The sequence below is a fragment of the Oncorhynchus nerka genome, linkage group LG22 (genome assembly GCF_034236695.1).
Source record: "Oncorhynchus nerka isolate Pitt River linkage group LG22, Oner_Uvic_2.0, whole genome shotgun sequence".
In the NCBI taxonomy this organism is placed as follows: Eukaryota; Metazoa; Chordata; class Actinopteri; order Salmoniformes; family Salmonidae; genus Oncorhynchus; species Oncorhynchus nerka.
Window position 1 is genome coordinate 83746691 of NC_088417.1, and position 72089 is coordinate 83818779.

General features: G+C 41.7%; 1 protein-coding gene and 1 long non-coding RNA gene across 2 annotated transcripts; one reads left to right on the plus strand and one right to left on the minus strand.

Annotated features, from left to right (window-relative positions):
- Positions 1-21727: 21727 nt before the first annotated feature.
- On the plus strand, positions 21728-37191 carry LOC115104739 (uncharacterized). The gene is made up of 3 exons (XR_003859807.2): positions 21728-21859; positions 23231-23429; positions 36938-37191. It is a non-coding gene; the product is annotated as an uncharacterized LOC115104739 (long non-coding RNA).
- A 3200-nt stretch (positions 37192-40391) lies between these two features.
- On the minus strand, positions 40392-41654 carry LOC115104740 (relaxin-3 receptor 1-like). Its single transcript, XM_029626092.2, has one exon. The coding sequence runs from the start codon at positions 41652-41654 to the stop codon at positions 40392-40394; it is 1263 nt and encodes a 420-aa protein (XP_029481952.1).
- Positions 41655-72089: the final 30435 nt, after the last annotated feature.

Consider the following 72089-nt stretch of genomic DNA (forward strand, 5'->3'; position numbering starts at 1 on the left):
TGTGTTTTTTTGTTCAGTGTAGTTTGATTATTTATTGTTAAAGAAAAGTACCACTCAAATCTTTTGGTGTTTTATTTCTTTCGTACACTCTCACAATGTTTTGCCTGTCAGCAGTTAACTTTTCAAGATGCAAAGTGTCACTTCAGTATCATGATGGTGTGTTTTGTATCATATGATGGTGTGTTTTGCATCATCATGCTGGTGTGTTTTGCATCATTATGACGGTGTGTTTTGCATCATAAACTCAGCAAGTACTGTCAACTATGTTTATTTTCATCAAACGTAACATGTATATATTTGTACGAACATAACAAGAATCAACAACTGAGACACATAAACTGTACAAGTTACACAGACATGTGACTAACAGAAATGTAATAATGTGTCCCTGGACAAATGGGGGGGGGGGGGGGGGTCAAAATCAAAAGTAACAGTCAGTATCTGGTGTGGCCACCAGCTGCAATAAGTACTGCAGTGCATCTCCTCCTCATGGACTGCACCAGATTTGCCAGTTCTTGCTGTGAGATGTTACCCCACTCTTCCACCAAGGCACCTGCAAGTCCCAGGACATTTCTGGGGGGAATGGCCCTAGCCCTCACCCTCCGATCCAATAGGTCCCAGACGTGCTCAATGGGATTGAGATCCGGGCTCTTTGCTGCCCTTGGCAGAACACTGACATTCCTGTCTTGCAGGAAATCACGCACAGAACGAGCAGTATGACTGGTGGCATTGTCATGCTGGAGGGTCATGTCAGGATGAGCCTGCAGTAAGGGTACCACGTGAGGGAAGAGGATGTCTTCCCTGTAAGGCACAGTATTGAGATTTCCTGCCTCAGTCCAGCCTCTCTCAGCCATCCTGTACCTGTCCCGTGGGTGTGATGTTAGGATATACCGATCCTGTGCAGGTGTTGTTACATGTGGTCTGCCACTGCGAGGATGATCGGCTGTCCGTCCTGTCACCCTGTAGCCCTGTCTTAGGCATCACACAGTACAGATATTGCAATTTATTGCCCTGGCCACATCTGCAGTCCTCATGCCTCCTTGCAGCATGCCCAAGGCACGTTCACGCAGATGAGCAGGGACACTGGGCATCTTTCTTTTGGTGTTTTTCAGAGTCAGTAGAAAGGCCTCTTTAGTTTCCTAAGTTTTCATAACTGTGACCTTAGTTGCCTACCATCTGTAAGCTGTTAGTGCCACAGGTGCATGTTCATTACTTGTTTATGGGTCATTGAACAAGCATGGGAAACAGAGTCTAAGCCCTTTACAATGAAGATCTGTGAAGTTTATTCATAAAAATCCAAATATCTTTGAAAGACAGGGTCCTGAAAAGGGGACGTTTCTTGATGGTGTGTGATGTATGGAATGCCGTTTGGGTCTTTGCGTGTCAAAAAAGATACATGTCAAATAACACTATTTGACGTGTCAAATAAGCTTGTTGACCAATCAGGACCTGAATATGACTCCACATCTTATAATAATTTAATTTGTTCATACATGTTTTATGTAGTTATTACACATAGATTACACAATCACTCGCATTTCATATGTCACAACGATTCATCGATACGTATGCTATGACACTGGTAAAGTTGTCTCGCGCACCTACAGTGCTGGTCATAAAATGCTAGACAATGTTCTTCCTCAAAAACATAGCAAAACTACCATCTGTTTCAGTAACTATATAGCTTGGTGTCATCATCTAAAATATTCCTAATTTACAAACCGTTCTTATTTGATTAATGGGGGTCGGACCCATCTATGTGAAGCTAGCCACAATAAGGATTAGCCACAATAGTGACTTTGCGGTTTGTCTTCAAAAGTATGTTATTGACAGTGATGCAAATGAATACAAATATTAGAATTATGGCATAGTTGAATAGATAATGCTAAACGAGGTTGGAATGTTGTTTAAATAAAATCAACAAAAGACAATATGTTAATTTGACAATCTGTTGAAATCACACTGGATGTATTATACTTCAGAATTGCATTGGGGGAATACTTATTTCACTGTACAGCCTTACCTATGGATTGTGTACCAGTTACATGGGGTATCAGTCTACTCAGTGACACCCGTAGCTCTTATTGCGGGACTCTGAAACAACTGTGAATTGAGCCACATTTATTGTCAAGTGTATTGTACACTATTCCAGAGGAAAAACAATACTGCGTGGATGTTTTGGAGTCTGAACTCTGAGGAAGACGTTGGGAAAAATATATTGGGTATTGAATAGACTGATACCCCATTTCATTGATCCCCAATCCTTAGGTAAAGCTGTACAGTGCAATATTAATGTCAACACACACAATGGGCTGACTGGGGAGGTGATTTCACACAGTCACAGTCCCGCAATAAGAGCTGCAATGCTAATATTTGCGTAAATTCGTCACAGTTGTGTTCTGTGGGTGTCACTAAGTAGACTGATGCCCCATTTCATTGCTTCACATTCCAATCTTGTTTAACATTATCTAGTCTATATATGGCTTGATTCCACCAATTGTAACCTTCTGCATCCCTTTTAAAGAGGTGCTTTTATTTTGAAGGCAAACTGCAAATTCCACTATTGTCCATAACCCTTATTGTGGCTAGCTCTCACCACATACCTCAGTTCGGTCGAGCCTCACTAGCCAGATGAAGCTAGCTGGCTGCTTATAACGTTAGCTTTGGGCAACAGGGTTAAGTAGCTGGCAGGCTATTTATTTTCATGAACTGAAGTTCAATTTCAATAGGCAAACATTAAGTGGCTACCTAGCTAATACTTACACACAAGGATTCCTAAATCATTGCTAAGAATAATGAAAATGACTGCAGTTTCCACTGGTCATTGTTTTCAGACGGGCTGTATTGGTTCTAGCTAGGAACCAAGCTACAGCTAGCTAGCTACCCCAGAAGTTGTGGTCGAACAAATAATGCTTTATCACCCATGTGGTATTGAAAACACATAGTTCGTGGCTGGTGTTTGCTTGTTTGCAGACTTTTTTGTCCAGCTTTGACAGTGCTACTTATTAGTAGTGGTGGCGCTAGATTTGAACGTGCAAATTCAGAACACACAACATTCTATAATAGAACTGTGTTATTTGACGAGTCAAATTAAAGCTTATTTTTTTGACGCGCCCTTCATTTCACGTGTATCTTTTTTGACCTGCAAAGACCCAAACTGCGTTCCATAATTTTGCATCATCAGGATGGTGTGTTTTGCATCATCAGGATGGTGTGTTTTGCACCATCATGATGGTGTCACATCTGCTCCTGCCACAGCCCCTAGTGGACATCTGGTGTCTCCTTGACCTGCAGCCACTTCTCCAGTACACACTCTCTCTCTCCCTGTCCCTTTCTGTATGTTTGTGATTGTGTGGTTGGAGACAGGTGTGCTGGAGCCAGAGCTGATCCTCACCAGCTGCATCCCGTTCCATAATCAAGACCTCTACAAATGCTCAGTCCTGCCACTTCCACTCTGCCAGATTGTAATCTCTGCTAAGTCAGTTTATGATTCTAGCTATTTATGATTATTTTTCCCTACCCAACGCTGTTTATCCTCTCACTGCAGTTTTGCCACTCTGGCTCCTGTCTCCTGTTCCACATCTCACCACCCTGCTACCCTGTTCTGGATTCACCACACCACCACTCCATTGGATTCCTCTCTGGACCTGTTTACCCTGTTCCAACCCAGCTCACTCCAACCTCAGCCTCCACATCTAGTTTCCTACCACTCATCCGAGCTTCCCCGGATCTGCACTCCATATCTCCCTGTGTTACAATACATACCTTGGTTCATTCATCCCTGTTTTCTCATCCGAGTCTGCTCTTGGGTTCCCCTGTGTCGCTCCGCCTAACAGATGGGGTGTTTTGCATCATCACGATGGGGTGTTTTGTATCACCTGCCCATTCATCACTGAGTGCACATTCAATGTGATGTAAAGACCTTCCAATGTGCTCTAAGGTTTGAAGCGCCTATTTAGTAACACGCAGACAACACTCAGAGCTCGCACAGGCAGTCAGTCAGTGAACAAGCATGTGAGGAGGTATTTGAGTGTACTAGCGAGCGAGTAAGTGGACTCAGTTGATTTTTATATTTTACATTTTTATTTAACCTTCATTTCACTAGGTGTTATGAGAATTATGTTCTCGATGTTCATAAACCAATTCAATTATACTACTCAGTCTGCAAACCAGGATTTGTAACAGACGGAGGCCCAGTCTACAATAGTCAAATGTTTCTGAAGTCCACAATACAAAGACATTCATTTTATAGCGGCGCACATACTTCCACACAAACAGCAGATATCATACGCACATACATACACACGAACAGTAGGTATCCTACGCACATACTGTATCAGTACCCAGCCGACAAAGATTAGGGACCGTGAGAAGCACTCCCTGTCCTTTCCCAAATCTCTCAGTGGCCCCTAGCCAGGGTCGGCACCGAATCTTGCTCAGACAGTCTGTGTTTAAAACCTGTTAGGGATAGGGGGCAGCATGTTCACTTTGGATGAATTGCGTGCCCATAGTGAACTGCAGCCTACTCTGCCCTAGATGCTAATATATGCATAATATTATTACTATTGGATAAAAAACACAAGTTTCTAAAACTGTTTGAATTATGTCTGTGAGTATAACAGAATTCATAGGGCAGGCAAATTTCCAAACAGGAAGTGGAAATTCTGGGGCTGGTCGAATTTCAAGTCATCGCCTATTCACATCCAAACAAGATATGGATATGTTCGCACTTCCTACGCCTTCCACTAGATATCAACAGTCAGTAGAATGTGGAATGAAGCATCTAGTGTGATGTATGACCGGATGAGAGGGGAATGAGTCAGGGGTCTGTCAGAATGCCAGTTCCTGGTTGCGCACATTACTGTTGATATCGCCTGCCATTCCATGACTCTGTAGACAAAAATGAATGCTCCGGTTGGAACGTTATTGGATATATATGAAAATAACATCATGAAATTGATTCTCTACTTAGTTTGACCAGTTTATTCGACCTGGAATATAACTTTTTGAAGTTTTCGTCTGAGTTCGCCTGGACCAGCGCCAGCTTTTGGACATGTGAACTAACCGTGCTAGCAAAAGCAGCTAATTGGACACTAGTAATGGACATTATGGAACAAAACAACGATTTATTGTGGAACTAGGACTCCTTGCACTGCATTCTGATGAAAGATCATCAAAGGTAAGGGAATATTTATGATGTAATTTCATATTTCTGTTGACTCCAACATGGCGGAGAAATATTGTTACGTCTTAGCGCTGTTTTAGATTATTGCATGGTATGCTTTTTTCGTAACGTTTAAAAAAAAATTCTGACACAGCGGTTGCATTAAGAACCAGTGTATCTTTAATTATATGTAAAACATGTATCTTTCGTCAAAGTTTATGATGAGTATTTCTGTTGTCTGGCGTAGCTCTCTGTAATTACTCCGGATATTTTGGAGGCATTTCTGAACATGGCGTCAATGTAAACAGAGATTTGTGGATATAAATATGCATATTATCGAACAAAACATAAATGTATTGTGTAACATGATGTCATATGAGTCATCTGATGAAGATTATCAAAGGTTAGTGATTAATTTTATCTCTAATTCTGCTTTTGTGACTCTATCTTTGGCTGGGGGAAATGGCTGCGTGTTTTTTGGGATTTGGTGGTGATCTAACATAAATATATGTTGTGTTTTTGCTGTAAAACATTTTAAAATCGGACACGATGGGTAGATTAACAAGATGTTTATCTTTCATTTGCTGTATTGGACTTGTTAATGTGTGAAAGTGAAATATTTCTAAAAAATATATTTGAATTTCCCACGCTGCCTTTTCAGCGGAATGTTGGGGGGGGTTCCGTTAGCGGAACGTGTGTCCTAGACAGGATTATTAAGATACTGTAGAGACATATTTGTACAGATATATTGTTTTACTGACTAAAACTACACACATCATTATTAATTATGATTTTACTGACTAATCCATTTCATACAATTATATGGTTTCAGGGTGGAGTATTCTGTGTTGATGGAATTTGAAGTAGTGGTGGTCCACTTTGGCCAAGGACGTGAGGGTTTATGTTTCCTCCTGCTCGGTGTGTGCTCAGTGCAAGGCTCCTAGGCACCTGCCCCGAGGGAAATTACAACCCCTTCCCGTTCCACAGCAGCCTTGGTCACACCTGTCGGTGGACTTCTTGACCGATCTTCCTCCGTCACAGGGCAACACCACGATCCTGGTCGTTGTGGATCGGTTTTCCAAGTCCTGACATCTCCTCCCTTTGCCCGGTCTCCCTACGGCCCTCCAGACTGCGGAGGCCCTGTTTACACACGTCTTCTGGCACTACGGGGTGCCTGAGGACATAGTTTCTGATCGGGGTCCCCAGTTCATGTCCAAGGTTTGGAAGGCATTCATGGAGCATCTGGGGGTCTCGGTCAGCCTTACCCCAGGTTTTCACCCCGAGAGTAATGGGCAAGTGGAGAGAGTAAACCAGGATGTGGGTAGGTTTCTGCGGTCGTATTGCCAGGACCGGCCAGGGGAGTGGGCAACGTTCATTCCATGGGCAGAGATGGCCCAGAACTCACTCCACCGCTCCTCTAACTTATCGCCCTTCCAGTGTGTGTTGGGGTATCAGCCGGTTCTGGTACCATGACATCAGAGCCAGCCCGAAACTCCTGTGGTGGACGAATGGGTGAGGCTCTTGAAGGAGACCTGGGAGGCCGCCCACGGGTGCCTGAAATGGGCTGAAGGGCGGCAGAAGGCAAGCGCTGACCGTCACCACAGTGAGGCCCTGGTGTTCGCACCGGGGGACCGGGTCTGGCTCTTGACCCAAAACCTGCCCCTCTGCCTGCCCTGCCGGTAGCTGGGTCCGCGGTTTGTGGGGCCATTTAAAGTCCTGAGGAGAATAAACGAGGTGTGTTACAGGTTACAGCCCCCCCCATATTACTGTATTAACCCCTCATTTCATGTGTCTCTCAGGCCAGTGGTGGCTGGTTCGCTTCAAGAAGCTGAGGTGCGGGAGGTCCCTCAGCCCCCCCCTGGACATTGAGGGGGCCCCGGCGTATGCAGTTCGGTTCATACTGAACTCAAGGCGTCGGGTGGGGGGCCTTCAGTACGTCATGGATTGGGAGGGGTACGGAGAGATGCTGGGTGCCGGTGGAGGATGTCTTAGACCCATCTCTTCTGAGGGAGTTTCACCGCCTCCACCCGGATCGCCCTGCGCCTCGTCCTCCGGGTTGCCCTTGAGGCCAGCATCGACGTGCTGCAGGAGCCGTGCGTCGGGGGGTACTGTCACGACTTCCCTGTTCGGGTGGTATCGGCAGTTGGCGTCGCCGGCCTACTAGCTAATCAGCTATCCATGTTTCCTTTTCCATTTGTTTTGTCTTTGGTTCATTCACACCTGGTTTTTATTTGCTTTATTTTCTGTGTGTATATTTACCCCTGTTTCCCCGCTTAGGTTTGTGTGGGATTATTTTCTTGTTTCTCGTGGAGGCTTTCCTCAGTGTATTTCGCGTGTGTTTATTATAGTAATGTGCGTTGTGGTTTTGCGCCTTACTGAGTACTGTTAGTTCCCATTGTCTTGGGCGTTGTTTTGGGGTATTGTACTGTACCGTTTTTTTGGTCTTGCCCTTATTAAAATATACGCTACACTGACATCTCTGCTCTCCTGCGTTTGACTCCTTACCTACCTTCAGTGTGTAAACGCAACATTTGCATCATATGATGGTGTGTTTTGCATCATCATGATGGTGTGTTTTGTATTATGATTAAATATATATATATATATATTTAACCTTTATTTAACTATGCAAGTCAGTTAAAAACCTGTTGCGACGAGCCATCCCGTATCCGGGATCGTGAATACAGCCTCAAGCTCATTACCATAACGCAACGTTAACTATTCATGAAAATCGCAAATGAAATTAAATCAATATGCTAGCTCTCAAGCTTAGATTTTTGTTAACAACACTGTCATCTCATATTTTCAAAATATGCTTCTCAACCATAGCAAAACAAGCATTTGTGTAACAGTATTGATAGCTTGCGTAGCATTTAGCGTAGCATTTAGCGTTAGCATTCAGCAGGCAACATTTTCACAAAATCCAGAAAAGCATTCAAGTAAAATAATTTACCTTTGAAGAACTTCGGATGTTTTCAATGAGGAGACTCTCAGTTAGATAGCAAATGTTCAGTTTTTCCTGAAAGATTATTTGTTTAGGACAAATCGCTCCGTTTTCTGCGTCACGTTTAGCTACGAAAAAAACCTGTATCCAGGATTGTGTAAATCTATCCGCAAGCTCATTAGCATAACGCAACGTTAACTATTCATGAAAATCGCAAATGAAATGAAATAAATCTATTTGCTCTCAAGCTTAGCCTTTTGTTAACAACACTGTCATCTCAGATTTTCAAAAATATGCTTCTCAACCATAGCAAAACAAGCATTTGTGTAACAGTATTGATAGCCTAGCATAGGATTATGCCTAACATTCAGCATGCAACATTTTCACAAAAACCAGAAAACCATTCAAATAAAATAATTTACCTTTGAAGAACTTCAGATATTTTCAATGAGGAGACTCTCAGTTAGATAGCAAATGTTCAGTTTTTACAAAAATATTATTTGTGTTGACAAATCGCTCCGTTTTCTTCATCACGTTTGGGTAAGAAAAAAAAGAAAATTAAGTCATTAAAACGCGAACTTTTTTCCAAATTAACTCCACAATATCGACAGAAACATGGCAAACCGATGTTTAGAATCAATCCTCAAGGTGTTTTTCACATATCTATCGACGATAAATCCATCGTGGCAGTTGACTTTCTCTTCTGAAGAAATGGAACGGCGCATGGACCTAAAGATTACGCAATAATTTCGACACAGGACACCGGGCGGACACAATGCTGCAGACACCTTGGAGAAACGACACAAAGGGCAGGCTCATTCCTGACGCATTCACAGCCATATAAGGAGACATTGGAACACAGTGCCTTCAGAATCTGGGGCATTTCCTGTATGAAACTTCATCTTGGTTTCGCCTGTAGCATTAGTTCTGGGGCACTCACAGATAATAACTTTGATGTTTTGGAAACGTCAGAGTTTTTTCTTTCCAAAGCTGTCAATTACATGCATAGTCGAGCATCTTTTCGTGACAAAATATCTTGTTTAAAACGGGAACGTTTTTTATCCAAAAATTAAAAGAGCGCCCCCTATCTCGAAGAAGGTAAGAACAATCAATCAATCAAATGTATTTATTAAGCCCTTTTTACATCAGCCGATGTCAGAAAGTGCTGTACAGAAACCCAGCCAAAAAAAACAAACGGCAAGCAATGCAGATGTAGAAGCACGGTGGCTAGGTAAAACTCCCTAGAAAGTCTGGAACCTAGGAAGAAACCTAGAGGAACCAGGCTATGAGGGGTGGCCAGTCCTCTTCTGGCTGTGCCGGGTGGAGATTATATTAGAACATGGCCAAGATGTTCAAACTTTCATAGAGAACCAGTTGGGTCAGATAATAATAATCACAGTGGTTGTAGAGGGTGCAACTGGTCAGCACCGCAGGAATAAATGTCAGTTGACTTTTCATAGCCCATCACTCAGAGTTAGAGACAGCAGGTGCGGTAGAGAGAGAGTCCAAAACAGGTCCGGGACAAGGTAGCACGTCCAGTGAACATGGTCAGGGTTCCATAGCCGCAGACAGAACAGTTGAAACTGGAGCAGCAGCATGACCAGGTGGACTGGGGACAGCAAGGAGTCATCAGGCCAGGTAACCCGGACAGGAAGATCACGTCAATGACGCATCCCTCCTAGGGATGGCATGGAAAAGAACCAGTAAACCAGTGACTCAGCCCTCATAATAGGGTTAGAGGCAGAGAATCCCAGTGGAGAGAGGGGAACCGGCCAGGCAGAGACAGCAAGGGCGGTCCATTGCTCCAGTGCCTTTCCGTTCATCTTCACACTCCTGGGCCAGTCTACACTCAATCATAGGACCTACTGAAGAGATGAGTCTTCAATAAAGACTTAAAGGTTGAGACTGAGTCTCTCACATGAATATGCAGACCATTCCATAAAAATGTAGCTCCATCAGTGCTCAGACTGTCTGCAATAGGCTGAGAGAGGCTGGACTGAGGCCTTGTAGGACTGTTGTAAGGCAGGTCCTCACCAGACATCACCGGCAACAACGTCGCCTATGGGCACAAACCCACTATCGCTGGACCAGACAGGACTGGCAAAAAGTGCTCTTCACTGACGAGTCGCGGTTTTCTCTCACCGGGGGTGATGGTCAAATTCGTGTTTATCGTCGATGGAATGAGTGTTACACCAAGGCCTGTACTCTGAAGTGGGATCGATTTGGAGGTGGAGGGTCTGTCATGGTCTGGGGATCTCAATCCCATTGAGCACGTCTGGGACCTGTTGGATCGGAGGGTGAAGGCTAGGGCCATTCCCCCAAGAAATGTCCGGGAACTTGCAGGAGTCTTGGTGGAAGAGTGGGGTAACATCTCACAGCAAGAACTGGCAAATCTGGTGCAGTCCATGAGGAGGAGATGCACTGCAGTACTTAAAACGTCTTAGGGCTGCAATCCCGTTAACGGGATTGATATGACAACAGCCAGTGAAAGTGCAGGGCGCCAAATTCAAAACAACAGAAATCTCATAATTACAATTCCTCTAACATACATGTATCTTATACCGTTTTAAAGGTAATCTGGTTGTTAATCCCACCACAGTGTCCGATTTCAAATAGGCTTTACAGCGAAAGCACCACAAACGATTATGTTAGGTCACCACCAAGCCAAAGAAAAACTCTGTCATTTTTCCTGCCAAAGAGAGGAGTCACAAAAAGCACAAATAGAGATAAAATGAATCACTAACATTTGATGCTCTTCATCAGATGACACTCATAGGACTTCATGTTACACAATACATGTATGTTTTGTTTGATAAAGTTTATTTATATAAAAATATCTGAGTTTACATTGGCGCGTTACGTTCACTAGTTCCAAAAACATCCGGTGTTATTGCAGAGAGCCACATCATTTTGCAGAATTACTCATTATAAATGTCGATGAAAATTCAAGTGTTAGACATGGAAATATAGGTATACCTCTCCTTAATGCAACCGCTGTGTCAGATTTCAAAACAACTTTACGGAAAAATCAAACCATGCAATAATCTGAGACGGCACTCAGAAAACAAATACAATTTTCCGCCATGTTGGAGTCAACAGAAATCAGAAATTCTATTATAAATATTCCCTTACCTTTGATAATCTTCATCAGAATACACTCCCAGGAATCGCAGTTCCACAATAAATGCTTGATTTGTTCGATAATGTCCATTATTTATGTCCAAGTAGCTACTTTTGTTAGGGCATTAGGTACACATATCCAAACGCTCGTGCAGGTCAGGCATCACTTCGGACAAAAACTTCAAAAAGTGATATTACATTCCAAACTAAGTATAGAATCAATCTTTAGGATGTTTTTATCATAAATCTTCAATAAAGTTCCAACCGGAGAATTCCTTTGTGTGTAGAGGAGCATGCGTGTGACCAGGAAATGGCTCTCTGCCAGTAACCTAACTCATTCTCTTCTCATTCAACCCCACAACACAGTAGAAGCCTCATTCAAGTTTCTAAAGACGGTTGACATCTAGTGGAAGCCCTAGGAAGTGCAACTTCATCCATATCCCACTGTGAATTCAATAGGGCCTGGGTTGAAAATCAACCAACCTCAGATTTCTCACTTCCTGTTTGGATTTCTTCTCAGGTTTTTGCCTGCCATATGAGTTCTGTTATACTCACAGACATCATTCAAACAGTTTTAGAAACTTCAGAGTGTTTTCTATCCAATACTAATAATAATATGCATATATTATCAACTGGGACTTGGGAGCAGGCCATTTACTCTGGGCACGTCTGGGCACCTTTCATCCAATAATGCCCCTGCAGCCATAAGAAGTTTAATGCAGCTGGTGGCCACATCAGATCCTGACTGGTACTTTTACACATTATTCAATTTTTGTCAGTCACATGTCTGTGGAACTTGTTCAGTTTATGTCTCAGTTGTTGAATCTTATGTTCATACAAATATTTACACGTTAGTTTGCTGAAAATAAACGCATGTGACAGTGAGAGGACGTTTATTTTGTTTGCTGAGTTTATATTAGCTGTCTACACTGAGTAAACCAAATATTTGGAACACCTTTAAATGCAGGGAAACTGAATTCCATTTTACCTCATTTCTACCAGCATGTCACCTGTTCAACTAGAGGCGAAAAAACTCTAGATCACCTTTACACCACACACAGGAAAGCGTACAAACCTCTCCCTCAGCCTCTCTTTGGCAAATCTAACCAGCTCTATCCTCCTGATTCCTGCTTACAATAAAAAAAACTCAAACAGGACATACCAGTGACAAGCCCAATAGATGGGTTATCTGACACTGTCATGAAAACGATGTGCACGGTTAAATGGGGAAGAGGTCCGTGAGTTGTTGTGATTCTGGATGGTCAGATAGCTACCACAATGACAAGAAACTGCCATGTGGGAAATCCCAAGTGACTCGTTTCAGGTAGTTTCATCTTGTTCATGAAACCATTTCTTGTTTTGAGGTGTTTTGACTGATTCCATGTCAATGCTAACATGGCTAAAATTGACAAGCTATCCAACAACTGTAACGATGCATTTGAGGGATAAAAATGCTCATTGTGCAAATTTATTGACACTGAACAAAAATATAAATGAAACATGCAACAATTTCCAAGGTTTTACTGAGTTACAGTTCCTATGAGGAAATGAGTCAATTGAAATACATTCGTTAGGCCCTAATATATGCATTTCACATGACTGGGAATACAGATATGTATAAGGGCACATGGCGAGACCAAAATGCAGACACAGGAGGCAGATGGTTGAGCTCCAATATTTATTATACCAAAAGGGGTAGGCAAAGGGCAGGTCGGGGACAGGCAAGAGTTCATAAACCAGGTCAGAGTCCAAACAGTACCAGGCGATAGGCAGGCTCGAGGACTGCGTCTCTCACATGGATAGGCAGAACATTCCATAAAAATGGAGCTCTATTGGAGAAACCCTGCCTCCAGCTGTTTGCTTAGAAATTCTAGGGACAGTAAGGAGGCCTGCATCTTGTGATCGTAGCGTACGTGTAGGTATGTACGGCAGGACCAAATCAGAAAGATACTTAGGAGCAAGCCCATGTAATGCTTTGTAGATCAGCAGTAAAACCTTGAAATCAGCCCTAGCAGGAAGCCAGTGTAGAGAGAACACATTCTTATTTACAATGACGGCCTACCAGAGAACAGTGGGTTAAATGCCTTGTTCAGGGGCTGAACAACAGATTTTTACCTTGTCAACTCTGGAATTCGATCCAGTAACCTTTCGGTAACTGTCCCAACTCTCTAACCACAAGACTATCTGCCACCACATCATGATGTGTTTTGCATCATCATGATGATGGTGGGTTTTGCATCATCATAATGATGGTGGGTTTTGCATCATCATGATGATGATGTGTTTTGCACCATCATGATGATGATGTGTTTTGCATCACTATGATGGGGTGTTTTGCATCACCATGATGGGGTGTTTTGCATCATCATGATGGTGTGGCAAGTGACACTTTGCTTCTTGAAAACCTGCTGGGACAATATAAACAGTGGACTAATGAAAAAATATGATTTTTCCTTTAAGTTATCATGGAGTTAATGTGATTATTTTGACATTTTAGAAGTCATTTTAGTCATGAGTAAACAGTACACGACCCTCAGAGCTCACTCAGTCAGTCAGTCAGTGATTGCGTGAGTGAACAAGCATGTGGGGAGGTATTTCAGTGTACTAGCGAGAGAGCAGGCGGACTCATTGATGGCAGGGAAACCGGCACAGGGTGGTGTGAGTTTGTGTATAGTAGGCTCTAATCCAGCAGATACTCAGTCATGGTTTGGAATTGAGAGAGGGGTGGCACATGACCTGCTAGTCACCGTAGTTCTGGTATGTGGAGGTGTGTGTGTTTTCTGCAAACAGAGAGAATGGTTGTAATGATATTTGTCTTTTGTGTTGTTCATTAGCTTTGCAGTTACACGGCCTGAACAAAAAATATTCCTTGACCTTCGTTTTGACAACCCTCACAACTCACAAAAATGTATTAGCTTGTGAATTTAGAGGTGACAACTCGAGTCAATTAGTGGATAAATGCATGGAAATATACAAATAAAGAAACCAAAACATTTCATGTTGTGTTGAAAAAGACCATGTCCAAGAGCTTTGAAGTATCTATTGATTATTATTTTAGAACTAGAGTTGTTTCCATCTCTAGATGTTTTTAGAGATTAGTGAAATGTATTATTTTTAAACATGTGGAATGTTAATGGGATTTATGGTTTTGGTTTTATATCCATTAATTCTAACTCGCACTGTATCTCCAACCATCAAATTAGAATGCTGTGAAACTTTAATTCCTTGACAGAATAATTATTCTCATCTATGACTGCATTTTCCTCCGATTTATAAGGGTCTGTACTCCCAAAGTTGTTGACTGTTTTTTATTCTAGGCAGTTACTGTAGCTAGCAGTTCAAGACACATTTCAGTTGAATGCATCCAGTTGTACAACTGACTAGGTATCCCCTTTCCCTTTGTCAGCTGTTAGCAGCCATTGGCCAGCAGTTTCTTACTGGCGATAAAAACGGATGATTGCCACCATTTTATGTTGTTGTTGTCATTACTCAATTATTTAATGTAACAAATCAAACACAACCTCAAAAATTCATGGTAATTAATGGTAAACCTGTAAACAATTCATGTCGACTCTGTGTTTATTTGAAACAGGCAATTATTTGCTGAAATGTATGCTGTTGCTCGGTTGTTTGAGACTTAAAAAAAAAAAAGATGGTAATGCAGATGTGACTTTTTCTAAACTGCTACTTTGGATGGATACAAAATGGATAAAGTTGTACTAGTTTCTCTGCAATACCATACCGTTTACCATAATGGAAGGAGGGGGCTAGGGTTGCAAAATTCCGGGAACGTTCAATAAATGCCATTGTTTTCCAGAAATCCCAGTTGGAGCATTTTCAGATTCAGAAGGGAATTAACAGGAAATCTAGAATTCTCCAACAAGGATTTCTGGGAAACCAGGGAATTTATTGAAAGTTCCCTAGAGGGGGCCAGTGATACTATATATACATTACATACATATATAGCCGACCATGTCTTTCTCTATATATGGCTCTAGAGAGGGTTTTTGATATTACAGTCAGGGAGTATGCACGAATGTGCAGTGACATTCGTGGTACACAAAATGCGTAATTTATGAGAACATTTCATTTGCAAGCAGGTTTCTTATAGGTAGGATGCAACATTTAGGGAACATATTGTGTGTCCAGACTTAATGCAGGCAGACACTTGACATCCAATCCTAGTTTGACACACTCAAAAGTGCTGCACAATTTATGAGAAAGATTGATTTACAGGTTTCTCATTGTAGGGTGCTGGTGTAAGAATTGAGGGAACATATGTCCAGATTATTGGGATATGTCTAACAGGATCACACATACTCCGTGACAAAACATATTTATCATTACTCTCAGGTTCTCTGAGATAACCCAGCCTCAACATTGGATTGTGACATGAGCTTTATGTTCAGATGTAAGAAGCATTCTTTTATAAATCAGACCCTGTGGGTATTAATACAGCACATGGTACAACCACTACAGGCAAATGCTTTTGCAGATAATCATATGCAATCCAGGAATTGTACTGTATTTATAAACATTTGCCTGAGGTGATTTTGAAAATGTTGAAAATGTCCATGAAGATAGTGTACTCACTATCTGATGATTGCTTACATTTACATAATTTAGCAGACACTCTTATCCAGAGCAATTTACAGTAGATTGCATACATTTTCATACTGGTCCCCCGTGGGAAACGCGCCATGCTCTACCAACTGAGCCACACAGGACCTGGGCTATGACTAGTGGCCTTGGGCACCCATCACTTGACCTGATAACCAATCGGTATTGTGCATGTTGTCTTTTGCAGGGCTAGGGGGTGCCTTTGGGTACTTAATCTTAATCTTGTATTGCCGCTTTGCCTGTTTGATGGTTCATCTGAGGGCATAGCAGGATTCCTTATAAGCATCTGGATTAGTGTCCCGCTCCTTGAAAATGATAGCTCTAGCCTTGAGCTCGCTGTGGATGTTGCCTTTAATCCATGGCTTCTGGTTGGGATATGTACTTACATTTACTGTGGGGACGACGTTGTCAATGCACTTATTGATGAAGCCGGTGACTGAGGTGGTATACTCCTCAATGCCATTGGATGAATCCTGGAACATATTCCAGTGTGTGCTAGAAAAACATTCCAGTAGCGTAGCATCCGTATCATCTCACCACTTCCGTATTGAGCAAGACGCTGATACTTCCTGCTTTAGTTTTTGCTTGTAAGCAGGAATCAGGAGGGTGGTGGCATCATGGTGGTGACATTGTCATGCTGTGGGGATGTTTTTTAGCGTCAGTGACTGGGAGACTAGTCAGGATCAAAGGAAAGATAAACGGAGCAAACTACAGAGAGATCCTTGATGAAGACCTGCTCCATAGTGCTCAGGACCATGAAGGTTCACCTTCCAACAGGACAACGACCTTAAGTACACAGCCAAGACAACGCAGGAGTTGCTTCGGGACATGTCTCTGAATGTCCTTGAGTGGCCCAGCCAGAGCCCGGGGTTGAACACGATCGAACATCTCTGGAGAGACCTGAAAATAGCCATTCAGCAATGCTCCCCATCCAACGTGACAGAGCTTGAGAGGAACTGAAGAGAGGAAACTCCCTAAATACTCTAAATACACCATAAATACAGGTATTCCAAGCTTGTAGTGTCATACCCAAGAAGACTCAAGGCTGTAATCACTGCCCAAGGTGCTTCAAAAAGGTACTGAGTAAAGGGTCTGTTTAAAAAAAATACATTTGCAAAATATTCTCAACCTGTTTTCGCTTTGGCATTATGGGGTATTGTGTGTAGATTGAGGAAAACCCTTTTTTAAGCTGTAACGTAACAAAATGTGGAAAAGTCAAGGGGTGTGAATACTTTCTGAACGCACTGTGTCTCTCTTTGGACCATTGTGAATAGTCTGTATCCATAATAAAAATGTATCACTGTGTGAAACATACATGTATGTGTTTAAATGTCTCTTTTGTGTTCATACAATTGTGCATACAGTGGGGCAAAAAAGTATTTAGTCAGCCACCAATTGTGCAAGTTCTCGCACTTAAAAAGATGAGAGAGGCCTGTAATTTTCATATATAGCTGTAGAGCTATATAAATTCACTGGAAACCCGCACTAACAAGTGGCGGCCCATCATTCAGAGCAGAGCCCCACCTGTTTTGAGCCCCACCTGTTAGCTGAAAGAAATACATCTCTATTTTTTTCCTGTTTTGCATGTTATTTTGGCATTAATACGTGTCGCATATCAGTTTGCAAACAATTAAAAACAATCATTGAGTTAGTAAAGACGCATACGAACATGGTCTCTTTTTTGCTTTCTTGAGTAAGGCAGCTCCAAAATGCAGGTGTTTCAGCCTAGCTCAGTGCTTTCCGTGGTGGTGGTGGGGCAGAAAATACGGAGCGTAAGGGTTGGTAATGTTCTCTAATTGCGCTCTGATTGGTTGGCTCAGTGTTCTGTCACTCATGGGGACGCTATGTCACAGCAAAATCTACAGGGAGAGCTCAAAAATTCAAGCCCCTTGGGTGCTACCATAGAGTTACTTTAGAAGTGCCCATCCAAAAAGACTCAGGGTCATTGGCTACAGATAAAATGAAGTCAAATCACGTTATATCTACTGTAGCTTTAATTGGACTGATCATGTCAGCGTCATACATTCAAAATCTTAGCTAGCAAGCTAGACAAGCAGTCATCATCATGAATCACGTCGACAATCTACTGGCAATGTTTTTTTTTAAATTACAGAAATTCTATATAAAATGTATCGATGCTCTATGGCCATGGGACATTTAACATTACTCGACAAGTTGGAAATCGCAAATTCAACAATTCATTTTTTTTGCAAGGAATCAGTGGCTAACTACAAGTGTTGCAAAGCAATCACTAGCCTGCTATTCAGTGGAGTGGGTGTGTGGTATACGTTTGGGTTTAGTAAGGGTCTCTTTCCCAGGCTTAAAAGGATAAACATTCAACACCATGGGCCAGAAAAGGTTGAATACATTGGCCATGCTGTCAATCCAGCATGACTTCTCCGCATTCAAAACTACTGGAAACTTGGAACTGGGAAATCTCAGAATTCAATGAGTTCAAGACAACTGGGAACGAGCTCCAACTGGGGACATACGTTTTGAATGGTCATCCAACTTAGAATTCCAAGTCGGGAACGCGGGCCTCTTTCTAAATCTCTGACCTGAAGATCACTGAAGTCATGATTCAACCGTGTTTTTCTAAACCCAGAGAATGCCAGACTTTGATGACAAAATTTGCCCACAAGGAGATATGTATACTGTAGAAAAGAAAGTAATACTAAGTATATGTTGTGTAGTAAAGTGTTAGAAGCCTATGTGCCTCACCCTAATAACCCCCCCCCCCCTCTCATCACTTAGCCTACTGTTCTGACTTGGTGATGCACATGCATCCTATAGCCTGTGTTAGAGAAAAGTAATCTTTTAAGAGCATTCATTGCCTGCTTATATGCCCCTTTATTTCTCCTACAGTTCTGACTTGGTGTACAGGGAGAATACTGTAAGAATGGCCCGTGTTCTGAATTCTGTTGCTGTACATTTCAAAAGTCCTGAATAAATAGTTATATTGACTACGTCCTTACTAGCTCGCTCATTAATGTCTTAGTAAAAATTACGGATTGCCTCTTAACCTCTCGTCATCCTCTTGTTCCATAGTTTGTATATCTCAATTGTCAGTAGAAACCATATTTCTTTAAGCAAGTCAGCCATATCAGCTATGTTTTTTACAAAGGCGGTAAATGAGGCTGAATGATCTGTTTTGCTGCCAGACAAGGTTCTGCTGATAGCCAGGTGTAGCAATGGTAAAGATTCACTCCTTGTTGCTGAAAATAAAGCCCTGCTGTGGGACAGCTTTATGTAGGCCCTAACAGTTTGTGGGCACCGTTTGTCACCGTTCTAGTACAATTAATGTATTGTTTAGTGTTGTGTAGCGGCTTTGTTGGCATGCATCAAAAAACATTTTGGGGAGTTTGCCCCACCAAGATTTAGATGCTAAAATCACCACTGGTACTAACACACGGTCGAGACTAATTTTGACCAGCTAATAGCCTAACTACTGATCAAACAACATTATGGACTACATGTTAAAATCCTCTTGCTGCAGGATTATTTTGCTGTTATAATTCAGGTCAAATTAAGATCCTACATGTGTAGCATTGAAATTAGCTCTGGTGTGTGGCATTGGTGACCACTCCCCAGTCATTGCGAGATGGGAGGATTGTTAGAGGACAAGGGTCATGTAGTTATTCTTAGTTACCGGCGGCAGCTGGATTGCATGTATGGATACCTTGATGTTGGTGAGACCAGGCAGTCATCAGGGTGTAAGACAGTCATTAAAAGTGTAACTCTGTGTTGTTGTTTTTGTTGCACTGCTTTGCTTTATCTTGGTCAGTTCGCAGTTGTAAATGAGCACTTGTTTTCAACTGGCCTAGCTGGTTAAATAAAGGTGAAATAAAATAAATAAATAAAGGTTATAATGTCACCTCGTACACACAGATAAAGTCATTGAAATGTCCATTATACTGTATTACATGTATAGGTAGCTCACGTCCTGGAATTAAATGAATGATATGATCTCTAAGGCTCAGACAGTCATTCAACCCAGTGCTCTGAATGAGATTCATTGAAACTCAGACTAGCATTCAACAATTCAATTCAGCACCATAGCATTTAACAATGGTAATTTAATGATGATGGATATTTATGCCCAGTGTGTAAATATAGCTGGAAATTAATGATGACTTTGCAGAAGTAATTCAAAAATCAATGAAAAGAGTCAGGAAGTAATTACTATGAATCCTTGCTAAAGAAGACTCTTATAGCAGGCAAGGTTCTCCATTATCACAGTATCCAGACAGGGCACTTTGGTGCAACCATATAGATTCTCATATTAATTTTCAATTTTGCAGAAGCATTCCTGTAAAGGTTTATGGGGAATGTATTTTGGGATGATGATTCGAATAAATGTATGCTGTCATGACAATCTGTGTACACTTAAGCAATAGAAAAGGTTGAATCCTACAGAACACAGAACTATGGTATATTAAACCAACCAGAACAAACTTAAAGAAAGAGCACATGGTTTAAAAAAAAAATTCTCACCCATTTCTTTAAATGTTTTATTTTTTAAATTCCCTCTCTTCCTGACTTGTTAAAACATATTTTTGAACAGCATAAGGCTAGTGTATCTGTCATTAGCTACTAGCTTTCATCTGACGTCTTTATTCTTATCTGACACCCTGCTGTTCCTTGTTCTTTTTTACATTTCCTGTTCTTGACATTCACTGACTCCCTGCTGTTCCATGTGAGACCCTCTGAAGTCTCATGATCTAATGATCTGTCATGTGTGTGTCTCTCTATTCTGTCTGCCTGCAGAAGTCTCATGATCTAATGATCTGCCATGTGTGTGTCTCTCTATTGTGTCTGCCTGCAGAAGTCTCATGATCTAATGATCTGCCATGTGTGTGTCTCTCTATTGTGTCTGCCTGCAGAAGTCTCATGATCTAATGATCTGCCATGTGTGTGTCTCTCTATTGTGTCTGCCTGCAGAAGTCTCATGATCTAATGATCTGCCATGTGTGTGTCTCTCTATTGTGTCTGTCTGCAGAAGAAGTCTCATGATCTAATGATCTGCCTTGTGTGTGTCTCTCTATTGTGTCTGCCTGCAGAAGTCTCATGATCTAATGATCTGTCATGTGTGTGTCTCTCTATTGTGTCTGCCTGCAGAAGTCTCATGATCTAATGATCTGCCATGTGTGTGTCTCTACCCTGTTTCTGCCTGCAGAAGAAGAGGATAACTCTGAAGTCTCCTGGCTATGATTAACATACCCAGTCACTACCGCTGTCTCTGTGTCACTCATTTGCTGGGATGGACCATCTTCCTCTGCAACATGCTCTTCTTCACAGACTTCATGGGACAGGGAGAGAGGGAGGGAGGGAGAGAGAGAGACCATTAAAGGACAAACTAATCATATCACTCAGACTACTAATGATTGCCCTTATTTGACAGTCATAAGAGAACTTAATGTTTTCACTCCATTATGCGATCGAGGTTCATCACTGTGTTCATTAAAAGTCTTCCTGTTTATTTATTTAGCACCATCACAACATGCCCTGATTGGTGGGTAGTCTCTCGTCACAGCCTTGGCTGATTTGGTTCTGTGTGCCCAACTATTAATTGCTCTGTAATGAAGACATTGACAGACCGGCTTTATGGTGGTCAGGTCTCATCTGATCTGTATGCTGATGACTGCTCTTACGCAGGCTGCAGTCACACGGTGGTGGTGATTTAGTGGTTGAGACTGAGGCAAACTAAGCAGCAGGTCAGACCTAAACATACCGTGCTTTCGCTGTATCAATAGAGAGCAGTGGCAGATGTGGTTTATGTTGTTGACACAGGCTTTGGCAGCTATAATAACAAATGGGATGGGACTTGTTAACTGTTACAAGCTACTGTACAGCACATGCATTATAAGATAAATACATCATCGTCCTCCATCACTTCATGCAGGCACGGGCTTTTATCTTAACCCTCAACCACCATACCACCACTTATTGATTATATGTCAGAGGAGTGGGTAGAGATTGGAGAGACATATTGAATCAAACACCACATTTATGTAAGTAACTAGTTCAATTCGTATTCAGCTGTGGTGGTGACTTTGTCTCCATTGTGCATGTAATTATCATAATTATGATAATCATCATACTTGGTCATAAAGTGTGTGTAATAATGGTTATGTGTGTGTGATGACAGATTGTGTATAAGGGCAACCCGTATGCGGACCATAACTCTACAGCCTATGAGCGGTATGAGAGGGGGTGGAGATTGGATGCTGGGGTCTCTGTATCAACTCTGTCTCCTCTGCTCTCTATTCCTGTTGTGTCGCATTATTCATAAGTAAGACATTATTGACAGGTAGCCTAGTGGTTAAGAGCATTGGGCCAGTAAGTGAAAGGTTGCTGGTTTGAATCCCTAAGCTGACTTGGTGAGCATGGAGATGTGCCCTTGAGCAAGGCACTTTACCCTAATTGCTCCTGTATGTTGTTCTGGATAAGAATGTCTACTAAATGACTAAAATGTAAAACGTAAATGTAATTGTAGTCATCCAATGTCCACAATGTGATTTAGCTCAAGGGTATATGTGTAGTCACCCAATGTCCACAATAGAGCCGTAGCTAATATCCTTTGCGAATGTTTGTTTTGTTGTAAAGAGACTTACTTCACTCCTCATTCTAAAGCTTATGAGTTCATATCTTGTCTGCTCATGTCCAACCAACACAGGGAACTTTCCACAGAAGTTTGCTCTGAGCCTGCTTGGCGACTGTGGTATATGTTGTGTGACACACACTGATGTAATTACGTATACCCTTAAGCTAAGTCACAGCACAGAACGTATTCAATCATTCACTGCATAAGTGCATAGCAGATGCTTATAATTTCATTATTGTTCGGTAATTGATTTAATTAAGTAAGACTTACTTGTCTTATAGTTAAACTCCAATCACTGAAAGTAGAGCATGGAGAACAAACCAAATTGATCTTCTGTCTATGGAGAATAGTGACACACATTTGCATGCATTAGATCCAATGCCAGTAAGCAGAACAGCAGGCCATCGTCATCCCATATAACTGAATTACCAATGATGACGTGTTTGTTTATTCAGTGGCATTCACATTTTTGACACAAGGAAAGCAAAGTAATAAGGAGCACTATCGCAACAGTTTGCTAAAATAGATATGGAGGGATGGCTTATTCAAATCCCAAGCAGATATAATTTTTGTTGTGCCCTTGAGTAAGAAATCACTTCTCTATTTAGTTATACCTGCAGTCTTCTTAGACATGTTGCGTGTTCTTACACAGTAGTATATACTGTAAAAAAATATATTAAAAAAAGTCTTACTTGGCAGTACCAATCCACATACCGTGTAAAGATGAAATCTCCCTCCCTCTCTTCCTTCTCTCTTTATACGTCTGATGTGTCTTCAGATGTCTAGAGGCTGCTGCAGCCCTTCGTTGATCTGAAGGGGCTCTACTTCGTGGGATACTTTGTGTTTGGTCTGGGCATCAGTCTGATCAACTTGATCCCCAACATCATCACCACCCTCATCCTGTCTTCGGAGTCATGTCCAGCACCTTGTACACCATCCCCTTCAACCTCATCTCAGAGTACCATCAACAAGAGGAGGTCAGTACCCTCTCTCTCTCTCTCTCTCTCTCTCTCTCTCTCTCTCTCTCTCTCTCTCTCTCTCTCTCTCTCTCACAGCCTGGTTCCACGTGTTTGTCCAACTACAATGACCATAGGAGTTGGCAAGACTGCACAAACAGATATCGGACCAGGCTAGTCTCTCACCTCCAGATAGTTATCATGGAACTGACAGTGAATTGTGCATTCTGGAGCTGTAAATTAACATTAACATTAAAAGTTAATCATGTGTAGAGTTTGAAAAATTCATCCACCACCTGTCTGCAGCTCAAATATGGAGTGATGCGACAGCTGCCCTTTTAAACTTGAATGCTCACCATGTCATTTACCAGTGGAGAGGTGAACTCCCCTTTTCCTTTTGATGGAGGTGTAAAGGTACTTTCCAATTATCTTTATTGATTGCCTCTATAGTCTGGTTTCTGTCCAAAGTGTCATAAATCACTTGTCATTCACATAGCAAATGTAATCCCACTGTAGGTTGGTGTCCGTGGAATACTTGAATATCATCTATGCCAAATTACTTTTTACCCTAATTTCTTTTGAGTTTATTCCCAAACTGTCTAAATCAATACCCATCACCCTCCAAAGAAGAGGGAATTTACCCGCCAGCTTGGCCCAAAAATATTTTTGGGTATCACAGATTGTTCTGGCAGTTCTCACATAAAAACTTCATTGTGAGGAATGTGTAACTTGCTTTTTACATTTGTAACACAAACAATGTTTGGGAAAATCATGCTGAAAGTGACCATTCTTGGCCCTTCTAGACCCTTTTCTAAATCCACTTTGAGCCAGGAGAGATTGACATGCATATTATTAATGTTAGCTCTCTGTGTACATTTAAGGATCAGTGGTGCTGCTCTGTTCAGGGCCAATTGTAATTTGCCGATGTCCCTCTTTGGCACTTTACCATATGCCCGGACAGTAGTCCGGGTGCAACAAAATTATGGCTTGTAGGTCTTGTTTTGTTGATAGCAATGTCAAGAAAGTAGAGCAGCGCTTTATTACGGACAGACCTCTCCCTATCTTAGCAATATGTTTTGACCATAACAGTTTACAGTATTTAAGGTGCTCCAATGCTTGGTAAATTAATCGCACAAAAATCCTACAGCCTATCCCACCCCGAGCTGCAACACTGACAGGCTAGGGGCTGTCCACACTTGAAGAGCTGAGTGAATATTTGTTTTTAGAAGCTCTGTGCACAGGCATGACAGTTGGTATAATTTACTTGAAACAAAAGTCTGCTGCAATGAGACTTTGTCCTTGTGTTTCTTGGCTATTTACATTGTTATGTTCACAAGCTAGGTTGTTTTTCAATGTTTGAGTTTCAACTGCTAGGGAAGAGAAGACAACGCAGCCACAGATAGAACAATGAGACAGATATTTCACCAGATGTGTAAATGTGAAGCATCTGCTTGGCATTTCCACTCACTACCCAATATGGTAATGAGAGGAAGCCCAGTGGCTGGCAGTGGGAGAAGATGGATTTTGGCCAACATTCTGCAAATGTTCTCATCGATAGTTCCCACTCTTCCCTAGTTTTCTGTTCCCAAAACTAAAATCTGTTATGAACAGAGTTGGCTACGTTTTAAATACTTTAACCTTTGTCAAAAAAAAAAGTGTTGTTTAGGAGTGCAAAGGCGAATTTAGTAATTGCACACGTGCACTTCACAGAGTAGGCGTTCCCTAATGTAATTATGCAGATGTATGCTAGAATGGGCTAAAGGACCTCCTTGCTTGTTCTGCCCACGATGATTAATTTGTTCCCATTGGAAACGACAGGCTGGGGTCTATCTTGGTTTAGTCATAAAAATCTTTGACGCAGTCAGACTCTCATTCTCACAGGAGAATGACTCAAGTCGCATTGCCACGGTAATCTCCCACCCTTACAGGGACAGGTGAACATCTGTTAAACAATATACCACATTACTTCTTATTAGTAATGCATTTATTGTTTTAGAAACATTACTAAGCATGCTCACCCATTTTTGTTTTGTTGGTGTAATTTTTGCTGAAAAAAAATGATTTTGGCTGGTAAAAATCTGAGTGGCTGGTAGATTTTTAAATCTACCTGACACAGTGGCTCACCCATTTTTGTTTTGTTTTGTTGGTGTAATTTTTGCTGAAAAAAAATGATTTTGGCTGGTAAAAATCTGAGTGGCTGGTAGATTTTTAAATCAGTGGCTCAAAAATACATTTTTGGCCCTGATTGTTATGCAGGTGAGTGAGGACCCAACAGCGATTCAACAGAAACAGAGTCTTTTAATGTCCAAACAGGGAAAACATAAATCCTCAATCTTTACAGGAGATGTCCAAACAGGGAAAACATAAATCCTCTATCCTTGCAGGAGAGTCCTCCTTCTAGTAGTAGAGGAGAATTGCAGGGCTAGCGGCAACAGACTGCAGGTCCCTCTGGGTAGGCGCGGGCCGTAGAGGACAGAGACACCTGCTCACACGCAGCATCTGATGAAGAGGCAGATTACGACAGGACGGGACAAGGGCAAAGCAAACAAGAATCCGACAAGGACAGAAGCAGAAACAGAGAGAGAAATAGAGACTTAATCAGAGGGCAAAAGAGGAGACAGGTGTGAGAGAGTAAACGAGGTCGTTAGGAGAATGGGGAACAGCTGGGAGCAGGAACGGAACGATAGAGAGAGAGATAGTAACCTAATACGACCAGCAGGGGGAAACGAAGAGAAGAGAAAGCACAGGGACAAGACATAACATGACAGTACCCCCCCACTCACCGAGCGCCTCCTGGCGCACTCGAGGAGGAAACCTGGCGGCAACGGAGGAAATCATCGATCAGCGAACGGTCCAGCACGTCCCGAGATGGAACCCAACTCCTTTCCTCAGGACCGTAACCCTCCCAATCCACTAGGTACTGATGACCACGGCCCCGGACGCATGTCCATAATCTTCCGGACCCTGTAGATAGGTGCGCTCTCGACAAGGACGGGGACGAACGGGGGCGCAAGAAAAGGCTTGACACAGGAGACATGGAAGACCGGGTGGACGCGACGAAGATGTCGCGGAAGAAGAAGTCGCACTGCGACAGGATTAACGACCTGAGAAATACGGAACGGACCAATGAACCGCGGGGTCAACTTGCGAGAAGCTGTCATAAGGGGAAGGTTACGAGTGGAGAGCCATACTCTCTGACCGCGACAATACCTAGGACTCTTAGTCCTACGCTTATAGCGGCTCTCACAGTCTGCGCCCTATAACGGCAAAGTGCAGACCTGACCCTCTTCCAGGTGCGCTCACAACGTTGGACAAAAGCCTGAGCGGAGGGACGCTGGACTCGGCGAGCTGGGACGAGAACAGAGGAGGCTGGTACCCAAGGCTACTCTGAAAAGGAGATAGCCCGGTCGCAGACGAAGGAAGCGAGTTGTGAGCGTATTCTGCCCAGGGAGCTGTTCTGCCCAAGACGCAGGGTTTCGAAAGGAAAGACTGCGTAAGATGCGACCAATCGTCTGATTGGCCCGTTCTGCTTGACCGTTAGACTGGGGTGAAAACCGGAAGAGAGACTGACGGAAGCCCCAATCAAACGGCAAAACTCCCTCCAAAATTGAGACGTGAATTGCGGACCCCTGTCCGAAACGGCGTCTGACGGAAGGCCATGAATTCTGAAAACATTCTCAATGATGATTTGTGCCGTCTCTTTAGCAGAAGGAAGCTTAGCGAGGGGAATAAAATGAGCCGCCTTAGAGAACCTATCGACAACCGTTAGAATAACAGTCTTCCCCGCTGACGAAGGAAGACCGGTAATAAAGTCTAAGGCGATGTGAGACCACGGTCGAGAGGAATGGAAAGCGGTCTGAGATGGCCGGCAGGAGGAGAGTTACCGGACTTAGTCTGCGCGCATTCGAACAAGCAGCCACGAAACGACGCGTGTCACGCTCCTGAGTGGGCCACCAGAAACGCTGGCGAATAGAAGCAAGCGTACCCCGAACGCCGGGATGGCCGGCTAACTTGGCAGAGTGAGCCCACTGAAGAACGGCCAGACGAGTAGGAACGGGAACGAAAAGAAGGTTCCTAGGACAAGCGGCGCGACGGAGTGTGAGTGAGTGCTTGCTTTACCTGCCTCTCAATTCCCAGACAGTCAACCCGACAACACGCCCCTCAGGGAGAATCCCCTCGGGGTCGGTGGAGGCTACTGAAGAACTGAAGAGACGGGACAAAGCATCAGGCTTGGTGTTCTTAGAGCCCGGACGATAAGAAATAACGAACTCGAAACGAGCGAAAAACAGCGCCCAACGAGCCTGACGCGCATTAAGTCGTTTGGCAGAACGGATGTACTCAAGGTTCTTATGGTCAGTCCAAACGACAAAAGGAACGGTCGCCCCCTCCAACCACTGTCGCCATTCGCCTAGGGCTAAGCGGATGGCGAGCAGTTTGCGGTTTCCCACATCATAGTTACGTTCCGACGGCGACAGGCGATGAGAAAAATACGCGCAAGGATGGACCTTATCGTCAGATTGGGAGCGCTGGGACAGAATGGCTCCCACGCCCACCTCTGACGCGTCAACCTCAACAATGAACTGTCTAGAGACGTCAGGTGTAACAAGGATAGGAGCGGATGTAAAACGCTTCTTGAGGAGATCAAAAGCTCCCTGGGCGGAAACGGACCACTTAAAGCACGTCTTGACAGAAGTAAGGGCTGTGAGAGGAGCTGCCACCTGACCGAAATTACGAATGAAACGACAATAGAAATTCGCGAAACCGAGAAAGCGCTGCAGCTCGACACGTGATTTAGGGACGGGCCAATCACTGACAGCTTGGACCTTAGCGGAATCCATCTGAATGCCTTCAGCGGAAATAACAGAACCGAGAAATGTGATGGAGGAGACATGAAAAGCGCACTTCTCAGCCTTCACATAAAGACAATTCTCTAAAAGGCGCTGGAGGACACGTCGAACGTGCTGAACATGAATCTGGAGTGACGGTGAAAAAAATCAGGATATCGTCAAGGTAAACGAAAACAAAGATGTTCAGCATGTCTCTCAGTACATCATTCACTAATGCCTGAAAGACAGCTGGAGCGTTAGCGAGACCGAACGGCAGAACCCGGTATTCAAAGTGCCCTAACGGAGTGTTAAATGCTGTTTTCCACTCGTCCCCCTCCCTGATGCGCACGAGATGGTAAGCGTTACGAAGGTCCAATTTAGTGAAAAACCTGGCTCCCTGCAGGATCTCGAAGGCTGAAGACATAAGGGGAAGCGGATAACGATTCTTAACCGTTATGTCATTCAGCCCTCGATAATCCACGCAAGGGCGCAGGGTCCCGTCCTTTTTCTTAACAAAAAAAAACCCCGCTCTGGCGGGAGAGGAGGAAGGGACTACGGTACCGGCGTAGACAACGTTCGGGAGCACGACCGGTGAGGAGGAAGGGAGGTGGCCCTGGACCGACTGAAGACCGTGCGCAGATCATGATATTCCTCCGGCACCCCTGTCAAATCACCAGGCTCCTCCTATGAAGAGGGGGCAGAAGAAACAGGAGGGATAGCAGACATTAAACATTTCACATGACAAGAGACGTTCCAGGAGAGGATAGAATTACTAGACCAATTAATAGAAGGATTATGACACACTAGCCAGGGATGGCCCAAAACAACAGGTGTAAAAGGTGAACGAAAAATCAAAAAATAAATGGTTTCGCTATGATTACCAGAGACAGTGAGGGTTAAAGGTAGCGTTTCACGCTGAATCCTGGGGAGAGGACTACCATCCAAGGCGAACATGGTCGTGGGCTCCCCTAACTGTCTGAGAGGAATGTCATGTTCCCGAGCCCAGGCTTCGTCCATAAAACAACCCTCCGCCCCAGAGTCTATCAAGGCACTGCAGGAAGCTGCCGAACCGGTCCAGCGTAGATGGACCGACAAGGTAGTACAGGATCTTGAAGGAGAGACCTGAGTAGAAGCGCTCACCAGTAGCCCTCCGCTTACTGATGAGCCCTGGCTTTTACTGGACATGAAATGACAAAATGACCAGCGGAACCGCAATAGAGACAGAGGCGGTTGGTGATTCTCCGTTCCCTCTCCTTAGTCGAGATGCGAATACCCCCCATCTGCATGGGCTCAGCACCTGAGCCAGTGGAGGAAGATGGTAGTGATGCGGAGAGGGGGGAAACGGATAATGCGAGCTCTCTTCCACGAGCTCGGTGACGAAGATCTACCCGTCGTTCTATGCGAATAGCGAGTTCAATCAAAGAATCCACGCTGGAAGGAACCTCCCGGGAGAGAATCTCATCCTTTACCTCCGCGTGGAGACCCTCCAGAAAACGAGCGAGCAACGCTGGCTCGTTCCAGTCACTGGAGGCAGCAAGAGTGCGAAACTCTATAGAGTAATCCGTTATGGATCGATTACCTTGACATAGGGAAGACAGGGCCCTGGAAGCTTCTTTCCCAAAAACTGAACGATCAAAAACCCGTATCATCTCCTCCTTAAAGTTCTGATACTGGTTAGTACACTCAGCCCTTGCCTCCCAGATTGCCGTGCCCCACTCACGAGCCCGTCCAGTAAGGAGAGATATGACGTAGGCGATCTGAGCTGTACCCCTGGAGTACGTGTTGGGCTGGAGAGAGAACACAATATCACACTGGGTGAGGAACGAGCGGCATTCAGTGGGCTCCCAGAGTAACACGGTGGGTTATTAATTCTGGGCTCCGGAGACTCGGAAGCCCTGGAAGTAGCCGGTGGATCGAGATTGTGAATATGTTTCGAGAGGGCGGAGACTTGTGAATATGTTTGCTCGAGAGGGATCTCGAACGGAGACTTGGGCGGCTTCTGTTAGGGTCTCAACGGAGTCATGTCGAAACAGGGAAAACAGCAAACAGACAAAATTCTATCCTTGCAGGAGAGTCCTCCTTCTAGTGTTGCAGGGCTAGCGGCAACAGACTGCAGGTCCCTCTGGGTAGGCGTCGCTCCCTGGAAGAGGCAGATCTCGAGACTTAATCAGAGGGCAAAAGAGGAGACAGGTGTGAGAGAGTAAACGAGGTCGTTAGGAGAATGGGGAACAGCTGGGAGCAGGAACGGAACGATAGAGAGAGAGAGAGATAGTAACCTAATACGACCAGCAGGGGGAAACGAAGAGAAGAGAAAGCACAGGGACAAGACATAACATGACACTGATAATACTATATTGGATGCATTAACAGAAATGACCATAACCAAACAAACATTGCAGATTAGAAATGATGGACAGTAACGGTAACTGTAGGCTACTACTGGTGATATATGTAATGTAATGATAGACAGCAAACAACGCACACAATGAAGTTATGAAACAATGAATATGCACAAAAAGGAGGTAGTGAGCACATCCTGGAGAGAGACGTACCTTGTGCATCTGAGCCACAATCCCCATATTCTTGGTCCGTGTCATCCCTGCGGCTTCTTCAATGGATTAGTCCACTGAGACAGGCGCAAATCAGACAGGTCTTGTGTGATACTTAACTTGACATTTCTGCCATCCATCGTGAGATCGTGGGAGGACAACCAACCTTTCAATTAATGGCAATGCATTTCTAATATGCAATAAATGCTAGGTTACACAATTTCTTATAATAACAGTCTCCAGTATCATCATTTCCAAGCGAACAAAAACAGGGAGAAGGTCGTATCTGTAGACATGCTGAGATAAAAGAACATCCTCTTTGTCAGAATTCAGTCAGCCTTCACAAGTTCATAACATGCAAAAGTGTCCCATTATGTGTTTTACACCTTCAGCAGAGATATTTTTTATGTATTTATTTTATTGAACCTTTATTTAAATAGGCAAGTCAGTTAAAAACGAATTCTTATCTACAATGACGGCCTACACCGGCCAAACCTGGACGACGCTGGGCCAATTGTGCTCCGCCCTATGGGACTCCCAATCACAGCTGGTTGTGAAACAGCCTGGATTTGAACCAGGGTGTCTTTAGTGACCCCTCTAGCACTGAGATGCAGTGCCTTAGACCGCTGCGCCACTCAGGAGCCCGTAATAACATTTCTGAGTGCATGATATTCAGTTTCACTGGCAGATACTTTAGTATGTTCTATAGATGGTCTTAAACTGCAGTAATGTATGTCTGAGATGATATGAACATGACTGGGCATTCAAAAATATCTGTATCCACTCATCATCATCAATAGTGTCTCCCAGGTCTTCCTCACATTTTAGTTTGACATGTTTTGTGTTATTGGGAAAAGCCTCAACCTTAAATACAGTTTGGAAATCAACTTGAGGTTTGTCAGACTGTCTTTAAATAGTTTCAATCTTTGAAGTTTCTGGCTTGTCCAGTGTTTTCTCCACTGAGAGAATAAAGTGTTGTATCTGCAAAAGTTCACTTCAGCGACATCACAGACTGGTCTTGCCTGGTTGCCTGGCCCTGATGAGACCCCTGTCACCATCTGATCCTGCTCAGATGAGGCATGACAAAGAATTACCTTGGTGTACATTTATACATTGTTTTATCCAATAATATAATCAATGGTTCTATAATTGAAATAAGCATTATTCCCAGATCCCAGACTATAGCCCACCCATCAACTCAAGAAGGAACTTTATACATTCATTGATTGTAATAATATACTGCAAAATTCACCTGTTCTCCATAGACTGCTCTTCCCTGGCTGTCTGACCCTGCTGGGACACCTGTCACCATCTGATCCTGCTAAGACTGACTGTGCACCATGACATCATAGCCTGTAGAGCTGTTTATACTGTGTCAGTGTGAAAAGTAGGGAATTAGCTAGGGAAATCGAAAGATCAATAACGTTACATTGCTTTACTGATTCCAATAAAAACGCACATTGCACAGTCAAAAAAGTCAGAATATCGGTCTTCAATCATTTAGCTGCTGGTTTCATTGTTTGATTCAGGTCTAGTGTGATTGAGGCAAAAATAATAGCTAAAGTTAGTAAGATTGCTACCTAATGTTTGCCAACTTATTGCTAGCTCTAATGGTACATCAACTGACGAAAACTAGCCAAGTTAATTGCCTTCTGTTGAAACGGGACAAAAAGGATACAAAACATTTTCATACACACCCCAGCTGTTAGATACTGCTACCAGACAGATAACTCAAGCTGCACTGGCTGTGGTAGCTACTAACTAGCTAGGTAGTTCATTATCTTCAGACAGAACTTCAATCGAGAAAGGATGAAACATCACCATAGCTAAAATGATATGTTAGTTACACTACTAGTTCAGCAGTTACCTCGCCAGCTACATCAGTCAAATAAAGAGTAGCCAGTTTCTGCTCTGCTCGTTTTACAACTAAGAGAAAATGCTCAACACACACAGCGACAGCAGATGCAGAGTGTCTTTCAGAATCTTTGCCTTCATGCAGCCTATCTGCACGCTCTGTGGTGTCTGCGTGGTACTAAATCTATCCAGCCTGCTGAAACCGCCAAACAGCCTATCCGACTGCTCTGTCACATCTGCATGGTCCTAAAGCACACCAATGGCACTTCTGGTATCACAGTGCAATGAAAAACTGGGGGAGACAAAAATGCAATTTTAGAATGTGGAGGGTCATGCCCCCCGCGTCCCTTTCTGTCCTTACAACCCCCATCTCCCAATTAACATTACTATAATAGTCTGGACATCGTTACCTGCTGAGCCTGTCAATGCCGAGTGATCAACAATTTGTTGGTCAGTATGTGACCTAAGCTAAGAGCAGGTGTGACATTCACAACAGACACACGTCCCAAAAACCCTCCCCTCTCTTCAGACATAGAGGACAACCTCTTCCTCTCCTTAAATCAGCAGTCAGCTGTAGAAACAATAACAAAGCTGTCTCCCAGGCCCTGGTTCGGTAAAAAGCTGAGGGGCTGGAGAAATTTAACCACTCTAAAATACCTAGACAGAGCTTTGGATGCAAGGACTGACTATCCATGATATCACAATTATTGCTTTAACCATGTTTTTAAGGCTATATAGTGTTTGTTTATATTTTCTTTGTTAAACTTTTTTGAAATAAACCCAGATATTATTTGGGGTTCTGATGGACTAAGCTCATGAGGCATTTATAAGTAAGTTATAATCTTCAAGAATCAATGAGTACATATCATTAATTCATAAGTCCTGATTGACTGTGGCTGATTGACCCTTTGACTTTAACGCAGATGGGTCATCCCAGCGCACAAAGTACAAGAAAGAGGATTTCAACACCCACCATCTCAGATTGTTCTGAAATCGTTTCTGTTAGATACAGATAAGATTAGCATTCCTGCAACATTATTCTGAGAAATTAAGCTAATTGATTGCACCCAAAATGTCAATTTTAATACATAGCATTCATATAATATTTAATAAATATAGTACCTAACATCTGATTTTTCTAACAATGAGTTAGGAATCCAAAGAAATGGTGAAAAGCCACCCAAGGACACCCCACATCAATCCTACCATAACAACCAGTATATAGTATCAGTTCTCTATCTCTGACAAGTAGTATTGAGCTGCAGCTCAGAGTATTGTTTCTTCACCCTACGTAACATATTTTCAGTGAATTTGGTGATGTTCAGAGAAAATAGTAATTGAAGTTGTTAGGTTTTTGTCCCACCCCACATTCTGATATTACCAGGTTCTGACCAATAGATGGTGGTGTTCCCTCTATTAGGTGAAAATCTGACACTTTTGTTGGCCACTGTTTCAAATGTTGTTTCACAAGTCAACTGTACATACAGTGCATTCAGAAGGTATTCAGACCCCTTGACTTTTTCCACATTTTGTTACGTTACAACCTTACTCTAAAATGGATTCAATACTTCCCCCCCTCATCAATCTACACACAATACCCCATAATGACAAAGCAAAAACAGGTTTTTAGACATTTTTGCAAAAAATGAAATATCACATTTACATTAGTATTCAGACCCTTTACTCAGTACTTTGTTGAAGCACTGAGAACACAGGACATAGGATGAAGAAACAATACTATTTGCCACAGCTCCATACTACTTGTCAGACATAGCAAACTAATACTACACTGAAGAAAAATATAAACGCGTCATGTAAAGTGTTGGTCCCATGTTTCATGAGCTAAAATATAAGGTTCCAGAAAGGTTCCATATGCACAAAAGCTTATTTCTCTCAAATATTGTGCACAAATTTGTTTACATCCCCGTTAGTGAGCAGTTCTCCTTTGCCAAGATAATCCATCCACCTGACAGGTGTGACATATCAAAAAGCTAATTAAACAGCATGATCATTACACAGTTGCACCTTGTGCTGGGGGACAGTAAAAGGCTACTCTAAAATGTGCTATTTAATTTTGTCACACAACACAACTCCACAGATGTCTCAAGTTTTGAGGGAGCTCGCAATTGGCATGCTGACTGCAGGAATGTCCACCAGAGCTGTTGCCAGATAATTTAATGTTAATTTATCTACCATATGCCACCTCCAATGCCGTTTTAGAGAATTTGGTAGTAAGTCCAATCGGCCTCACAACCGCAGAGCACGTGTATGGCATCGTATGGGCGAGCGGTTTGCTGATGTCAAAATTTTGAACAGAGTGCCCAATAGTGGTGGGGCTATGGTATGGGCAGGTATAAGCTACGGACAATGAACACAATTGCATTTTATCGATGGCAACTATATTATATTGTACTATATTTATTGAATGTTATATGAATCCTATTAAAATGGCCAATTACATTTTATATTATATTTCAAAATGATAACGTTGCAGAAATGATCATCTTGTCTCTTTCTAACTACAGAAACGAATTCAGAACAATCTGAAGTGGTGGGTGTCATGATTTGCTGAAATGACATGGAACAACTACCCAGATGTGAAACAGGCTTCGCTAAGACATAATGCTTTTCTATTAGTGTTTTGGTATAGAAGTGAACACAACCTTTCAGGATGTAAATAGGGAAATGTTTGGCTTTGGATGGAAAAAGTGATTAATGAGATTATCTTCGGCCAATCTGCACTTTACTTTATATTCAACCCTTCCTGTCACCTTCAGTAAGGACATCTCTGGACAGCACTTTTCACTGGTTAGTGAAAATATCTATAAACTTAGGACAGTTTTGATCCAAATCTGAATTTGATCTAAATCATTTAGATTGATTATGGTAATATATCTCAATGAAAATCAATTTTCTTTGAGATTTAATTAGTATAATCAATCTAAATGATTTGGATGTCTACTATTTTATCCATATTATCTTATAATATCCATGTTATCCACCTGAGAACATAATGTACCGCAATAAAGTCCCAAATTACGAACTGTAGTCCAGTCTGCCGATGCACGAGGCTGATTAATTTCAGTAGAGATAATCCTTAAATCACTGCTTTCACTATAAATTGGGGAAATACGAATACTGCATAATAAAACAGATGGAATGATTCCAAAAACGTTCATAAGTGACAAAGCAAAAGTTTTCCCACCCTTTGCTCCCAGGTGGTCAGCAGTCGAAGGCACTGCAGCTCAGTGCAAGAGGTGTCACTACAGTCCCTGGTTCAAATCCAGGCTGTATCACATCCGTCCGTGCTTGGGAGTCCCATAGTGCAGGGCACAATTGGCCCAGCATTGTCCAGGTTTGGCCGAGGTAGGCCGTCATTGTAAATAAGAATTTGTTCTTAACTGACTTGTCTAGTTAAATAAATAAACACATTTTAAAAATCCTCAATTTCACTACCATAGAGCACACATTTGTAATGTGCCTGCTTTCCACTATCCCCTCTGATAGATTAGTCAATTACACATAATTATTTCAAACTCAGCACCATTGCCTAGTAATCTATTGTGTTATCAATTTATTTACTCCCTATTGTAATGATGGGGCGGTGAGTCGGAAGCAGGTGCAGATGAAATGTTTTAATAAAACAACAAGAACACGACACTAACATAAGGCAGGACATCAATACACAAGAACAATGCAAACTGGTGAATGAAATGGGGACTGACATATAAAGAGGAGGAAATTATGAAGGTAACAGAGTCCAGGTGTGAATCATAATGATAATGATTCCCAGGTGCACGTAATGATGAGTGCCAGGTGTGCGTAATGATGAATCCCAGGACCGGTGGTTAATATTCTGGCGGTGTCGTATGCCAGAGGGGAGGAGCAGGAGCAGACGTGTCACCTACAGTATAGAGCAGGACATGAAGGGGATTTGTGTTAACTAGTTTATTGATTTGGAGATGAGGCATTGCTTCTAATTCTGCTTACCAGGCATGTTCACAAGACTCTTCCCCAGCCACTCTTATTCAAGTATTGTGTCACCATGTCTCCAATTCCCTTCAGTTTTACCACATGATTTTCACTACATGTTTTACAGTGTGAACTGTGAATACGTTTGTCATGAATACATTTTGTTGTGTGTGCATATGTGTGCACATGTGTGTGTGCGCATATGTGCATATTTGTGTGGTGTGCACACTTGAGTGTGAGAGTGTTTCTTATGGAATTTCTGACATTAATTTTTTCCTCTTGTGACATTATACTTATAAAAATGGAATGTTTTCCATCCTCCCACCAGGTGCAGAGGAACCTGGGGAAAGGTAATCTTGCTGGACAGGATCGAGGTATCGGGCAATGGATTGTGCAGCGCTCACGTGTATGATGCAGCTGGCTCAGATCATCGTAGGGGCGGGACTGGGTCGTTGGTCAACATGGCAAGAAGTGTGATTGTGGTGGTCCTCTTCACATCAACAATGTCTTTACTTGGTTGTCTGTTCATCGCCGTCCACATCAGATACGTGGAATCATCTCTTTTAATAAAGATATTTACGAAGACCCTGTATTAACCTGGTCTCCCTCTATTCTTTAAATGCTTTGAAGGGTTTTGTAAATGGCTTCAAAAGATGCATTATACAGTTGAATTCGGAAGTTTAAGTACACCTTAGCCAAATACATTTAAACTCAGTTTTCACAATTCCTGACAATTAATCCTAGTACAAAATCCCTGTTTTAGGTCAGTTAAAACCACTTTATTTTAAGAATGTGAAATGACAGAATAATAGTAGACATAATGACTTATTTCAGCTTAAATTTCTTTCATCACAATCCCAGTGGGTCAAAAATGTACATACACTCAATTGGTATTAGTATTAGGTAACATTGCATTTAAATTGTTTAACTTGGGTCAAATGTTTTGGGGAGCCTTCCACAAGCTTCCCACAATAAGTTGGGTGAATTTTGGCCCATTCCTCCTGACAGAGCTGGTGTAACTGAGTCAGGTTTGTAGGCCTCCTTGCTCGCACACACATTTTCAGTTCTGCCCACAAATTTTCTATAGGATTGAGGTCAGGGCTTTGTGATGGCCACTTCAATACCTTGACTTTGTTGTCCTTAAGCCATTTTGCCACAACTTTGGAAGTATGCTTTGGGTCATTGTCCATTTGGAAGACCCATTTGCAACCAAGCTTTAACTTCCTGACTGAGGTCTTGAGATGTTGCTTCAATATATCCACGTAATTGTCCTTCCTCATGATGTCATCTATTTTGTGAAGTGCACCAGTCTCTCCTGCAGCAAAGCACCCCAACAACATGTGTTCTTCGGCTTACAAGCCTCCCCTTTTCCTCCAAACATAACAATGGTCTTCATGGCCGAACAGTTCTGTTTTTGTTTCATCAGACCAGAGGATATTTCTCCAAAAAGTACAATCTTTGTCCCCATGTGCAGTTGCAAACTGTAGTCTGGCTTTTTTATGGCAGTTTTGGAGCAGTGGCTTCTTCCTTGCTGAGTGGCCTTTCAGGTTATGTCGACATAGGACCTGTTTTACTGTGGATATAGATACTTTTGTAGCTGTTTTCACCAGCATCTTCACAAGGTCCTTTGCTGTTGTTCTGGGACTGATTTGCACTTTTCGCACCAAAGTACGTTTATCTCTAGGAAACCGAACCCGTCTCCTTCCTGAGCGGTATGACGGCTGCATGGTCCCATGGTGTTTAAACTTGCGTACTATTGTTTGTACAGATGAACGTGGTACCTTCAGGCGTTTGGAAATTGCTCCCAAGGATGAACCAGACTTGTGGAGGTTTACATATATATATTTTTTTACAATTTATTTTAATTTTCCCATGATGTCAAGCAAAATTACATGCACTGAGTTTGAAGGTAGGAAATACATTCACAGATACACCTCCAATTGATTCAAATGATGTCAATTAGCCTATCATCAGCTTCTAAAGCCATGACATCATTTTCTGCAATTTTCCAAGCTGTCTGAAGGCACAGTCAACTTAGTGTAATGTAAACTCCTGACCCACTGGAATTGTGATACAGTGAATTATAAGTGAAATAATCTGTCTGTAAACAAATGTGGGAAAAATTACTTTTGTCATGCACAAAGTAGATGTCCTAACCGAATTGCCATAACTATAGTTTGTTAACAAGACATTTGTGGAGTGGTTGAAACACTAGTTTTACGCCATCCTAAGTGTATGTAGACATCCGACTTCAACTGTACAGTATATGTAACTGAGCATGGCAGAACTAACTGTGTGCAGATCAATGATTTCCATTCCACCTCCCTCTCTTCCGGTGTAGATGTTCTCAAAAAGATCTTGATAAAAACATATGAAGCATTCTAATGTTGTGCCCTTAGTCAAGGCTTTCAACCTGACTACTCTCCAACATCTATTAAAGCCTAAACCGTGAACCAAGTGGCTCCAGATGAATTCTGCCAGGCACATAAATCGAAATGTAATTATTAAAAATTAAGAAGTTGAACTCCTCTGAAAGAGATTTACACAGAAGCATGTATTGTGCAGTTTATCGCGTGGTATGCATCCACAGAGATGCAGTATGTCATGTATTGTGCAGTTTATCGCGTGGTATGCATCCACAGAGATGCAGTATGTCATGTATTGTGCAGTTTATCGCGTGGTATGCATCCACAGAGATGCAGTATGTCATGTATTGTGCAGTTTATCGCGTGGTATGCATCCACAGAGATGCAGTATGTCATGTATTGTGCAGTTTATCGCGTGGTATGCATCCACAGAGATGCAGTATGTCATGTATTGTGCAGTTTATCGCGTAGTATGCATCCACAGAGATGCAGTATGTCATGCGGTCTACCCTGAGGGGTATTGTCAATGATGTGCCCCTTGCAGTGCTCGTTATAGTTGGTGCAGAGTGAGTAGGTGTCTGTCAACCCCCCACCTTTCGTAAGCAACTTTACAGGTCACTGCACACCTCTGGCATGCCAATTTTTCCTAGAAGCAATTAGCTCAGAATAAAGGACTAACTGCTGGTGTATGCTCTTATAATAGTCATGATTACAAGTGATGTCAAATAACTATCTCACACACTGCACCTCTAAATTGAACTCTGAAAAACAATGAAGGACAGAACATTCAGGTAAATGTGGGGGAGAGAAGAGGGTAAGATAGCCCACTGTTTGTTTCCACTTCAATTACTGACTTATAACATCTTTGTGCAACTTAAATAGATTCTGCACAACTGAATACATTCCCTACCGGTTAGATATATCACAGTAATTGTAAAAAGGCAGCAAGGAGGAGCGTGTGTAAGACTTATTTACCACATCACAGTTGTAATCTATCAAGCTGTGTATGTCAAGATGATCCAGGTCTTTATTTTGATGTGCCACACATAGACATTAAAGCCCACAATTTACATAAGATTAACCGACTGACTTGTTTTACACATGAATGATGTGCATCTATGAAACACATTTCGAAGAGGGAAATGCCCGTTATTCAGTTGTAACACGATTGAGTGTCATTGGAAAAGGTCTCTACAATACATTTCTGAATCTGTCTAGGCAAGTTTGGGCTTCAATCAGTCCAGGGCATGACACTTCTCACTGATGCGTAAAATTGACAAAAATAGTGTTGATAGAAATAAATAAATACATGTATATATATTTAATGAATAAATAAATCGATCAACACATTAATACATCCAAACAAATCGACTTGGCACCGTTGACAGCTTGGTAGGCTGCATGTATTAAGACAGGCTACGTACTGTTCGGGAGCATATCGTTTCTCCCATTGTAAATGACAACACCAGGTGGATAGAAAACCAAGGCTGGCTCTGCCGGACTTAACGGTACCAACGCATGTCCATGCTCGTCTTGCTCTGGCTTGGTCGTCGCCGTAAATGGTCTCATGTTGGTCACGGATGGAGAAGTTATTTGCCAAAAAAGTTTTTTCAAAGCCTTTCTGAACTCTCTTCTCATTAGACAATACAATATGGGGTTTAGACAGCTGTTAGAGTGCGCCAAACAGACAGACACTGGGAATACATATGCCTGCGTGGTGTAATATGCCCAACTGAAATGCACAACGTTGAGTTTTATGAGAATTCCCCACGCCGTTAGTGCCTGGTTCGGCAACCAACAGAGGAAGAATGACAGAACCACTATAGTCACAGATTTTGTCACTTTGGAGCGCCTCTTTGCGCTGGAGGTGTTCACATTCCTGGATGTGATGAAGCGCAAAAGCAGCAGGTAGCAGACGGAGATGATCCCCAGCGGTATTAGAAACCCGATCAGTACTTTTTGACTATGGTAAAGTCCAAGCCAGAATTGTGCGTCAACGGTGTCTGGAAATTTAACAAGGCACAGTTCCTCGTTGGAGACAGTCGCCGTTGTGGAGAACACCGCATGGGGCAAAGCTGCGGATATAGCAGCAACCCATATGACAATGCTCATAAAGCGCGCGGAGCAGCAGCGAGGACGGCGCCGCCTGCTCTTGAGAGCCGATGCAACCGACCAGTACCGTGCCACACTCATAGCAGTCAGGAAAAACACACTTGCGTACATATTCATCGCTGTCACGTAAGACACTATCTTGCACATGGCTTTTCCAAAAAGCCAGGTGAAGTCCAAAGCGTTCTCCACTGCCCAAAAAGGAAGAGTTAATACAAACTGGAAATCAGTCAACGCTAAACTCGTCACGAAAAGGTTAATGGACGATTTCTTCCATACTTGTTTAGACTTCATGAGATATAAAACAAGGATGTTTCCTATCAACCCCAAGGTACAGACCACAGAGTAAATCACAGAGATTATTATTCTCAGGACGGCGGATCCATCCCCGAATAAATCACTTTTCTCCAAATCAGACAAGTGAACGTACTCTCCAAAGGACTGGTTCGTTTCGTTAAGCATGAAAGAGAAGTTGAAGTCAGCAACAGGATATAATCCTGAACCTTCCTCGCTTTGTTCCCCATGCATCTCCGAACTCAGCCTCGCACCGCTGCTGCTCAGAAAATCCATTTCATGTCCTGACAGTTGCCTCGGATGTTATGGGTATCCCAAATGTCGAGACGCACCTGCTGCAGCTTGGTCTCTCTCACAATGTTATGGGTAGTGTTCTTGTTGAGTCTTGCAGAAACACACACAACAACCTGTTAGATGCCAAATCCGCGTTGAAATGGTCGAATCACGATCCCAGATGACCATTATCAAGTTTTGAATTTAAAAAAATATATAAAAAATTAATCAATATAACATAATGCGTAAAAGCATTAATATTGTGTGAACGGTTATATCATCATGAAGAAATGAAGGGACCCTTCCTCTGAGTGTTAAGTGGGGTATGACTTGAAAGGATCTACCTGGGACGTGTTTTATTTAAACATCGCCGCAGGGATTGGACAATGTGCCTTTTTACGCATGTGCATTTATGGTGCTGGCAGCAGTGCTGGTTTTAGGGAGTTTGCTAACATGAGCGAAAATGGATCTATCCAAATCAAATGGATCTATCCAAATCTCTTCTCCCCGCTGCAGTACATCTTTAATGGAACGAAAAGGGAGTCATAAACCATTTGAGCTCATGCATTATATCATAGACCCATAATTGTATTACTCTGCCATTAATCCTGGAGAGCTCCATATTACCTGAAAAACGTATGAGGTAAACTTAAATTTGTGGCTTCAATTCCACTGCCACGTGATCTGCAGTTGTGTGAGAGAGCCATGCCTTCCAGTTAGGCTTTTCAGTACATTACATACATTTATTTAGATTATAAATAAAAATGTTCTCAATCATCAACTGTAAAACACTTTTTGACAACTGTTGATGCAAAAGGGATTACTACATATAATGTAATTGATTGATTTAATGAAGTGAGATAATAAAACAATAATTATCTTTATCCTCCTCATCAGTTTTACCAGGCACGTCGCCCTGCTCCACATCCACAACACTGTCTCGGGACTCGTCTGAAGTGGGTAAACCTGATATGGCAACTTCGGTCTGTAGCGTATGAACCGTTTGAGCTACAAACTAATATGACCTACTATGGAAAGGGGAGATTCTCACGGACACGATGGTACTCTCCTTCTGAAGGCAATCCATACAAACAAATGGAAATATGGAAGTAGTTTTGTGCCAACAAAATAAAGGGTTAAATATGTGTCTAAGAAAACCAAAACATTTCCTAGATATAGGACAGACACTTCAAAACCTTATTCTTATCATTTCTTTTTTGACTGTCTTTTTAGCCATTTATGAATGTGTTATTCAGGCGAAATTCAATATTTTATTAAATCATTTGTTTAACAAAATGTTGATACCTGAAGGCTAAATTATCTATGGCATGTATTGAATTACAGACATCTTGCCGTGGCGTATTCATTTTGACAATAGATGTTATGCCGGTTAAAGCAACTGTTAAATTATTCCATCTACAGAGGTCCGGTTGAATTGATTGGACTGTTCTGTTAATGTTTCTGGCTGTTTTATCTAAGGAAGTCCCGAGAGGCAGTGGGGCTGACTTGTTTAGATTCCTTTTATAATTTTTCTTGAGATGAAGCTGCATTTATCTATGCTCTTCAAAGCGTTTGGGAGTGGTTAATATGCATTGCCTAGATAGAGTAAAATATCATCTGCATATAATGAGATAAAGTGATCAGTAGATTTTAGGAAAACTGGATGGCAAGGTTTTGAAAGGACTTTGAAATTTGATAGCAGTCATACAGCCTTGAAAAGGGAAGATATCAAACGCTGACAACTATAAAATACCATCAAAGGACATTTTAATCTTCTTTAAGACATTCCATGCTAAATGATTCAACGCTTTATAAAAATGTATTTTTATATTGGTGGTTTCATAGCAGCAGGAAGTAGTTTAGAGTTGGGGGTGTTGCGATGCAGAAAACAAATATTTGCCCCTGCTGAAGAAGTCTATTGGTCCACTAATATAGACTAGTAAAGGCCCAGTGCACTACTTTTGTGATTTTTTAAAATACGACATATATTTGAGTGTTTACCAGCATTTGTGACTTGAGTCTGATAATTATCTGTACAAAACAGTTAATCTAATAATATTTGTGGAATATAAAAATACTTGCTTGATATACAGTGGGGAGAACAAGTATTTGATACACTGCTGATTTTGCAGGTTTTCCTACTTACAAAGCATGTAGAGGTCTGTATTTCTTTAACATAGGTACACTTCAACTGTGACAGACGGAATTTAAAACAAAAATCCAGAAAATCACATTGTATGATTTTTAAGTAATTCATTTGCATTTTATTGCATGACATACAGTAAGCATTTGATACATCAGAAAAGCAGAACTTAATATTTGGTACAGAAACTTTTGTTTGCAATTACAGAGATCATACGTTCCCTATAGTTCTTGACCAGGTTTGCACACACTGCAGCAGGGATTTTGGCCCACTCCTCCATACAGACTTTCTCCAGATCTTTCAGGTTTCGGGGCTGTCGATGGACAATACGGACTTTCAGCTCCCTCCAAAGATGTTCTATTGGGTTCAGGTATGGAGACTGGCTAGGCCACTCCAGGACCTTGAGATGCTTCTTACGGAGCCACTCCTTAGTTGCCCTGGCTGTGTGTTTCGGGTCGTTGTCATGCTGGAAGACCCAGCCACGATCCATCTTCAATACTCTTACTGGTGGAAGGAGGTTGTTGGCCAAGATCTCGCGATACATGGCCCCATCCATCCTCCCCTTAATACGGTGCGGTCATCCTGTCCCCTTTGCAGAAAAGCATCCCCAAAGAACGATGTCTCCACCTCCATGCTTCATGGTTGTACTCATCCTTCTTCTTTCTCCAAACACGGCGAGTGGAGTTTAGACCAAAAAGCTCTATTTTTGTCTCATCAGACCACATGACCTTCTCCCATTCCTCCTCTGCATCATCCAGATGGTCATTGGCAAACTTCAGACGGTCCTGGACATACGCTGGCTTGAGCAGGGGGACCTTACGCGCACTGCAGGATTTTAATCCATGACGGCGTAGTGTGTTACTAATGGTTTTCTTTGAGACTGTGGTCCCAGCTCTCTTCAGGTCATTGACCAGGTCCTGCCGTGTAGTTCTGGACTGATCCCTCACCTTCCCCATGATCATTGATGCCCCACGAGGTGAGATCTTGCATGGAGCCCCAGACCGAGGGTGATTGACCGTCATCTTGAAAAATGACAGACCTCTACATGCTTTGTAAGTAGGAAAACCTGCAAAATCGGCAGTGTATCAAATACTTGTTCTCCCCACTAGGTTTTCCAGTTTCTTGAAATACTATGCAAATGAAACTTATTAAAAAATGAAATGGTCTATTCATTCCTTTTACTAAACACTCTACTTACAGTAGTGAATGCATATATTTTCGTACTGCCCCACTGTTGGAATTAAACCCACAACCTTAGCATTGCAAGCACCATGCTCTACCATCTGAGCCACATCATCACATCACATAATCACAAACCACTTGATGTCTCATTGTAGGCCTACTCAATTACTGTATTGCACATGTTTTTCTTCATGGTGATGGAAAGTCTACAGGTTCCAAACCTAGATGACCAGCCAATGTACAATACAGTAATATACATTTACATTACGTGGTTTGTAAGGATGGTAAATTAATACTGCAGAAAAGGTGATTGTTTCAATGTTATTTGATGAAGAAAAATATTTAATTTGAGGTGGATGTTTTGTGTCTTTGCCCATAACTTTGCACCTTTTGATGTAAATGTTTGAGAACAGGGTTTTGTTCATTATGGATTCCATTAGAATGACAATCACAGAGAAAGTGACAAGGCAATAACTCTTACAATTCCAACTATTGCATCCTGAAAGATACTATTCTTAATGACACAACTATCGTTTTTGCCAAAGCAGAGATGCTGAACATTTTTGGGGGGCCTGCTACAAGGTCTATATCTGTCCATTAATACAAGACCCAGTGCACTACTTTTGTGAAAAAATATTTATAAAAAAATAATTATATATACAGTGCATTTGGAAAGTAATCAGCCCACTTGACATTTTCACATTTTGTCATGTTACAGCTTGATTCTAAAATGGGTAAAAAAAAAAAAAAAAGTAAAAATCATCAATCTAAACACAATACCCCATAATGACAAAGCAAAAACAGCTTTTTAGAATTTTTGCAAATGTATGAAATATCACATTTACATAAGTATTCAGACTCTTTACTCAGTACTTTGTTGAAGCACCTTTGGCAGCGAATACAGTCTTGAGTCTTCTTGGGTATGAAATTACAAGCTTGGCACAACTGTATTTGGGGAGTTTCTCCCATTCTTCTCTGCAGATCCTCTCAAGCTCTGTCAGGTTGGATGGGAAATGTCACTGCAGAGCTATTTTCAGGTCTCTCCAAAGATGTCCGATCAGGTTAAAGTCCGGGCTCTGGCTGGGCAACTCAAGGACATTCAGAGACTTGTCCCGAAGCCACTCCTGCATTGTCTTGGCTGTGTGCTTAGGGTCATTGTCCTGTTGGAAGACGAACCTTCGCCGCAGTCTGAGGTCCTGAGCACTCTGGAGCAGGTTTTCATCAAGGATCTCTCTATACTCTGCTCCATTCATCTTTCCCTCGATCCTGACCAGTCTCGCAGTCTCTGTCGCTGATATAACACCCCCACAGCAGGATACTGCCACCACCTATGCTTCTTGTGGTCTGAGAGTCCTTTAGGTACCGTTTGGCAAACTCCAATTATTCTGTCATGTGCCTTTTACTGAGGAGTGGCTTCCGTCTGGCCACTACCATAAAGGCCTGATTGGTGGAGTGCTGCAGAGATGGCTGTCCTTCTGGAAGGTTCTCCCATCTCCACAGAGGAACTCTGGAACCTTCGGGTTCTTGGTCACCTCCCTGACCAAGGCCCTTCTCTCCCGATTGCTCAGTTTGGCTGGGCAGCCAGCTCTAGGAAGAGTCTTGGGGGTTCCAAACTTCTTCGATTTAAGAATGATGGAGAGCACTGTGTTCTTGGGTACCTTCAAAGGCTGGGAAGACTGAATCTGCAATAGGTAAGCAGCTTGGTTTGAAGAAATCAACTGTGGGAGCAATTATTAGGAAATGGAAGACATACAAGACCACTGATAATCTCCCTCGATCTGGGGCTCCACGCAAGATCTCACCCGTGGGGTCAAAATAATCACAAGAACGGTGAGCAAAAATCCCAGAACCACACGGGGGACCTAGTGAATGACCTGCAGAGAGCTGTGACCAAAGTAACAAAGCCTACCATCAGTAACACACTACGCCGCCAGGGACTCAAATCCTGAAGTGCCAGACGTGTCTCCCTGCTTAAGCCAGTACATGTCCAGGCCCGTCTGAAGTTTGCTAGAGAGCATTTGGATAATCCAGAAGAAGATTGGGAGAATGTCATATGGTCAGATGAAACCAAAATATAACTTTTTGGTAAAAACTAAACTCGTCGTGTTTGGAGGACAAAGAATGCTGAGTTGCATCCAAAGAACACAATACCTACTGTGAATTATGGGGGTGGAAACATCATGCTTTGGGGCTGTTTTTCTGCAAAGGGACCAGGACGACTGATCCGTGTAAAGGAAAGAATGAATGGGGCCATGTATCATGAGATTTTGAGTGAAAACCTCCTTCCATCAGCAAGGGCATTGAAGATGAAATGTGGCTGGGTCTTTCAGCATGACAATGATCCCAAACACACCGCCCGGGCAACGAAGGAGTGGCTTTGTAAGAAGCATTTCAAGGTCCTGGAGTGGCCTAGCCAGTCTCCAGATCTCAACCCCATAGAAAATCTTTGGAGGGAGTTGAAAGTCCGTGTTGCCCAGCAACAGCCCCAAAACATCACTGCTCTAGAGGAGATCTGCATGGAGGAACGGGCCAAAATACCAGCAACAGTGTGTGAAAACCATGTGAAGACTTACAGAAAACGTTTGACCTCTGTCATTGCCAACAAAGGGTATATAACAAAGTATTGAGATAAACTTTTGTTATTGACCAAATACTTATTTTCCACCATAATTTGCAAATATATTCATTAAAAATCCTACAATGTGATTTTCTGGATTTTTTTTTCTCATTTTGTCTGTCATAGTTGAAGTGTACCTATGACAAAAATTACAGGCCGCTCTCATCTTTTTAAGTGGGAGAACTTGCACAATCGGTGGCTGACTAAATACTTTTTTGCTCCACTGTAGATAGGTGAGTGCCTTTCCAAATCATGTCCAATCAATTGCATTTACCACAGGTGGACTCCAATCAAATTGTAGAAACATCTCAAGGATGATCAATGGAAACAGGATGCACCTGAGATCAATTTCGAGTCTCATAGCAAAGGGTCTGAATACTTATGTAAATAAGGTATTTCTGTTTTAGTTTTTTTTTTCTGTTTTCGCTTTGTCATTATGGGCTATTGTGTGTAGATTGCTTAGACATGTTTTTTAATTAATTAAAAAAAACAATTTAATTAATTTTAGAATAAGGCTGGAATGTAGCAAAATGTGCAAGAATGTAATGGGTCTGAATACTTCCTGAATGCACTGTAAATAGAGTCATTGAACACTGGTCACTTTAATAATGTTTACATACTGTTTTTCCCACTGTTTATGAATATACTGAATTCTGTCATGACTCATCCTATATAACTACTGCTGTACACACCTTTTCTATTCATATCTGTCCATATTGTCTATACAAACCATTTATATACGCTGAGTATACCAAACATTAGGAACACGTTCCTAATATTGACAAGGTGTCAAAACGTTCTACAGGGATGCTGGCCCATGTTGACTCCAATGCTTTCCACAGTTGTGTCAAGTTGGCTGGATGTCCTTTGGGTGGTGGACCATTCTTGATACTCACTGGAAACAGTTGATTCATACCCGTTCAAAAGCACTTATGTATTTTGTCTTGCTCATTTACCCTCATTATTAATTTAATCAATTTTAGAATAAGGCTGTGATCTAAAAAACTATAGTACACGCTTCGAATGCACTGTATATATATTTTATATCACAATTTTTCAGCACCCCAACTTCCCGTGGCTATTGGTGGTTTGTCCTTTCTGTTATACTTTGAGCAGTGATGAAAAGTAAGGGTTGAAAGAAGAAGAAAGCATTTGTTTTTCAAATAAAAGAAAGCGAAAGGTTAACATATGGGTTAACAGAGAACTGTGCTTTGCTGGTAAAACCTTTGAGCGACACAGTGTGATTATATTCACCTCTGAATAAAAAGCTTTTATTTAGCCCCGGGGAGAAAAACATGCATGATACCGGCTCCTCGATTATAGAAACACATGTCCAAAAGCCATATCAAGACCCCCACATCTCTCTTGCGTTCTCACACAAGCACGCACGCATGCACGCATGCACACACACACACACACACACACACACACACACACACACACACACACACACACACACACACACACACACTTTGTGTATTATGTAGGTGTGAGTGTCTCACTTGAAGGCATGTTTGTTATTGTTTACCGTCTCCTCTTCAGAATGGCCTCGAACAAAAGTTCACATCCCGCAATCCTCTTTTCTATCACTGTCACCTGCCAACCTCTGTCACATACTCTTGAGGCATTGCAACTTAAAATAAGTCACTTTCCTTCAATTGTACTAGCTTGCTTTGAATACACATACTCAGTCGAATCAATTTGTATTCTGCTTAGTAGGAAATCATTTTTATTTTCTTGTTTTACCACAATACTTATTGAGGGTCTCACATCACAGGACCCAGAATAAGGGCTTTGGCACTCTTACTTACATAAAGCCCCTTGTCACCTGTGGAGCATAAGGCCTTTACTGTGACATACATTTACATTTACATTTAAGTCATTTAGCAGACGCTCTTATCCAGAGCGACTTACAAATTGGGACACAAACTGTAAGTGTACACAGGGTTGGGTAGGTTACTTTCTAAATGTAATCTGTTACAGTTACTAGTTACCTGTCCAAAATTGTAATCAGTAACGTAACTTTTGGATTACCCAAACTCAGTAACGTAATTAGATTACTTTCCCCTTATGAGGCATTAGAAGAAGACAAAAATGTATGTTACCAATTGAATGTCATCTATTGCAGGATGCATCAATGTTAAAGTTTACATAGCTGGCCATATATGGATGTTACATTTGACTTTATGGGTTGGTTATGTATAGTAGGCTTCTTCTAACCCATCGCTTTCTACTACATATAATATGATGAAATAATACGATTCATCTTTACATTAAAATCCAAAGTCTATCAGTATTCCAGTCCTTCCAATAATTGTTATACCCCTTCATCTTCAAGAATAGGACTTGGAAATATGGAAGTATAGATTCGCCAAATTGTTTTACATGAGCATGACCCCAAAATTAAGGACTTATTAGCCAGCCATACTCTGTTGTTTGTGATTTTCTTGTCATGGAGGACTGATTGGGCTCATTGATTCAAGTTGAAAAATGAATGCTGCGCTCATGGAATGGCATGCTTTGTGCACTACTGAAAAGTGATATTTACACGTGAAAAAAGAATGCCAAATGCTGCATTTGCTAGAGGCCTATTGTTTACCTTTTGTTGGTGACACTTTGATATCTAGGTAATATGCAGCTGTTTAGAGGGCAAATCCAGAGATGAAACAATAACAAAACGGTTGTCCCACCTCTGTTTTGGTAAAAAGCTGAGGGATGTGCCTGGAGAAATGTAACCACTTTCAGATTAATAGGACTGACCATCCATGATATAAAGTATTGTTTTAACCATGTTATGAGGCTATACAGTGCTTGTTTACATGTATAATGTTTACAAACATTGGAATAAAACAAGCTTATATTTTGGGTTCTCATGGAGTGTGAAAGTTGATCTAAGCTCAAGAGGGATATGTAAGTTATATTCTTCAAGAATAAATGATTATATATCTATAATTTATACGTCTAAAAATGTTATGGATTACGGATTGCTCTTTTAAGTCTATCAAAAGTGTGCAAGTTTGAGAGCATGAGTCCATTCGGCCGATGGATTATTATTATTTAGATCAGCATGAATTAGATTGAGCATGAAAAGTCCCACTTTTATTCCATAGGCTTGGAACCGCACTATGCAGCTGATGCAAGAGCCCATTTTTTCACTGGCTGTCCACTGGTGTCAAAAACAATGATTGACAGGCAGTTTAAACTTCTTGAATTCAACAATTATTGTGGTCAAAAACACATTTAGATTTGTGAACAGCCATCCACAACAACCACAATCAGTAAGGCGCAAATAGTTAAATGAGAGAGCAGCAGTGTGATTCACATCAGTGCGCTACTGTATGTAGTCAGCGGCGGTTCTAGCTTGTATGGCTCCCTGAGCGATAGAAAACCGATTGTGCAAATGTCACCATTAGGATTTATTTTGTGCGGGCACCACGCAAGATGCCGCCCCGGGTGGCCGCCCATGTCGCCTATACCTAAATCCGCCACTGTATATCAATAATAAGTGATATCCATATCGCCGTAGACTAAACCTCTGCTTTCATTCTTATCACCAAGCATTTATTCAAGTTGGATAATCTTTGGATGCTGACAGCAGTCGTACCATTGGAAGACATAGCTTGGACTGTAGCCGACAAAAGCCTTTTCCTGCTCTTTTCCCGCGATCCATCAAACACATTTGGTGTGTCATCGTAGTGGTCTTTGACTTGTGGTCAGACCCGCTCGGGTGCAACAAATTTAAAATTGCCATTTTTTTCCAATGCTGATTTGAATTTCATTGACAAAACAGAAAAGTGTCAAATATTTTTTTACGCAGAAATCCTTTCTGAATTTTAAAGGAAACCTTGAAGTAATCATCTAGTTTTTCAAAAGTATCTGTAATCTGGTTACAATATTTTTGCTGGTAATGTAACGGATTACAGTTACCGTTTTTTTGTAATCCCTTACATGTAACAGATTACATGTAACAGATGACATGTAATCTGTTACTCCCCATCCCTGAGTGTACATTATATACAGCCATTTACAAAAATGCCTCTTAGGTGAAAGATTATAGAGTTTAGTTACACTTAAATTGAGTTCTTTCCTAATGCCAACCCAAAGTTATCATGAATATGATTTAGAACTTTAAACTATGGATTACATTTATGACCATTTGATCCTAGTCCCTGTTATATCACCTCATGTTCCTCTATGCTGCACTCTTTTTAACACTTAAATTCTCAGGTGACATCGTACCTTCATCTTTAAATCAAATCAATGTTTATTGGTCGCGTTCATAGTTTAGCAGATGTTATAGCAGGTGCAGCGAAATGCTTGTGTTACTAGCGCCTAATGCAGTAAAAATATCAAACAAGGTTTTTCTCCTTCAGACGGCATTATTTATTCAAGAATATGTCATGACAGCATGAGAATAATCAGTGAATTCTGCCACAGCACTGAACACAGGGACATCTAAGAGCATGTTGTGGAGAGACACCCAGCTGATATGTAAAATTGAAGATTTGCCAGTGTGCTTTTGCTCTACTCGCTATGCAAAATCAACCACAAGTCAATGGGTCTAGATATGAGCCCTGGGAAGATGACAGTTTGTTTTGAAAATACTTTCAGTGAGAGACTTGGAAGAAGAGAAAAAGCAATATAACTTTTTCAGTTGAATTAGAGTGCTTTCTCTGCTGTTTCTATTCAGGTGAGTACAGAAAACTATATTAATAATTTACATGATATGAATTACCTAGAGGCAAAATACAGTGTGTGAGGCATGATTTACTATTTCACATCTAAATTATAAGATGTCCATGGCAAAATTATACCCTAGAGGTAGTTAGCTTGATCTTTTCCTTTTCCTATTACTTTTTATTTTTGTTCATTTTTTTTTTTTTGTAATATTTTGTTAGCAATTAAGTAACGCATTTGGCAGTAGTGAAGAGAAAGTCTAAATGAATTTCAGGTGATACAACACAGGTTACAATAATAGCTTTTTTATTATTATTATTATTCACCACACACACATGCACACACACACGCACACACACACACACACACACACACACACACACACACACACACACACACACACACACACACACACACACACACACACACACACACACACACACACACACACACACACACACACACACACACACACTCCCAGTAGAAGGGTTTGAAGGACATTGTGTAGGTGTCTTACATTAAAGCATGCTTGTTATCATTTATCATCGCTTCCTCTTGAGAATGGCCTCTAAAAATTGATCACATCCAGCAATATTATTTTCTGACACTGTCACCTGGCGACCTATGTCACATACTCTTGAGGCATTGCAACTTAAAATATGTCACCTTGCTTCAATTGTTCCAGCTTGCTTTGAAAACAGCAGCTTGCTTTGAAAACAGATATTCAGGTGAAACATCTTCAGCTGCCAATCTGTATTCTGCTTAGTAGTTTTTATACTGGACCAATTAAAATAATTGGTATTCTCAAAAACAGAAGAAAAAGAATAACCCCACCCCCCTAGGACTCTTGATCGACAGCCTAGTCAAACCATTCAGACTATTCTAAAAAAAGATTAACCTCGAGGCTAACGGATGATCATGGTAATAGGGTGGGTCAAAGAAGGAGCTGTGTCCCATTGGGCATTCAAATGTATCTCTTATCTTCTTCTTCCAAACTTTGGACTGTTATCCTTCCTGTTCTCTCCTTAGGAAAAAATGCATATACTCCCCCCACACTATTTTTTATTTATTTTTATTTAACCTGGCAAGTCAGTTAAGAACAAATTCTTATTTACAATGACAGCCTATGAGCAGTGGGATAACTGCCTTGTTCAGGGGCAGCACAACAGATGTTTACTTTCACTTACTGGCCCAATGCTCTAACACTATTTTGTGTATTGCTATCAGCTTCTTATGAGGTTTCTTATAAGGTATAATGCCAGCTAGCCTCCCTGTGAGATTGTAGTTGTACTGTTATTGTCATCAGATAAAACAGTGAGAGAAAGATACTGTGAACGTTTTGTAAACTCTTAGTTTCTATGTGTCTGTCATCTTCAACTCAGAAGTTGGGAAGAGGGTTGATGACCACAAGTTACTCATACACACCACATAGTCCCTATACCTTGTTTGAACAGTTAATCTCACGCTCTATACTGGTGGCAGGTAGCCTCGAGGTTAGATCGTTGGGCCAGTAACTGAAAGGCTGCTGGTTGAAATACTGGAGCTGACAATTCGAAAAATGTGTTGCACTTAACCCTAATTGCTCCAGGGGTGCTGTACAATGGAGCCCCTGGGAGTTGAAATATGCAAAGCAAATGTTATCATTACACACTTGTGTGTAACAGGACTAATATAAGCACCCCCCCCCCCCCCCCCAGTCATATGGCAGTTTTCTTGGTCCCAGGTCATCTGACATGTTTTTGTGTCTAACAGCAACTAACATTTGGCCCTTTCAATCGTTCAAAAGCAGTTGCAACAGTTATAGAAGTTGCAATTGACTTTCTTCATCTTTTATAAAGGTTGTCTGCAGTACATTTCCTCCAGTGAGTTTTCTTCGCCAACCATTGTTCATACACCCGGAGCATCTGTAGTTAAAGTAGAACAAAGACATACTGAACTGTAGTTGCTTAGTATTTTCCTTGTCAATGAAGTGTGTGTGTGTGTGTGTGTGTGTGTGTGTGTGTGTGTGTGTGTGTGTGTGTGTGTGTGTGTGTGTGTGTGTTTTGTGTGACTACATAGGACAGAAATTATATTTCTAATTGCACAAAAACAAAACAGTCCATATCCGTGTCTACAACTGGAAACATTTTCAAGGACAGTTGAGTTGACAATGTCTTAGATGTCAACTTTGAGTGCCCAAGGAACCATATTGGATGGTGTGCTGTACATCTCTGACAGAGTATAAAGAGCAATCTGGCCATTAATTGTCTGTTTGCTTGTCTATGATAATGGGAAAACAAAAATACAAGTGTCTTGAAGTTTAAAAGATCACCACAGAAAGTATAAAGATGAATATGTGTATAATCTGCAGGTATGAGGTAGGCCTAAAACAGAGACAAAGTTAATTAACAATGGATTAAGCAAGACACTTTTATCTCAGGTAGTGCGGCTGATAAGATATACTTCTTCGGGCTACTCTTCTTCAAAGAATTCTGAAATATGATGAAAGGTGATCTACTGTTGCACAAGACCCCTGTCTCTGAACTGATAGAAAGGTAACAACTCAGCCCTAGGTCTAAACTTAAGTTTGATTGTCAGTGTCAAAAACGTTTAAAAGTGCCACATTTTACAGTGTAAGAGTTGTCTTTAAATGTTTGATATCTTTACACAGCGCTAACATTTCAAGAACGACAATGGATTAAGCAAGACAAGATATTTAACATGGCACATTAGAGATTTAGAAAATCCTCTGAGACAAAATCAAATCTTCAAACTCATACTGCATTGCCTTGAAAATTGTACATTACTGTCTGTTATAAAAATAAAAATAAACATTGAGTGAACAGTGTTGACAGGAAGTATCTCTGCTCTGCTGTGTCTGATTGAGAAGCAAGCACTGGGTGGAGTCCACTAGCTTCCATAGCCAAAAAGTCAGATTGCACAGTCAAAAAGTCAACATGTGCTTTTTGGTCTTAATTTAAGTTTACAGTTAGGCATAAGGTTAACAGTGTCGTTAAGGTTAGAGTAGGAGTTAGGTTTAAAATAATATTTTAAGAACATACATTGTGGAAATGGGTGGGGTTTATTCCTTTGTGCACTGGGGAGAAAGCCCTTTCCTCAAAAAGCTTTTAACACCTCTTAGATGTAAAGTTCCCTGTTTATGCGACCTGCGTGATTCTGGTACCGGTTCAGACCGGAATTTCTGCTTATAAACCAATAAACTGATAAGCTTATAAACTGTGGACACCTTAGATCGAAATGGCTTGCATTGAGCGAAATCCCTGGTTCCCATTTTTTGCACCTGTCTGATGTAGGATGTGAAATCTGAAACCACTTGATTCTGGGATGTCCCTCCTACCATTTCATTTTCTCTTCTGACTGTCCATCAACTCCTGACTGAACCAACTCAAACCTCCCCTAACTCTGACGACGCTGAGTCAATTGCGGGCTGTCAGGGAAGTTGTAAGGAGTAAAACGTACATCATGTTCTTTAGGAATGTAGTGGAGTAAAACTAAAAGTTGTCAAAAAATATAATAGTAAAGTTAAGTACAGATACCCCAAAAAAACGACTTAAGTATTTTTACTTCAGTACCTTACAGCACTGCGTAGATTACATTTTAGATTACATGTCGTTACATTTATTAAAACAACAGTGTTAAACCTTAAGTAACAGCCTTAGACAAGTGTTGTTTCAGAAGATCCATGTAATGGCTGTTGGAAGGAGTGGAGGACCAAGGTGCAGGGTGGTACCGGTTCATCGTTATTATTTGAACTGAACACTGATTAACAAAAAAACAACGAAGAGCACGAACGAAACCAAAACAGTAGAACTGGTGCAGAAAGACACAAAACAGAAAACAATTACCCACACCACACAGGTGGGAAAAGGCTACCTAAGTATGGTTCTCAATCAGAGACAACGATAGACAGCTGCCTCTGATTGAGAATCACACCCGGCCAATCACACAGAAATAGAAAACATAGAACACACAACATAGAATGCCCATCCCAACTCACGCCTTGACCAAACCAAAATAGAGACATAAAAGGATCTCTAAGGTCAGGGCGTGACGGTACCACCCCCAAAGGTGCGGACTCCGGCCGCAACACCTAAACCTATAGGGGAGGGTCTGGGTGGGCATCTATCCGCAGTGGCGGCTCTGGTGCGGGACGTGGACCCCGCTCCACCTTAGGCTTGGCCCACTTAAAAGGATCTCTAACGTCAGGGCGTGACAATCCACCTTAAATCAAACTTTTATCAATTTATCATGTACACTATTTCAATTTGAGTCTGGTCTGAATGAGACAGTGCATTCGGAAAGTATTCAGACCCCTTGACTTTCCTCACATTTTGTTACGTTACAGCCTTATTCTATAATGAATTAAATGGTTTTCTACACACAATACCCCATAATGACAAAGCAAAAACTGGGTTAAGAATCGTTTACAAATGTATTAAAAATAAAAAGTGAAATATCACATTTACGTAAGTATTCAGACCTTTTACTCTGGACTTTGTTGAAGCACCTATGGCAGCAATTACAGCCTCGAGTCTTCTGGGGTATGAAGCTACAAAATTGGCACACCCTTACTTGGGGAGTTTCTCTCATTCTTTTGGCAGATCCTCTCAAGCACTGTCAAGTTGGATGGGGAGCGTCACTGTACAGCTATTTTCAGGTATCTCCAGAGATGTTTTGATCGGGTTCAAGTCCGGGGGTTTTCTGGGCCACTCAAGGACATTGAAAAACATCCCCACAGCATGAAGCTGCTACCACCATGCTTCACCGTAGGGATGGTGCCAGGTTTTCTCCAGATGTGACGCTGAGCATTCAGGCCAAAGAGTTGAATCTTGGTTTCATCAGTCCAGAGAATCTTGTTTCTCATGGTCTGAGAGTCTTTAGGTGACTTTTGGCAAACTCCAAGCGCGCTTTCATGGGCCTTTTATTGAGTAGTGACTTCCATCTGGCCACTCTACCATAAAGGCCTGATTGGTGAAGTGCTGCAGAGATGGTTGTACTTCTGGAATATTCTCCCATCTCCACAGAGGAACTCTGAAGCTCTGTCAGAGTGATCATTGGGTTCTTGGTCACCTCCCTGACCAAGGCCCTTCTCCACAGATTGCTCAGTTTGACCGGGTAGCCACCTCTAGGAAGAGTTTAGGTTGTTCCAAACTTCTTCCACTAAGAATGATGGAGGCCACTGTGTTCTTGGGGACCTTCAATGCTGCAGAAATGTTTTGCTACCCTTCTAAAGATCTGTACCGCAACACAATCCTGTCAAGGAGCTCTACGGACAATTCCTTCGACCTCATGGCTTGGTTTTTGTTCTGACATGCACTGTCAACTGTGGGACCTTATACAGACTGGTGTGTGTCTTTCCAAATCATGTCCAATCAATTGTATTTATCACGGGTGGACTCCAATCAAGTTGTAGAAACTCAAGGATGATCAATGGAAACAGGAGGCACCTGAGCTCAATTTCGAGTCTCATAGCAAAGGGTCTGAATACTTATGTAAATAAGGTGTTTCTGTTTTTATTTAAATCATTTGGAAAAAATTCTACAAACCTGTTTTCTCTTTTCACTATGGTGTAGTGTGTGTAGATTTTTTAGAATAAGGCTGTAACGTAACAAAATGTGGAAAACGTCAAGGGGTCTGAATACTTTCCGAATGCAATGTATACACTGCACTCTGTAATTTTTGGGACGGTGAAGAATGTTTTCTTCTTTAGGCTCTATACTCCAAAAGTTTGGATTTTAAATCAAACAATGACTCTGAGGTTACAGTGTAGACTGTCAGCTTTAATTTGTGGGTATTTTCATCCATATCCGGTGAAACGTTTAGAAATTACAACACTTTTTGAGAAATGTGTTCATTTGCTGGTAGAAATGTGTTCAACATCCACTGAAGTAGCTAGCAAGTTTACTAGATGGCTACAGTAGTTGCCGTGGTAACCATAGACTTGCTAGTTTGGCTTACCAAACCATCAGTCCTAGTTTGCTATTATGAAAATCAAATTCAACAATACCAATACTGTTTTCAATTTGACTTTTGCTTTTAAAAGCAGCTCAAACAAAACATGTAAAAATGAACTATAGCCATTGACTTCTACCATGCAAATACACTGTGTGTTATAGGTAAATAATACATGCTCTAGAACGGCAATCAGAAAGGAGTATTCAACAATGCCATGGTATAATTAGGGCAATAATTTCAGAGGAGGTGTGGCATATGGCCAATATACCACGGCTAAGGGGTGGTCTTACGAACGATGCAACGCAGAGTGCATGGACACAGCTCTTAGCCGTGGTATATTGGTGTAACGTCCATCGTTAAATGAAGACCAAGGTGCAGCGTGGTAGGCGTACATTTTCTTTAATTATAAATGTTCCACCAAAAAACAATAAACAACTCAACGAACGTAAAGCTAGGAGTGCAACATATGCAACACAAAAAGACAAGATCCCACAACCTAAATGTGGGAAAAAGGGCTGCCTATGTATGATCCCGAATCAGAGACAACGATAGACAGCTGACTCTGATTGGGAACCATACTAGGCCAAAAACAAAGAAATATAAACATAGATTTCCCACCCTAGTCACACCCTGACCTACCAAATAGAGAATTTAAAGGATCTCTAAGGTCAGGGTGTGACAATTGTCCATATATCACAAACCCCCGAGGTGCCTTATTACTATTATAAACTGGTTAGTAACGTAATTAGAGCAGTAAAAATACATATTTATGCACGATGGAACCTTGAACCACCCAGTTTATAATGGTAAATAATGTATTGTGTCATTTTGGAGTCACTTTTATTGTAAATAAGAATATAATATGTTTCTAAACAGTTATGATGAGTGAGAAAGATACAAATACATAGATAGCAACTTGTCAAGACGCTGACTGTCCACGTGGTCACTTTTAAATGTTTCTAAACACTTCTACATTAATGTGGATGCTACCATGATTACGGATAGTCCTGAATTAATCGTGAATAATTAAGACTGAGAAAGTTACAGACGCACAAATATCATACTTTCAAGTCACGCTAAACTTTCATCATTGGGGGGTGTATGATATTTGTGCGTCTGTAACTTTTTCACTCATCATTATTCACAATTCATTCAGGACTATCCGTAATCATGGCAGCATCCACATTCATGTAGAACTGTTTAGAAATATATTCCAATCTTATTTACAATAAAAGTGACTCCAAAATGACACTATACATTATTTATCCATTAATTTCTATAGGGCACAAAATCATCTGAAAAAACCCCCAACCAAAACAAACAGCGAATGCATCCAATAAGTTTGTAGAGTCACAAGCTTGATTTATGGGAATATAGGAATATGGGACCAAATACTAAACTTTTGAATACTTGAAAAAACACAAGTGAATTTGCCATAATTCTTTTTCTCCCCGAAAATGGGGGGACTATGTACAGAAAGTTCTGTCATTTCTAAACGGTTCACACAATATGCATGAAAATACTCTCAAAGTAAAGCTGACAGTCTGCAGTTTAACCGTATAGTCATTGTATAATTTAAAATACAAAGTGCTGGAGTACAGAGCTAAAATAACAAAAAATGCTTCACTGCCCCAGTAATTACGGAGGGCACTGTAAATACTGTACGCGCTAAAACACATGACACGTTTCTCCAGCTAGTTCACACTTTTTGCAAGCAGTGTAACAGTCGGAAAGAGACCAGAAACACAGTCTTGAGAAAACATCTTTCAAGTCAAAGTTGTCAAAACCAAGGCATCGTCTGCAGGTGGTGTGAACAGCATATTGGCTATGTGTTTGTATTTTCCAAACTTGAAAATCAAAACCACAAGAGAAAAAAAAGAACCACAGTAAAAGCAGAGCCCTGTCTTATTTCAGCCCCCTCACCCCTCGTGCTGAACACATACAAGGTGCCTTCTTCCATGGACTCAGTGGGCTGCTCTACCAGGCCACAGGATGGAGAGATTCAGCAGAATCACATGTTTTGGGGAACACTAGTGCAAACCACCCTCTTGATTGCCTCTGTTTGGAAATTAGCAAGTAGTTACCTTTATGTCCATCTTTCAATCTGTCAGTGGCTGTCACGTTGTGTTACTCTAAAGCACTGTGCTGTACTGTATCTACAGTGACACAGCTTGCTCTGAGGTTACCATCGTGGGAGGACATGAGGTCAAGCCTCACTCCAAGCCATGGATGGTGTCCCTTTAGGTCTATAATGAGGTCTATAAAGATGGTATCCCTTCAGGTCGATATAGTCACCTTTGTGGAGGGACTCCGAGACCAGTGGGTTCTAACAGCAGCTCAAATCAAATCAAATCAAATCGTGTTGGTCACATACACATATTTAACAGATGTTATTGCAGGTGTAGCGAAATGCTTGTGTTCCTAGCTCCAACAGTGCCGTACTATCAAACAATTCACAACAATACACACAAATATAAAAGTAAAAGAATGGAATTAAGTAATGTATAAATATGAGGCCAAGCAATGTCGGAGTGGCATTGACAAACATACAGTAGAATAGAATACAGTATATACATATGAAATGAGTAAAACAGTATGTAAACATTATTGAAGTGACTAGTGTTCCATTATTAAAGTGACCAGTGATTCCATGTCTATGTATGTTGTGCAGCAGCCTCTAAGGTGCAGGGTTGAGTAAACGGGTGGTAGCCGGCTAGTGATGGCTATATAACAGTCTGATGGCCTTGAGATAGAAGCTGTTTTTCAGTCTCTCGGTCCCAGCTTTGATGCACCTGTACTGACCTCGCCTTCTGGATGGTAGCGGGGTGAACAGGCTGTAGCTCGGATGGTTGATGTCCTTGATGATATTTTTGGCCTTCCTGTGACACCGGGTGCTGTAGGTGTCCTGGAGAGCACGCAGTGTGCCCCCGGTGCAGACCACACCACCCTCTGGAGAGCCCTGCAGTTGCTGGCGGTGCAGTTGCCGTACCAGGCGGTGATACTGTAAGGGGTAGGTTAATTGACTGATAGCCTGTATTAACACCATGGTAATACAGTATCATATTTACAGAGTTCAGGCAAGGACACCATACATACACCGTACTGTAAAAATAATAGTTTTTTTGCTTTCATTTATATTGTGTGTGATTATACTATTTAGAAATGGCCAGTTCAGAGGAAAGTATACTGCATAATGTGAACAAAAAAACTGTGCCTTGAATTGCAGTTTCTTTGGGGAGTCTAAGAAATCAGTGACAGCCCTCCTTGGAGCTCACTCTGACGAGCAGCAAAGACACACAGTGGGTGGACATAGAGGAGTACTATATGCCGGGCACCTACAGTGACAAAACATAGGCAGAAAACATCAAGTTGAATTAATCACAGCAACTGTAGACACATTAGGGCCTCATTAGTAGAACATGCGGCATCAATAGTTCTATTCAGGTTGATGTCTGAATGTATTTGTTTATTGAAGATGCCATGACGACGCTTGCATCATGTAGCGCAAGATACACCAATATCCATTTCAGACATAGGATGTGGTAAAAGAAAAAGTCTGGATGTCATCATCACAAGATAATTACCTGGTGCTAAACAGTAGGGGGGTATTTCTGTTCTTATTTTTTCTTTATTAAACCAGGCAATTCAGTTAAGAATAAATGCTTAACATTCAATGACAGCCTGTTCAGGGGCAGAACAACAGATCTGTACCTTGTCAGCTAGGGGATTTGAACTTGCAACCTTCTGGTTACTAGTCCAACGCTCTAACCACTAGGCTACCCTGCCGCCCCAATAGGCAAGAGTCAAGACAACAAAGTCAAGACAACAAAGTCAAGACAACAAAGGCAGACGGTTGCCAGGTATGGTGTGTGGGGGTACTGATAGATCTAACTCTATTGATTACCACTTTTTTGCAACATACTGTGTGGGCATTTTTCCATGGTTAATTACCTTTTGAACCAGTCAGATGCCATGAGGTCTAGCTACTTTGAATGAAAGATCAAATGTGCAACTAGAGTGGTGCCAACTCTTTCCTGACAGTTTTCTTTTTCTTTCTAGAGGATGCATGTTTCAATGAAAAATAGAGAGGGGCTTTTCACTGGGCTTTTCAATGCATTCTCAAGCTGACTTGAAATGTAGGCAGGTTACATTAGGTAGGCTACATGGATGAGGTGAGGTAAACATTAAGCATTGGGCTGGGCAGTACATGCTAGTTGCTACCTTTGTTCACACAGATTTTGGATGCCCATAGCACATTGACATTATGCAAAGATGTGAAGATTCACAGTGCAAGAATGAACTGCAAGAATATACTGAAATGAATACAGTATAAAGGCCACAGCACAGCGAAGACCACAGCAAGGACAAGCACAATAATAACTTTTAACTTTTGTTTTGTTTGCAAAATATATTTCATTATGCAGTAAAACAGGTCCTGTCACTTAATAATTGACAAAATCCATAAAACAAGAAAAGCAGCTAGTTTGAAGGATTTATTTTCTCCGACAATAACACTATTCTCGGTCTACCATTATTTCTAAAATTAATATAGTGGTATTCTTGATTTTCCAAATATTACAACACCAACATCAGACTAAGGATGGATGAAAAGGACTAAAATATTAATGAGAGAAGAGACTCATGGGAGCAGAATTCTTGTTGCTGTAGGACTGCAGTACCATTCTTATTCCCAAAAGACCTGTGGAAATTGGGGGAAAATATGAAGAAAATATGAAGAAAATATCAAGATAAACAAGATAAACATACAAAATGTTGAAATATGACAACAAAACATCCAGTCAGAGGCTGTCCTGTGGGCGAAAACAGCTCGTTGATGAGAGAAGTCAAAGGAGAATGGCAAGTATCGTGCAAGCTAACAGGTGAGCCACAAACAGGCAAATAACAGCGCAATACAACAGTGGTGTGCAGACTGGCATCTCTGAACACACAACTCGTTGGTCTTTGTCATGGATGGGTTATTGCAGCAGACGACCACACCGGGATCCAGTCCTATCAGCTTAAAACAAGAAGCGGCTCCAGTGGGTACGCGATCACCAACACTGGACAATTGAGGAGTGGAAAAACAATGCCTGGTCCGACAAATCCCAGTTCCTGTTGCGTCAGGATTTGGCATAAGCAGAATGAGTCCATGGCCCCATTCTGCCTGGTGTCAACGGTACAGGCTGGTGGTGGTGGTGTAATGATGTGGGGAATTTTTTCTTGGCACACGTTAGATCCCTTGATACCAATTGTGCAACATTTGAACGCCACAGCGTATCTGTAGCTGTTCTGGAGGCAATGGGGGGTCTGACCCGGTATTAGATGGGTGTTCCTAATAAACTGTCCACTGAGTGTATATATCTCGAGAGCAGAGCATCTTGCACTTTACAGCCCACACACCCCTACACGATCTCAGCACCATAGTGAGGATGAATGAGTAGAGAGGAAATTAGAGCATTACCACCATCTACTGGACAGATTTATAGAAAGCACTTCCCATAGTGTAACAGCACCAACAGTGTAATCCCTGCAGTGCATGCAACATTGATGCAATCTCACTCCGGGTATTATGCAGTCCTGACTACAAAGCCCACATAGAAGGAGGGTTTTGGTGCAGTAATTGCCCATCTCTGTTAACAGTTAAACAGAATGGAAAAAAAGGAGAAGACCGATACTATTCAATTTTTTTGCTCATGCCCCTCGTCAATTGCTAAAGTCTTGCCATAAAACTCTCAGTGGATGCTATTTCACTGCTATTACATCATGAATGAGACTTGAGCAATGATGCTCCTTTAATCTCCAGGGTAGAGTTAGCTCAATATCCAACATGCTGAAGCAAAGTTGAGGTCAGTCTGGTAGAGGCTGTTCTTCAGTACTGGTCGTTGCGTTGAGACCTATAGGGTGTGCATGTTTTTGTTCCAGCCCAGTATTGTAGGCAGGGCCGGCCCTAGCCTTTTCGGGCCCTGAGCAAGATCTACCTTGCGGGAAAAAACATCTTAGTGTCCCTCCTGTTGATGAAAGAGAGAAAATAAATGGTTTAAAGAAAATGTCCTTCAATTTTACACCTTTTGCCATGGGACGTAGAGAAAGTGTTGCAGCTTTAAAGCAAGCTTTCTGCAGTTCTACACAATTGCCATGGGACAGAGAGATCATTGTGCAATTTTACAACAAATTTCATGCAATTCTACTAATTTTGCCAGGACTTATGCCATATTGATAATATCTGAGTGAGAGTGATACAAATCAATCAGAGCCAACTGGAAGTCCCCTGTGTCACGCCCTGACCGTAGATTGCTTTGTATGTTTCTAGTTATAGTTTGGCCAGGGTGTGATGTGGGTATTCTGTTTTGTTCTGTTTGTATTTCTATGTGTTTGGCCTGGTATGGTTCCCAATCAGAGGCACCTGTCAATCGTTGTCTCTGATTGAGAACCATACTTAGGCAGCCTGGTTTCGTGCCTTCCGTTCCCAGTTGGTATTCATCCATAATTACTACAAGTTTAGATAGCTGGTTTGACTAATTTACCAATCTTAAATTGTTAGCTGAGTGACTGTCAGTGATTGACATAACAAGAGAAACTGCTGATGAACAACCAAATTCCAACCTTGCACTATTCTACTGTTCTAACTATTAACAGTAAGTTGAGAGCTAACTGAGTTCCTATATACAGTGGGGAGAACAAGTATTTTATACACTGCCAATTTTGCAGGTTTCCCTACTTACAAAGCATGTAGAGGTCTAACTTTTTATCATAGGTACACTTCAACTGTGAGACGGAATCTAAAACAAACATCCAGAAAAACACATTGTATGATTTAAGTAACTAATTTGCATTTTATTGCATGACAAGTATTTGATACATCAGAAAGCAGAACTTAATATTTGGTGCAGAAATCTTTGTTTGCAATTACAGAGATCATACGTTTCCTGTAGTTCTTGACCAGGTTTGCACACACTGCAGCAGGGATTTTGGCCCACTCCTCCATTACAGACCTTCTCCAGATCCTTCAGGTTTCAGGGCTGTCGCTGGGCAATACGGACTTTCAGCTCCCTCCAAATATTGTCTATTGGGTTCAGGTCTGGAGACTGGCTAGGCCACTCCAGGACCTTGAGATGCTTCTTACAGAGACACTCCTTAGTTGCCCTGGCTGTGTGTTTTCGGGTCGTTGTCATGCTGGAAGACCCAGCCACGACCAATCTTCAATGCTCTTACTGAGGGAAGGAGGTTGGTGCCAAGATCTTGCGATACATGGCCCCATTCATCCCCTCAATACAGTGCAGTCGTCCTGTCCCCTTTGCAGAAAAGCATCCCCAAAGAATGATGTTTCCACCTCCATGCTTCACGGTTGGGATGGTGTTTTTGGTTGTACTCATCCTTCCTCCAAACACGGCGAGTGTAGTTTAGACCAAAAAGCTATTTTTGTCTCATCAGACCACATGACCTTCTCCCATTCCTTCTCTGGATCATCCAGATGGTCACTGGCGAACTTCAGACGGGCCTGGACATGCGCTGGCTTGAGCAGGGGGACCTTGCCTGCGATGCAGGATTTTAATCCATGAGGGCGTATTGTGTTACTAATGGTTTTCTTTGAGACTGTGGTCCCAGCTCTCTTCAGGTCATTGACCAGGTCCTGCCGTGTAGTTCTGGGCTGATCCCTCACCTTCCTCATGATCATTGATGCCCAACGAGGTGAGATCTTGCATGGAGCCCCAGACTGAGGGTGATTGACTGTCATCTTGAACTTCTTCCATTTTCTAATAATTGCGCCAACAGTTGTTGCCTTCTCATCAAGCTGCTTGCCTATTGTCCTGTTCCCATCCCAGCCTTGTGCAGGTCTACAATTTTATCCCCGATGTCCTTACACAGCTCTCTGGTCTTGGCCATTGTGGAGAGGTTGGAGTCTGTTTGATTGAGTGAGTGGACAGGTGTCTTTTATACAGATAACGAGTTCAAACAGGTGCAGTTAATACAGGTAATGAGTGGAGAACAGGGGGCTTCTTAAAGAAAAACGAACAGGTCTGTGAGAGCCGGAATTCTTACTGGTTGGTAGGTGATCAAATACTTATGTCATGCAATAAAATGCAAATGAATTACTTAGAAATCATACAATGTGATTTTCTGGATTTTTGTTTTAGATTCCGTCTCCCACAGTTGAAGTGTACCTATGATAAAAAATTATAGACCTCTACATGCTTTGTAAGTAGTAAACACTGCCGATTTAGCAGGTTATCAAATGCTTGTTCTCCCCACTGTATATATATTATTAAATATATTTATTTTCAAATTGGTCTGGGGCCTCCTAGTGGCCAGGGGCTCTAATCAGCGACCGCTTAAATCGCTTATGTCTGGGGGCCTTGACTGTAGAACAAAAATCTAACCAGGCTGGTGACAGCCTTTAATGCAATGTGGATTAGATGGACAGATGTAGGCTACCACAGGCAACTTTTGTTGCTTCATTAATCCAGCCAGATGTCTTTGTAACATGGCTTCATGCATGGTTCAAATGCTGTAGGTCTACCATGAAATAGCCCATATATCTGGTGAGGCTAGATTGCACTGATGTTTGGGGTCTAAATGTTTGTATAGTAAACCATTCTGCTGAGCTAAGAAAGCAAGAGCCTGATCATATCACAGATGTTCACATTGGATAGACAAAGCATTAAAGCAGACATAAACCATCTCATAGATAAAACAATTAATGTTAACAGTGAGAAAATATGAAAAATAGACAGTGTTCTGCCCTTCTGTCTATTTGTAGCTTATACAGTAGTGTTGCTATTGTTGCGCATACCTATGGGGTGCAGCCTTTAGGACAAATGTAGTGTGCTTTTGCGTATATGCTATTGCTGTCTACCTATTAGAGAAGTGTGATCAGTCACGTTGGTGTTGTAAAGTGTTTACCTGTTGTAATTGTTGTCAAAGATTACAATAAACACAAGACTATAATTCAATTGCCCATTTAGCCTACAAAAGGTTTATTCATGATTGGGAATATGCAGAAATATTTGGTCACGGGGGAGGAATGACGTCACCATTTCAACTGGAGTAACACTCCGTGAGCTAGCTTCCGAGCAAAGCGATAGGCACTTGAATAGTCCAACTTTTAATGTATTCAGCCTGAACCTAGCCAGCATAGCCTATCTAGGCGGGCTATTTGTTCACACTAGCTATTCCTTTTCTGTCGATTCTATTTTAATATATTTCTACCGACTGAGAATTTAGTCAAATCTGTAGTCTGTCGAACAGAATATTACTGTGAGTCCCAACTTTTAAAGGGTAAGTGCGCAGCGTGTTCATACATTATTTACAAAGTTGATGCTAGACTGAATTGTTAGCTTGCTAGCTGTTCCTATCTTTCGCTAAAGAGCAAGCGTGGTTGAATGATACAAATGTATCGGACTACAAATGAAATATGTTGCCGTTGAACGTTGTGCACTAATTGTAGCAATTATATACAGCAATCTATTGCTACAGGCTAACGTTACTGTGACCACCTCAAAATAACTTCAAACCGTGCCATGGGACTCGCGATGGATACTTTATCAGCCTATACGTTCTGTTTGTTTTTATTCATTAGTGCTGGGAAGGCTATTGTGCGGATGAGTGCAAGACACGTTTATATTGCAAATGGTTAAAATTACAGTTACACATGCATAATAATAAGGGCCAACTCTCAAATACGTTACCATGAAATCAGAGAAAAGTGTTACATTTGCACATGTTGCTTCTCCCTGTTGCACTTTAGAGACGACTTATGAGTTACACATCTTATACTTTTAACATTTTTGTTTGTTTCAGAGGCTCACCTGGACACGTGGGAAACTGTATGGACCAGGCCTAAGATGAAGAGTTTTAAAGCAAAGTTTAGGAAGAGCGATGTAAGAACATGCATTACTTTTCAATGGGGTTTTGCGGTTGTGGTGGTATGTTCTTGCCTGCCAATGTTTTCATTCATTCATCGATCCGTATGTCTCTGTGACTGTCATAGCGATGAAGCACTCTGCCATAAAGTTATTTCAGTAACAGCCTCCATGGTACTTTCTCCATAGTTGTGACTGAATCATTTGGGACTGACTTTTCCAGGCTGTGTTTCCTAAAGATCCTACAGGGAGTGACTAACTTCCCCTGAGTGTGACTCATCAGTAGTCACAGTTAAATAGTTTCCTACTTAAATACAGTTTAAATAAAAAATGAAGACAGTGACTGTAATCAGACGGCATCAGTGCCAGAGAGGAAGTGTGGCTATGAAGGGGGCGATTTAAACACTTTAAATTGGGTACATACGTACCTAAGCTGGGGATAAACCAAAAGTCAGGCAACTAGAGTTTTTTTTTTTGTTGAACACATTACATTTCATAAATCAATGTACATTTCAGAACTGTTCCAATGTTTTTGACAGACGGATTTTTAAGGCAGAATACATTCACTGAAATATGTAGGAGTTGAAGATTCCTTCTGAGTCACTGGAATACTTTGAGTTTTCAAGAGGCCCAAGGCAGTTTTGGGGTGTGATTGTCTATAGGAAAGTACTCTGTGTTTAGTACTATTAATGTGCCCATATGACATACGGAAGATAAGATATACGTAGATTATAAACCTAGAAACCTTTATTAGCTTGTAATTATAAAAGTGCGAGACTATATGCAAATATTATTTCCACAAATAACAGGGTATTGTATTTGATGCTGTTGTAAAACATAACCATTGCTTATGGCTGACTAACGTATTTTAACAGTGGGAGTTGCAACCCGTGGGTGTTCACATTTAGGTTGCTTAGGAACAGTCCGTCCGTATCTCTGTAACCATCCTCTTTGATAGTTAACACCCACATAACCACTTCTCACACTTGCTTTGCTATTAAAAAAAATCACATTCTGTCCACAAGATTGGCTACAGTTTACTGTTTCCACTGGTCCCCTTAGTGTTAGTAGATAGAAAATGATCTAAACTGTGATCCGATAGTCAACTCTCATTCTCCCTGGCGAAACATGCCATTGGCGGTTGTGGAAGAGTCTTGGACTGAATACATTTAAACACACTTTCCAAAGTGTTCACTCATGAGAAAAATATCTGAAGCTGTTGAAGACCTGCCTTTTTAATAACAGATTTATTATGTTTTGGTTGAATTCTGGTTTTGCATAGAATTCACCCCATCATATGAATTTACTAGTTTTGAGAAGTGTCTCATGAGAGGTTTTCAAGTTGAGCTATTGGCCCATACATATTCTATGTGGCCTATAGATGGACAGCCTTAGTCAATACCATACCCATGTGTCATTATGTCTATTGACTGAGAAAACCCTCCTCATATACTGTAGTAGTGGGGTTACTGTGGATCATCTAGCTCCACAGACCACATTCATTTTGCTTTCAGCAATACCACATACTGTGCTTTTTATAAAGAGCTCATCAAGAGCAATAGAAACAAAATATTCTGATTCTATTTTAGGGCTATGTGTCAGCTTGACCTTGCAGTGGAATTCATTCCAGAGCCAGACATTCATTCTTTTCACAAAAACAAGGAATGCCAGTATAAATAGTTGTATGAAGTCAGCCATTTGCCAAATAGCCCTTGTAATATAATAGTTATTTTATCGAAGGACTACCACAATGTTAGTGTCAAATCAATGCTAAATGTCTTTCAGGATCCCTTTAATCTACAACGATCTACCTGCAATAGGGATTCAAGTTAATGAGCAACTCAGCTGAGAATTAAAATATAAGTTCTAATTTATAACTGTGATCTGGCCAAGATAAAGCAAAGCAGTGCGACACAAAACAACACAGAGTTACACATGGAATAAACAAACATACTTGATCAAGAATGATCAGGAATTAAGTGGAGTGTCTACAGTAATTAAAAAGTATTGCTCAGCGCTTCCAGCTGTGTCTTTAAAGTTCATAGAGTACATCCTAGTCCCAGCTACCCTTCCCTATGCACCTCCTCCCCGCCCCCCTGTTTCTCACGGCCCAAGTGCATCTTTTTGTTTTGAAATAGGAGACAGACCAGACAGTAATCCCCTAAAGGCATGTCCTCACCTGACACCTCCAGTCTGTTACAGGTTAGCCTATTTTGCTGCAACTTTATCTTACTGGTTAGGCTAGACCCTGTTGCAACTGTTTCATACAGGTTAGACTGTGTTGCATTGACCTGAGGCTGTTACGAAGTGCAAGCGCCTTCAACACCCCAATTGGAACTGGATCATTTATTGTACACATGTATTGACAGGGCCAGGTGGTGTAAATGTACTCTCCCAGTTTAGTATTAAACACAATGTTGCATGAAGGAAACTGTTATATCAGGAAGCAAGCCATGTCTAAAAAGAAGTTTCACTGGTAAAGAAAAAACAACAAAAAACAGTAGCAGGTGTCTTACAGTTCCTAGCTATACAAGGTCATCCTAAAGGAGAAGAGCTCATGCATTTTTTTGTCTGTGAATACATTGTTAGAATTTTAGCCTAAGCCTTTTTGGCCCTGTTTTTCTGTCTCAGTAAGTCCGTCTGTGGTTAATGGCCAAGCACATTCCCAGAAACCAGGTTATATCCAGTCTGCTCCATCCTAGGCACCAATCAGAAATCCACAGCTGCATCTTGACTACGGAGCCAATCAGGAGAGAACTTGAAACCTGGTCAAACTGCAGGTGACCAGTCATAGAATCTGTTAGTGGTTCAGCAAAAGGAATGAGACTGGCTGGGTGCATCAATGGGACAGGGAGGAGTTCAAGCCTTTTGAAGGACTACGATATTAGAGTCCTTGTGGAGCCCTATTCCTGAGGTCTCTGTGATTTACAGCAGCTAGCTCCCTTCTGGTCTGGCTAAGTTATCATGCACCACACACCTACACATTTCACAATATTCCTCATTTGAAATATTAGTGAAATATAAATCTTCGGGGTGTAGTCAATGTCGTTCCATTAATTAATATGAGAATCGTGCTTTTCCATCTAGACTTACCCCCACACCAGGATATCGCCAGTGTTTTATGTTCATCTGAGCTCTAGTGTTATTGTGTTTCCTAAAGACTTGTGGTGAGCAGTATCAACAACCTCTGCATCACTCAAGACTTGCTTTGTGAGGAGGTGTTAAAGTTCATAGTTAGCCATTGTTATGTAAATGACAGATGAAAAGTACCCAGGGCCTTCCCTTGGCTCCAAGTCAGAGCAGGTTGTCATCTTGGCCAGTGAGACACTGGTGTCGGTCCACGTAGATGGAAACAGAAGTCACTTAAACACCTTGGTAAATCCTTAGTGGAAATGTCCCATAGAGTGTTCTTACATTACCCTTCTCCTTCCCAGACAGACTCTTTATTTTATTTTTTAAATTTTATTTCACCTTTATTTAACCAGGTAAGCAAGTTGAGAACAAGTTCTCATTTACAATTGCGACCTGGCCAAGATAAAGCAAAGCAGTTCGACACATACAACGACACAGAGTTACACATGGAGTAAAACAAACATACAGTCAATAATACAGTAAAAAAAAAACAAGTCTATATACAATGTGAGCAAATTAGGTGAGAAGGGAGGTAAAGGCAAAAAAGGCCATGGTGGCAAAGTAAATACAATATAGCAAGTAAAACTCTTTAGCTTACTACCATACAGTTTAAACATTACACTGCTCCCAGCTGCCCTGCATTGGCTGCTCAGAGGGATTAAGTAAGGCTTGTAAAAACACACTGCCCCCTCCACAACCCTCTCCAGCCTGTGCCTAATTCATGTGTGTGGTGGATTATGCATCCTCGACTCACCAAACACAGCTGTCTGAATGGCTTAGAATGATCTCAGAGCAGACTGTCTCTTATCGCTGTCATCTCACTGAAAGGCCTCTTAATGGGGGACAATGACAGTAAACCAGTGTAGTAGGGC

What these genes read in the sequence shown, in the direction of transcription:
- LOC115104740 (XM_029626092.2), bottom strand. Translation starts at nt 41,654, where the DNA reads ATGGATTTTCTGAGCAGCAGCGGTGCGAGGCTGAGTTCGGAGATGCAT.